Consider the following 71,595-nt stretch of genomic DNA (forward strand, 5'->3'; position numbering starts at 1 on the left):
TTCTGCGTGCCAATTAGTCACTTGCAGACAAATACATCTACAATATGTTATCCAACATAGGGCCATAATTCATGTTTTGGGTCAATTGGACCCCAGTTAGACTTCTTATTAACAAACTTTTGTAAAACTCCAAATACAGTAATCCTAATGGAATGATTTGAGATTTGGGGGGGTGGAGCTGTGGTAGTAATATGAACACACAGATACAGCGCATATATGGAAATCCACTGTAGTCCTGAGAACCCTGACAGACCTGATGTAATTCTCTTTAGCGGACTTCTGAAACATATTATCAATTGTAAAATCATACTACGTTTTTCAAAATACATGAGATTTTAGAAAAAAGAAAGTGATGATGTATCATTATGATAAAACAATATTAAGTTTGTCTTTTGAGCTTTAAAGTGACTCCAGGGTCTTACTGACACCAAGCAGAAGATGCATCACAAGAAAAATATTGAGTGCGGTCCAAAAAAAAAAAAAAAACAACAAATAACAAAAACACTTTATTAAATTATGGAGTCCAACACTAGGACTGTAAAATGATGGTAGAGTTGAATGAATATGACACAGATTCACTGAAAATATGCAATTTAAGCTTCACACATAAATCATTTATTGCAAGGCTATTGAAGTGGACTGCAATATATCATACTATGCAAGTGTTTATCTTTGCATATCTGCAATTGAAATTTTGATTATCTACTTTAAATATGACAATGATTAAATAATAATTGTATTTATCTTTGAATTAAAGCACATTTCCATGTGAAATAGCCTCTAATTTACCACCATTTCAGTCAAATAAAGCAGGATTATGTATATAACACATTCAGCACATTTTCTTTTGCATTTTTTAGACAACTTTTTCACAACTTTTCAACTCCACACTGCGAAACAAAATCCTGCGCACCAACCACAAAACCATGCTGTGGTTAAGTGTCACATCACTTTAACACAGAAAACAGCATGGGACATGTCAATGTATTTAAAAAAAAAGAAAAAGAAAAAAATAGAAAGACACACAATATGATTCTCAGTCTGCACACAACCAACCAAGAGTATTTTGTATTTAGGATACTGTGTTACTAAACTCCTGCATCACTTGCAATGCACAACAATTATCAGAAGTAAATATTGTGACATTAATAAAGCACTGTATTATATACCAGTGATTCTTATTACCCGAGTGGGGACACAAACTGAGTTACAGGCCCGTTTCTGCACTGAGGAATGTTTTGCAGTAAAACAAGCAGGATCTAATGCAAGCTTTACTACAGATAAGTGACTGGCGACACAGAGAAGCTGAGTCACTGTGGCTGCTCTGATTCAGCTCAACACATGCACAGACTCGTCCGAAGATAATCACGGCATGGGCTGCTCTGCTCTGCTTTAGGCCCGTGAGTGCTGCAAACCTGTATTCCCGCACCTGCCTGAGGCACACACTGTTTGCGTCTGTACTCTGAGAGAAACTGAGGGAGGGAGAGACAGAGGCATCCACTGCAAAGATGAAGGAGGTGAAAGAGAGATAAAGACGTAAAGAATAGAGAGAGAAAAGAACTGCATACCAGAGTGGGCAGACAACAAAACTTCACACACACATTCTCCTTAAGTCTTTATGATCTCCAGAGGGAGAAAACAGGCACAGATGATCTGATGTTCTCTGCTGTGGAGGGGGGGTGGGGGGGGTGGCGCATGCCACTGCCTGCACCTGCTAACTGACTCCACATATCAGGGTGTATAATGAGATACAACTATGGCAGCTTGTGGTTCCTGGAATATGCTGCAATATGTTAAAAGTGCTGCCTTTTAATTGTTCTCACAAGTTGCTAAGTGATTCCTGTGTTTACTCTCCAAACAGCCTTTGGGGCACAAAGGGAGCGTTCAATGTCCCTCACACTGACTGCATCATTGGTGACATACATGTTGTTCGTGAGTAAATCCAAGGTTTTGCTCCTGAATGGGACATCATAACTTTAGAGGAAGTGGTATGCTTTAAGAAAGAATGAAAGATACACACAGCATAGGATAGAAAATCGCTTATGTTTGCGACTGAACCAGGAGCTATTTCCTTCTCCCTCTGCGTGGGCCCCATGAGGAGGAAAGGGGAGAGCGAGTGGTCAACAGAGGTCTTTCTAGGAGCAGCTGAATACCAGAGGAGCTGACAGGTATGTACATATTGGAATGTGCTTCTCAGCCACACCTGTGGGGAACACACCCGCCAAGCCTGGCCTCTCTCATCCCACTGGCTGATCTCCCCGTGATTGACAACTGGAAGAACTATTTGGCTCCAGTCCACGAGAGCCAGGGGGCAGGTATGGTGAGTTTTGAATGTGAACCAATGGCAGCGGAGAAATCCCTCCGAGCCAGGCGGGGCTGCAGTGAAATAAAACTCATCAATGGGGTGTGTCTCAAAAGTTTGTCAGCAGTGAAACAGTGAGGGGCCACTGCTGCGGGAACCCACTCTGACTGGTTAAAGCTTAACTAGTTCCTCGCTGCGTGAGGATCTCAGTGGCTTTCAGCTGCAAGAGATGATAGAGAAAGACAGAGGGGGACTTTTTTCCACGGCAGGTTTTCCTCCTCTGCAGCTGAATGATGGAAGCGAAACTACAGAGCTCATCTGCGCCGACCTCAAGAACTCCTCTCTGAGAACCAAGACTTCAAGGGACGGGATGGCAGCTTCAGGCTGTCCATGGATAGAGACTTTTTAAACATCTCAGGACTCATTTTTGTCCCTTAACATTAGGTCCTCCATCACCGTGTGATTTACAGGTACAGGTTTCAGGTACTGTGGTCGCTCACATCTCCTTATCACTTTTCCAGCCCAGCTATAGATTCTGTATCCGTTGGACGGAGAACTGATAAGGGCATGTGCATGACATTACCTACTGCAGAGACAACATCTGTGTCAGAGAGCCTCGGGCCAATTCAGTCAATCACTTCATGACTGGTGTTCATGTTGACAGCTTTTATTAGTTTTTGTGCATTAGCTGTTTGACTTTGCTGCAAATTGTTTTTTAAAAGAATGACTGGACTTTGTTTTAAGAGTTGTTGAGAAATGATGAGCTAAATGTACAAATGTGAACTTTGTAAGCAGCGAGTAAGAGGTTTCTGCAACTTTATATGTACCAACACTCACATTTAGGTCCACTAACATGATATCCATGTTATGATTTGTATCTAATGCAATGATCTCAAGAATTTTTCTAGATGATTTAGCGCAGGATACACTGAGTCAGGCTTTACATCCAAGGACTAGAAAGCAAACAGCTTTGTCTGTGTACTTCCTTTCATGTAAAATGAGCGACAGCAGAATATTAACTGAGACATACTGTGGATTCCCTTCAGGCAGCTCTGAGCACACCTGGTTTTAACTTATATTTCCCAGAAATATGACAGAAAGTAGCAATCTTTGTCCGAAGCGGCTGCAGGCAAGACTGCATATTTCTCTAAAAAATAAAGAAGGAACCAGTATTTTGGCAATATCAGAATGATCCATAAAAGTCAAATACAGTTTATTCGTCAGGGGGAGCATGTAGTTCACGTCGGTGTTCTAAAAAAAACAGTTCCTCTGACATTTAATTTAGAAACCAGCAGGCTACAAGTGCACTCGGACACCCTGACATGATACAGCATGACTGGCATAATCTATAAAAACTTAACTGAACAATAACGATGACGCAACTGGAACACAAAATTTAGGTGAGTGATTTATGATGCATGCCAACAAACTCACATAAATATTCCCACCCAAAAACACGCAGCCTCTGCGTTTCTATTTTTGAACATTTGGGGGAAAGTTTCAAACATTAGGATAAATTTCATAGTCACCATACTGAACAAGCATAAGCGTGCTAATACCACAAGATGGATCAACATGAAACAGAGACAATGATGACTGAAATCTGAAAAAACGGAAAGTGAAAATGAATGGGAAGAAAATCCTGATATGAAACGTGAAATAACATCCACACAAAGTTGTTGACTTAAAGGGAAAACCCTCAAAAAAAGCGGTGCGTAAAAGAGCTGATGGAAGGTTTTTTTGAGCTGCGTTAGCCATTTCCCAAATATATAATTCATATTTCCATCAGGTTTCATTTAAAAGAGTTTGGAGAAACTTTTTTTTATAGCTAAGCTTCCAATAAAGATTTTGGACTGACATCTCTGCATCTTCTGATAAATAAACTGCTCTTAAACACAGCACTGGGCCGCATTCACCCTTATCAACACATCATCATCTTTGAATGTGCTGCTCCTAAAAGCCTGGATTCTCTATTTGTTTCTGCAAGTCATGATGTGTCTTCCATAAATATCTAAGAGTTTTACTTACTGCACCTGTTATTCAATAACGGCCAGAAAAGAAATCACTTTTAATCAGAGATTTATTGCCCAAAGTGTTGCTGATGTTTCTCTGTTGTACACTTTGTTCATTTTAAGTCAGTTTGGTTTACAAAAGCACAGAGTTCAATTCTGTCCTTGAAAGATGAAAGTAACAAATTATTATACAACACACTTTGTGAAGAGACACACGCTCACACTCACACGGGGCACTCAGTTAGCTGACGAGTCTTCTGGATCTCCTGGCTGCATCCTAACTGCTCTCTGCCCCTGAGGCGTCCACTCCCTCTCTACACCGGGTGGAGGATCCACTCTCCACTCTGCAACAGTCTTTTCCCCTCAGTGCCGACTCATAAAGTCAAGGTCCATGCAACACTTCAACACAGTCTACCTCTTCAACCTGTACACAAATAGGCTGCAGCTGTCCTGATGTACTTCTTTAGATGCTTTTATGAGTCTTCTGCAATGATTATGATGCAGAATCAATTTTTACAGTCTATACAATTTTATTGCTGTATGTTGGCAATTGTTGTTAGATGCCATGAATAAAAGCAGCAGTTTGAAGTCCTAAAAGTCTCTTGGAATTTGCAGCACAACATGTGACGGGAGCTTGTTCGGCTCTCAAGCATTTTAGTATTTTCCCAAGTCAAAAAAGTTAAAAGTAAAAAAAGCAATTTAAAAGTGCAAACATTCAGCAAATATGGTAGATTATAATGCCTAATTTTCATTAGGATATAGCAGCACACCATAGGTTTACAATAAAGCACGAGTCATAATGCAGAATCTGCGTAATATAGAAATAAAGCAATACACCTAATTTTAATATCCAATCAACTGACTGGAATTGATAAAATAGTGCAAAATTTTGTACTCATCGGCAAATACTTAAGATCTTAAATATTTTGTCTGTTCATAAAGATCTGAGCTGAATTTCTATTCTGTCTAAAAGACAGTAAAAATCATTATTTTTGAATTGCCCTGGCCTGTTAGGTAATGATAAAGCTCATGTGATTGGTTTACCTATGTAAACATGACAGCTGACTCCAGCAGGAGGGGCAGGTGATAAAAGCAGGCGAAGCTGTTGTGTTTAAGCCAGACCGACCATGGAAGCACTGAGGTCCCACAGCTTCTTGGCTGCAGCATCATCCAGGGCCTGCGGGGCCGGCGTTTTGGGTGCACAGTCACTGTATGATGGAAGACAGGACACAGCAGGAGAAGATCGCTAGAAGTCCGATACAATGTGCTTATAATGTAATCTGATGAAGCTTGTGTGATTAACCATTTACCATGAAATAAATCATTATTTTATTGTCATTCTCTGCCATTGAATAATGGACAGAGAAAAGGCGTGCAAAGTGGACTGAAATCCAACTGCAAATATTAACTCAGTTAAAGTTAATCCTCACAGTCCGATGAGTTTTATTGTGTACATGCCTGTAGTAGAGGCCGCTGACATTGGCCTGGCTCTCGTCCACAGCACAGTAGATGGAGGTCTGAGCTCCTTCCCAGGGACTTTTGATCATCAAGACAAATGGCACGGCGACGATCCTCTGCCACAGAGCTAAAGAGGGGAACAAGTGGCGGCCTAACTCTGTGCGGATGACTCCAGGGTGAAGACTGTACACTGTCACACCAGTGTCTTTGAGAGGGATCCATCAAATCAAATGTTAGTTACAGTACATGAAACATCATAGGACTATTAACACACGAAAGAAAATGATCAACACAAGAGCACTAAGGCGACTATGAACTAAAACATCTGAAAAGACAATTGTACAACATCTGAATTAATGTTAATTTAAGAAACTATGACAATGTGAGGTGATTATTCCCTGTCAACAGCCCATCTGATATATAATAACACATTTTAGTGATTTTTGAACAGTGTCGTATTAATGGGACACAGTGTGATTGGACTCTACCTTTCAGTCTGGCAGCCAGTTCTCTGCAGAAGAGCACATTGGCCAGCTTGCTTTGGCGGTAGCTCTCTTGACGCTTGTAGTCTTTATCGAGGTTGATGTCATCAAAGTGTATACGGCCTGCAAGAAACAATCCAGTGTAGTGTTTAAGCAGAGATTTCATTTTGAAATCCAGAAACCATCATGAAGTTTTGTCTGTTGCAACTGAACAAAGTTTAAAATCACTTTGTGGAGAAAAACTGACACAATTTTAACCATGAGGTGGATTTGATGCACCATAATGTCAAAATTTCCCATTTTTACCTTTCTCATGCGCCAGACTGGAGACAATGACAACACGACTTGGAGCTGACTTCTTCAGCAGGTCCAGAAGACAGTTGGTGAGGAGAAAATGTCCCAGGTGGTTGACACCAAACTGCATTTCAAAGCCATCCTTAGTCTTCCACTTAGGACACATCATGATACCTAGAAATCAACAAATGCACTAATATGGAATAAAACGTGTTTACAATCAGGTGATTCAGGTCACTTTTTCGTTGGGGGAGGATGAGTCTAACAAATACAGCCAGGTCAATTCAAACCACAAAAATTAGCTGCTCAAATGAAACACACACTTTTATTTAACTGATTTTTGATCCTGTAAAGTGTTCAGCTGTGATATGATATTTAAACATGCTCCACCACAGGCAAATCGTCAATATGCCTTTATGTCATGGTATCTATTTTCTCATATGTATAGTGTTTGTGATTATTTCATTAATGCTCCTGCTGTGACGTATATTCACTGCTCCTTATTGAGAAGGAGAGAACCACTGCAAAATACCTGCATTGTTGATGAGGATGTCCAGACGCGTCTCATTCTCCTGGACATCTTTGGCCAGATCCCTGACAGACTGCAGTGAGGACAGGTCCAGTTTCTTCACCACCACATTGCCGTTTCCGCTCTGCTGTCGGATCTCATCAGCTGCAATGCGGGCTCTGGTCATGTCTCTGCAGGCTAGGATCACTCTGGCTCCTTGACAAAAATAAGAAACAGCGTCAATATATTCAAGATACAACAGTAAAATTGAAAGTAGTATTGAATTAGTTGTCAAGGTAGAAGTCAATTTAGGTAAATCCAAAGCTGCTCTATAGATAATACCAAAGTGTTGCACAAAAAGGACACAAAAGAAGAACAAACAACACTTATGGAAAGTAATGGTCCAACCTCGCTTGGCCATGTCCAGGGCCGTCTCCTTCCCAATGCCAGTGTTGGCTCCAGTGATCAGGACTGTTTTCCCATCCAGCCTGACCTTGCTCCGACACACTCCCCCAGCCAACCACCTGCGCAAGGCCAGTAAGCCTGCCCCTGACGGAAAAAGAGGTGTTGATTTTATTGAAAAAAAAACAAAACAAACATCTTAATTAATGTCAAATACAGCCTTGCTATGGTTGTCATTTTATATTTTCAATTTCTATACTATTGTGTTATTTCTTGGTCCTTTTTATTATGACATAAAGATCTGTCTGGAAAAGAAAATTCCCTTGCAGAAAAAAATAAGATGCTTCATGATTTCAGATATGGTTTGTGATTCAAAGAGATTAGGGTTATTTGTGCATTTATGACACACTGAAATTATCTTGTGATTTGTGAAACATTTTGCTAAGCTATTTAAGGTATCCTGACAGTGCTAGATATTCACAAGCTGAACAGCAGCCAAAATTGATCATAACAGAACAAATGTGATACAAATCTGCCTGAATAATGTGTTACATTAAATACACCATTACTTGCATGGATTAACTTCCCTTACACAGCAAAAGAAAAGGACAGAGGTGCAAAAACGTAACATACACATATCTTTATGATGAAATAATTAATTTACCTGCAACAAAAACAGCAGTCAGACCGGTCGCGTGCTTCTCCACAAAGTCCCTGACTGCCTCTGCGTAGTTTTGCATATTTTAGTCTGTTAATTATTAACCAACTCAAAAGCCTAAAGGCTAAAATTTAAATTAATACCGTTTAAAATAATAATCTGATTCACTGGATAAAACGTCAAATGCTGTCAAAACTTGTAATGTTCAAAAAGGTGTTCCCCATTTAGTTTCAGTAGTGCGCGGAAGTGGGGGGCGTGGCCTGCACGACGAGGATTTTCAAAATAAGACTCGAGTTTAACGTGTACCCTCTGTTATGGAAACTGTTGTATGACAACTAGTGCGCTAGAATAAACAAAGGGCTCTGGACATAACTTGCTTTTTTGCGCTTCTGTTAAATTGAAGATAACCTTTGATGTGGAGATAAAGATCTGTTAATGTCAGACTCTCACACACAGGTTTGATCATTTATTACAGGCCCAAACAGAGCCGAGCAGCTACCTGTGCACCTTTCACACGCCCAGCAAAACACACCCAACTGTACAATGCAGCTTGCTGACTCATCTACTGTGCTAATATTTGTGAGAGTTCAATGTTTCTGAGGCGCCGTTCTTTAAATGCCACATCAGCAGAAAAATAAAACAAATATATTTGCCTTCTGATTGCCAAAAATGGCCCTGGTTATTTAGTTTCTATGTATTCATCTGTTATTATTATTATTATCATTATTATTACTGCTGTTGTTGGTAATTTTTTCTTATTATTTTATTTGAACTCATTTTTATCCAAATAAGGACATTTTAAAGAAGGGCTTTTGATTTTATTTTTGACAGACTGGCTGATCAAATGTGCCAAAACAACACCAGTAGAACTGGGTGCACCTATTCAAGTATTCTACCTGAATACACTTTGAAGGTATTTGTACTTTACTTCAGTATTTCAGTTCTGTGCTAATTTAGTCCTATATCATACTGCCTCCATAACTGATGGAAAAATTCTACTTTTTCCACTCCAATTACTGACCTGTTATATTCATAAAACTTTTCAAATTAAGACTTAATGCAAAACATATAGGCCTAGTCATTTTCATTAAAAAAACAGAAAAAGGCTATTGTATAGACTACATAAGCTCCACCCGAACTAGGTGCAGGACTAAAATGCTGCTTACATGTTAATGTATCAATAAAGGGTCCAATGATACAAAAATAAAACACCGAAAGTAGGCATACTGCATTTAATATTTATTTTGCTTTATTATCATTTTATATATTTGTTAAAGAGATTTTGTAGAACTTTTGTGATAGTTTAAATTATCTGAATACTTCTTTCACCACTGAAAATCACATACCTCATACATGGCCCTTTGATATTTTTTATTTTTGTTTTTCCCCCTGAAACTTTTTTTTTGTTTGTCTTGTTTTGGTACGAGCAAAAATAATAGGTGGGCTGGATTACTTATAAATATTGGGCATTTATTTTGAAACCCAAACGTCATCACGGTTTGTATTGGAGCGCTGTCATTGCCTGAGATCTCATTGTAGATTTTGCGCCTTTAACGTGTTTAAAAATAGAGTGTCTCACATTAATAGGTTCATGTTTGCCTTAATTGACGACATTTGACGTTTAGTAACATTGGGCTAATTTTTTACCAAAAGATAAACAAAGCTGCCCCGGAAGCTCTTCGTGCGCGTGCCACGTCAGAGCTACAAACGCGTTGTCCTCCCTGCTGCAGTCTGAGCAGCCGTCCACAGTTTCCTCTGGCTGTCATCATGCTGTGTCTGGGACTGAGCTGTTTGCTGCTTCATGTGTTTGCGGTGTTTGGGACTGAGCTCACATTTGAGCTCCCTGACAACGACAAGCAATGTTTCTACGAGGAACTAGAGAAAGACGTGAAGTTTGAAATAGATTTTCAGGTAAGTTCAGCTGAAAACTTCATCACTTCTGCTGTACGTGTTTACAAGGTGCTGCCAAAGTTTCTTCTGCACCTGGTAATGTGCTAGTTAAGTGGTGTCTGTCTGTTGTTCTTGGAAAAGAAGAAAAAGCACAGTTATAATTCTTCATTATTTGAAAATGCATCTGTTTGTTTGGTGGTGACCTTTTTTTTTTTTTTTTTTAACTCAAATGACACCCTTCTTTATTTGTTGTTAAATAACACAATTAAATTTAGGAAACTTGGTAAAAAAGTTTTCTTATCTGAAGTTACCTGCCTAACTTGTTTGCTGCATAACCAGTGTGAGTCAGCTTACCTTTTTACAATCCATATGTTACAACAAAACAACATATAATGTTACATCCACTTTTCCATGCCTATCTTCTGTCATCTACACGTTTTTAATTTGTGTTTTCTCTTCTTGTAGGTCATCGCAGGGGGCAACTATGATGTGGACTGCTTTGTCACTGATCCTCAAGACAGTGTCCTGTATAATGAGAAGAAGAAGCAGTATGACAGCTTCTCCCACACCACAGCCATGAAGGGAGTCTACAAGGTCTGCTTTAGCAATGAGTTCTCCACTTTTACACATAAAACAGTTTACCTGGACTTCCGCCACGGAGACGAGACCCCTCTCATGCAGAGCATGAATGGAGCTACAGCACTGACTCAGGTAAGTGTGAGAAACTAGTGTACCACTATGCTTGAGGAACATGGTGTTCAGAATCTGGAGTGAAAAGTCTTCAGAAAAGCTGTAGTGAAAACACTTTTAAAGGGCCATCTTTGGCTGTCTCTGGGCTGCTCCAGTTTACGAGTGGGTATATGTGAATTTATGCGTATTGTAAAGTGTCACTTAAATATGTTTTGCCTCCAAGTTATGGCTAGGCATTTGTTTTCATCCCGTTGCTTTGTTGGGGAATCTGTTTTGTCTCATGTCTCAATATTAAAACATTTGCAAGTCCGTCCTATAGGGGAGGCATATAGAAGAAATACCGGGAGAAAAGAAGGAAAATGCAGCCCATGAACACATTCAAGATATAAACCAGAATAAAGAGACACTGTAGCAAGCACATTATTTACCAATAGTGTTGCTTAGTAATTTAGGCTAACTAATCAGCTGTTATGATAATAGGAAGTGCAGCAAAACCTTTGCTGTTCCATTATTGTTTAGGTAAGTTTCAGAGGTGGGACAGTTTATTTAAAGTCCAATAGATGGAGCTAGAGCAGGTCTTATGTAAGATGAGATATAACTGTGTCTATCCTGAGGGATGTGGCTGCAGAGCATTTGCAATATAAAGAGTGCAAATATAATAAGAGGGCAAATATAACAGTCTAAGATAAAAAGTATTACTGCAAATATTATATTAACTATGACTGAATCTTATTTGCATGTCTGTCGATGCACTCTCCTTACCTCAAACCACCTGAAACACTCAGGTGTGTTTGGAGGGTCAGTCTGTGTCAGAACACAGAGCAAAATTCAGATTCTCATCAGCCCACATCAATAGTTCTTGCTTTACTGTATCCAGGATGGTGTATTGTATACAGTATGCATGTTTTTTGGACTTGTGGGGAAAAGTATTAAGTTGAAGTGAATCTCTTGGAGAAACAGTTCAGTTTTTTGAAGTGGGTTGTAAAGGGTACTTATCCATCGACAGTATATTACATACAGTAGATGTCAGTCGGCATGCACCCAGTTTAGAGGAGCAGGCTGGAGTCTGGCAGAGAAGCTAAGCAGTCATTATTTTGCTCTCTTCAAAGCCAGACTCCATTAAGAAAAACAGTGATTTAACATCTCTGGCCACAGAAGCTGCTCAGCTACCACTGTCTTGATCAGCTGTTTTGTTGGTGTTATTGTGTGACTTTGGCATTTAAAGGGGTTAGTTTTTATCCAAAAGTCACACAATAACACTAACTAACTTTGCGAAGCAGCAGACGACCAGCAGCTCCTGTGGTCAGCGACTTGAAATGACTGTTTTTGTCAATGGAGTCTGGTGGCTTTGAAAAGAGCACAGATGGGGAGCTGAAGTTGTTAAAAGCTGTCCATTGGAATAGGCTGTCTGACAGAAAGGTAAAGCTGTGAAAATACTCTCACTATGGCAGTTACACCGATAATAACATTTTTAGGTGGCTAAAATATGTTTTGTTGCTGTTTTATGCTGGACTCCAGCCCGCTTCTCCAAACTGGGGACATGCTGACTGACATGCACCGTCTTTATTACACTGCATGGATAAGTACCCCATACCACCCCACTTCAAAAAGTCTGAACTATCCCTTTAAGGAGCAGTTTGGATAATATAATTAAATGTTTGCATATGTTCAACTCACCTTCCACTGTATGTTTCTCCCCAGGCCGTTTCTGTGCTCTTGATTAATTCATGTTGATTTTTCCACTTCCAGTTGGAGTCATCTTGCGTCTCCATTCACGAGATCCTGAAGGTGGTGGCTGACTCGCAGACGTGGTACAGGCTAAGAGAGGCACACGACCGCACAAAGGCTGAGCATCTCCTTGAGCGGGTGACCTACTGGTCCATAGGAGAAACCGTCCTGCTGTTTGTCATCGGCGTCGGTCAAGTCATGTTGCTCAAGAGCTTCTTCAGTGAGAAGAAAGGCACCGTGGCGGTTTCCACTTAAAACTGGTAGTCTTGATGTGCCCTCAGGTGGAACCTTGTCAATGTGAACACACAAGTGCTTCAGATTAGCACACATCTTGTAGTATTTTCAGCAAACCTTTCTGTTAAAGGGATAGTTTTTACGTTTTCCTTCCTACCAAGTGTCAAACTTGTGAATGCCTTCTTCGTGTGTGTTGTTTAGTTTTCAACACGCTGAATTGAGAGGAAACAACACTCGACAGGGTGTTGCACGGATTATTTATTGTATTTTTATGGTACAACATAAAGCAGGTCTAGTTTGATGAATGATCTGAATTGTATCACAATAGGTCCATCATGGATTTTCATCTGGATGCTCTGATTACATGAGATGTTGTGGCGCATCAGTTGTTTCTGAATGTTAGTTGTAATTGTTTTATGGCGTGTGTTATGTTATAAACTTAATTTATGAGTGAAACATTGTTGTAAAGAGGTGCTAAAGAGCTCTGTGTCCTTAATGTCCCCATGCCTCTCAAAAAAGTGCCTTAAGAAATCTTTTTTTTTCTTTTCCTACCAAGTTGAACGTTTACAGTTTGAATTTGTCTGTCAAGTACCATCCTGTTGTTAATGACTGATTCGATTATAAGTTTTTGTTTTTATGTTATACATTTGGGTGTGATTACAGGAACATTGTTATGCAACCAATTGTTATTCACTAAGAAAGTTATTCTTGCAGCCCTATATGTTTATCTATCTCTTTATTATTTGTAACACCTGTCAACAGATTTCAATAAATTTTGGTGGAGAGTAATTTTTGATGAAAAAGCAAATCCAATTTCTTAATATTGTCAGACTATAAATTGCATATTGGGCCTTTTTGGTATTTTCTGGCAGTATGTAAACTATAAATACCTGTCAGTCAAACATTTGGGAGCTATAATGCTGTGTACTCCGCTATTCATTTTTCACATGGGTTTTTTTATTACATGCAAGGGAGATTTTTGTCTCTAGATGAGCATGTCTTTTCCTACTTTTCCAATATATTTACATTTCTAATGTACAGCAGTATGCAGGGGTGGAAATAAACGTAATAGGCTTTATTTAAGAACAGTATGGTATTTGTACTTACCATTTTCTGCTACTTTATACTTAAACTCCTCCATTATTGATGGAAATATTGTAGTTTTACTGCATTATTTGTGATAGTTTAAGTTAATTTGCAGATTAATAATGCAAAAAGAAAATCAGCAAATAAATTGTTTTTGCCATGCAGAAATGCCTTCTTTTGGCAGATTTTTGGACAACGAAGGTCAGCAAAGCCATTGAGACAAATTTGAGCGCAGCATTTATGCACTTATATCCTCAGGTCTTTTCAGCTTTATTGCCCCTTTTTAAAACATTTGTTAGACAAGTAATCGAATGTCATGAGTTACATTACTTTGATGAAGTAATTAAAATAGTTATGTGGCATTTCATTTTTTAATAGGGTAACTAATCTGTAACCTTTTACATTTCAAAAGTAACCTTCCAAACACCAATTGTGGGCCATTCTTCATAATGAGTACTTTTACTGTTGATACTTCGAGTAGCCTATATTTAGCTTGGCTACTTTTCTTCTTAGTCATAAATTACCTTTTGAATGCATTAAATTAACTTTATTAATATTGCTACTTATACGGAAGTAAATTAAAGGAGTATTTCTTTCACCACTGACGGTGAGGAAAAAGCATGAATACATTCATTTTTTTTTAAAAAAAGAGCACCAAACAGCAGAAAAGAGAAAGAGGAAGTGTTGAGGTAAGATTTACTCCAGAGCTTCCTTATAATACATCCATCCTCTTGTGCACTACCTTATCTGTGTAGCTAGCGAGCATACTCTACTCTGATTGGTCCAAAGTCGGCTCTAATGGCCAATCAGAGTAAAGCGTGCTCTATCCACGCTGACGTGTAGGTTTCCTGCCTCCGTCGTCACGGCTTTACCGGGCTCTACCTGCGTGTCATTCATAAGAAAAGACGGTGCTGTGTAAGGGGCATTTACAGTCACTGTAATTATTTCACCGTAAACATGGCGGGTTACCTTAAAGCTCTGACGACCGTGTCCAGATGTGCGGCCGCTGCGCTGTCGCCAAACCCCGCGGTGCTCTCACCGGCCGCCGTCTGCCAGCACCAGCTGCAACAGAGGAACTGTAAGTCATCCGTCGACTAAAACCAAAACTGTGAGTCAAAATGTTTTACTGCTGTGTGAAGTCTCAGCGAAGTTCACCATAGTAATGTGGTCATCTGACTGTGTTACCTTCAGTATGGACAGAGTGAGTGCTTTGTGAATGAGTAGTGGAATAGTAGGTGGCATTAGGTGGCAGTGGGTACAAAGTCGATGTTACTGATTGGCAGCTATCTATCGATCACTTAACTATCGTGAAATTATACAGTCCACAGTCCAAAACTCTTTTCCTGTTGCACCTAATTACAGTGTATCAAAAAGAACTGACAGAAAGTTGTAACTAGTTGTAACTGTGTTTGAAATCTATTTTTAAAAAGCAAAATGCTGAATACTAAACAAATTGTGAAGAGTGGAAGAGAAGTTTGTTGTGTAAATCTCATAGTTGAGAGCATTGCTGTATTCACCCCAGAGCAGATTTGAATAATAGTTTATAACAGCAGCTGCCTGGTGCACCTCTGTCTTGGCATGGGAGTCCACGTGCGTGTCGGGTACAAAAAGGGCTTGACTGGTAATAACTGCTATCATATAATCCCAAGGTCACATTAACTGGAAAGGTTGGACTGTCTCAGTAAGAATGGAGACTGTGTAACTCAGTAGTGAAGGGGATATAAAACCAGCTGCAGGTGTGTTGTACACTGGGATTTCAGTTTGCTGGGACAGTCACACATCAGCCAAAATGAACTCAACAACTAAGAAGTGTAATACAATGCTGTGAATTCAGTCTAAAGCAATGAAGACGTATGAATTATGACAGTTTGAAAGTGACCATCCTGCTAAATGACAGGGAAAGTTGTATTTTCCAACTTGGACTCTATTTCCTTTTTGTTTCCCTTGTTCTTGTCATCCCTACAGAAAAAAAACATCTAAAAAAGAGTAAGATCCCTTTTGTTTAACCAGAAACAATCCTGAAATCGTCATCGCCAATTCCACCAGACTCCATATAAATAACAGTCATTTTAGTGAGTATAGAGCCAGCATATTTTCAAATCTAATTTGTTCATTTAATGGTTTATTTCAACCAAAACAGAGTGTGTTATTGTTGGAGCAGTGGAAAGACAAACCTCAATGGTTTTTCTGAGTGTTCTACCGGATTGTTCTACCGATCTACTGGATTTAAATAACACTCAGAAATTTAAAAAAAGTATATCTCTGCAGGGATCCTTCCCATAAAGTTGTTAAGACACTCATCAGAATAATAATCTGAACATGTCAGTGGCAAAAACAAGCCCATTTAGAGGATGTAAAAACATGTGAAAACAGGATCCTGGTTGAAAAATACCCAAGTTACCCTTTAAACAGAAAAAACTTCTAAGCAGCAGCCTCTAATATCGTCTTCAGTGTCTTCATCCACCAGCAGCTTTAAAACATGATAGTTACTAAAACTATACTTTTCAGATGCCACAAAGCGCATCAAGGTGGACCAGCCGGTGGTGGAGATGGATGGAGACGAGATGACTCGCATCATATGGGAGTTCATCAAAGAGAAGGTACGATGAACAGAGACATTCAGATAAAGGGTTAATAATCAAAGCTTTCACTGTACAAAAAAGACTGTAGGTAGCCTTTATTTATGAGCAAATTTGAGGATTTTCATATTAAGGTTTAAAATGGGTTGTAACCCTCAGAGACATTGTGTGTTTGTGTGTTTGTTTGTGTGTGTGTGTGTGTGCGCGTGTGTGTGTGTGTGTGTTATTGCTTTTGCTGTGCAGTGTTGTGCACATGCAAATAACACATCAACATTATGTACACGTGCAGCTCATCCTGTCCAATGTTGATGTTGAGCTGAAGTACTACGACCTGGGTCTGCCCTACCGTGACCAGACAGATGACCAGGTCACCATTGACTCTGCTCTGGCAACTAAAAAGTACAATGTGGCTGTGAAGTGTGCCACCATCACACCTGACGAGGCTCGAGTGGAGGGTAAGTTTGACTTAAAAAATAAATTTAAATTTTAAGCTAAATGTGCGGTCTGTACTATGTATCCTAGATTGTATAGAATTTATACAGCAAATCAGACAGTTTCTAGCCTTATAAAATGTTTGCCACCATTAGTAATAAAACAAATTATATGTGTGTGATTAAGTTAGTAAAAATACATGTAATGATACTTTAATTTAGTTTTTTTTATGAGATAGTTTCTGAAGTGTTCTGGAGCATTGCTTTGGGTATTTCAATGGCAAAAGCTTTCAGTGGGCTATATATGTCCCCCCCCCCAGAGTTTAAGCTAAAGAAGATGTGGAAGAGTCCTAATGGAACCATCAGGAACATCTTGGGTGGCACAGTTTTCCGCGAGCCAATCCTTTGTAAAAACATCCCTCGTCTCGTTCCCGGTTGGACACAGCCCATAACAATTGGCAGACATGCTTTTGGCGATCAGGTAAGAAACGCAAGTGTGTGTTAGGCTCTTTAAAAAAAGATGCATCCAAACTGACAGAGTAGCAATCTAACAGCCCAGGTTTGATGTTTAATCTCACAGTACAGGGCCACAGACTTTGTTGTTGACCAACCTGGCAAGTTCAAGATGGTGTTTGCTCCAGCTGACGGAAGCAAGCAGAAAGAGTGGGAGGTGTACGACTTTCCCTCAGGAGGCTGTGGGATGGGAATGTACAACACTGATGAGGTAACAAAGCGTTTGTTTTGACATTTATTTACATGGAATAAGATAGGACTCAGTATTTATAGACAGGTCAAGCTAATTTGTCAGAAAAATATTTCTTTTATGTAGTCTGTTTTTGGATGCAGTGTTCTGTGATGTGATTTATTATGTTTAAAATCTTAACCTTATTATAATCATTTCTTTGCACAGTCCATCAGTGGATTTGCTCACAGCTGCTTCCAGTATGCCATCCAGAAAAGGTGGCCTCTGTACATGAGCACCAAGAACACCATCCTCAAGGCCTACGACGGACGCTTCAAAGACATTTTCCAGGACATCTTCGAGGCGTAGGTTTCTGAGCAATTGAGGATCCAGACCTAATGCACTGGATTGTTTTATTACATTGCACAAGGAATATAGATTTATATGATTTCTTGGGTATTTTAAAACCTGGACCCTATTTTCCCAGGTTTTTGTGTCTAAGCCACTAATAGGAACAACAGCTTAAAACTGGTCATGTATGAATGGTAAACAAGGCTGCTATGTAACCACTCAGGGCATTCCTGCACCGTTATTTTATGTCCACTAAAGTGACAGTTTTTGCCTTTGACAGGCTCAGCTGATTATTGTAACTCCGCTATTCCCTGGCTCTATACATGCTAAAATTACTGTTCATTTAAAAGGGTCTGGTGGGTTTTGCGATTGCCATTTTTGGGGCTGGTTCTGATTAAACAAAAAGTATCTTACTCTTTAACAAAACGTTTATCTCTTTAAGGATAATTTCCATAGTGTTGTCAGACACTTAATAAAAATCTGAAAAAAACATTTACAAAGTGGTTACATTGCAACCCTGATGCTCCAGCACTGGACCAAAAAATTGTTGTCTCAATAAGTTGCTTAGAAACAAAAAACATGGAAAAATAGTGTCCAGGGTGAAAAATGGCAAAGCTGGCTCACCACAATTTTTGGCGGTGAAACCAGAGGAAAAAACAATGCACAGTCTCCAATTTAACTGTATAATGGCCAAGCCAGTTAACTTACCAGTCACTGTTAAGGAGACATTTCATGATTCATTCATTTTCAGGAAGTACAAGCCAGAGTTTGACAAGCTGAAGATCTGGTATGAACACCGTCTCATTGACGACATGGTGGCTCAGGTCCTGAAGTCTTCTGGAGGATTTGTTTGGGCCTGCAAGAATTATGATGGAGACGTGCAGTCAGACATCCTGGCTCAGGGTTAGTGCACTTTAATTTGATTATGGATAGCCAGTTGTTGCTTTGCCCTGCTTGCTCAGCAAAGGCCACACAATCACAATGTCACATTATTCACATCGGAACTGCGTCTCATGTTTCATGCACGAGCTTATTTTTTCGTGATTGGATTGCCTCCTGATGGCAGGTTTGTGTGTGTGTTGCGTCCAGGTTTTGGTTCTCTTGGTCTCATGACATCAGTGCTAGTGTGTCCTGATGGAAAGACTATCGAGGCTGAAGCTGCACATGGCACCGTCACCAGGCACTACCGTGAACACCAGAGGGTAAGAGCCACCAGGTCACACCGCTGGGACTGTTTTTACTGAAGGTCTCACTCTGGGCAGGGACTTGTTGTAAGGTCTGCGCTTAGATTTAGTTTTAGGATAAGCGTTTCAGTTGAAGTTATGATTTTCCACTTACATTACAAACATTCTCTAAATGTTTAAAGCTGGTGAAAAGATGTCCAACATGAAAATGTACACATATTTTTAGATGATTGAAGTGCACTGAAATACTTAAATATACTACTCTGTTGTTGTTGTTGTTGTTGTTGTTTTGAATAGTTAAATGCAAGTGTTAATAGAGTCACTACAAGTAAGTGCAATTTCAATCAGTTTGACTTTTGTGATTTTCAGCTACAAGCAAGTAGCATGTGTTTGAAAAGCATAACACATTTTTGGTGATCCATGTTATTAATAGTAAATCTCATTATGCTGTCAGACTGGACTCACCATTTTATGACTTAATTTACTCGGGGAATTAATACAGTAGAACTGGCAGAGATACGAAAGACTGTGTCCACAGTAGCATCAATGCACCACTGTAACACGCCTAAACTGTGTCCCTGCTCTTTAGGGAAGACCAACCAGTACCAACCCCATCGCAAGCATCTTTGCCTGGACCAGAGGACTGGAGCACAGAGGCAAACTGGACGGAAATCCTGATTTGATCAAGTATTATATCTGTTTTTTTTTTTTTATTGTCACTTACTCATATGACACATGTCTACATAATTTTACATTGTAATAATTTGTCACTCTGTATTATCGCTTTCCAGGTTCTCCCAGACATTAGAACAAGTCTGTGTGGCAACTGTGGAAAACGGCGTGATGACCAAGGACCTCGCAGGCTGCATCCATGGCTTGGCCAAGTGAGTTTACATTTTTAGCTTCCCCAGTCATTTTAAGTGTGTGTCTTTTTATTATTATTTTTTTCCCCTGACGTTTCAGCATTGGGAGAGATTATGTAACTTCTTACAAATGTAACCCCTGCACTTTGATCTTGCAGCTGCAAGCTGAACGAACATTATGTCAACACATCGGACTTCCTGGATGCCATCAAGACCAACTTGGACAAAGCTCTTAGAAAATAAGGACCAAATGAAAGACACCCTTGCCCATGGACTTACCCTGTTTTTAGCTCATTTTTACCCTACATTTGTATGAATCTTTGTATACAATTTCGAAGGAATTGAGTTTGCTATTTTCAGTGCCAATTTTTGTATTTGTATGGCTCACTGACACATACATGTGTCCATGTTCCTCAGTTTTGTATTGCACAATTGAGTGATTTTAATGTATGAATTAATATTAATGCTAATGTTAACTTATAAGGGCCATCTTACAGAATTTTCAGTCTTTCATATTTAATTACAATGTATATTCAGGGAAAACTGTGTATAAACACAGACAAAAATGCTAACCACTTAATAACATGCATTGTATGGAGTTGCCTTTTCTGCGTGGCATTTTGTTCTTATCCTCTGCAGCAGTTCTGCTCTGTGTTGTTAACCTGAACATCAGAAAGGGAAACACAGATCATTTTGGGTGTGGTTAGATTAACTTTCATATTCCTGTTCCATGACGATACTCACAGGTTTCATTAGTTAGGCAAAATTATGTGTTTTTATTGTCAGGAGCATTTTTGTTTATCAAATCTGCCAAGAAGAAGAATGTTTTAACAAAGTTTTGAGATGACAAAATATCACTGGGAAGCAGTGGTAACACTAAGTGCTCTTGAGGAATTTCCACAATGATTCAATGAGACGTCAGTTCGGGAATGCAAAGTAGTGCTCAAGCGGAGCCTCAGTGATATAACCTCTCACGTTGAACCAGATTCCTCAAGAGGGCGCTATTGAAGTTCCCTCACAGTGGCTCCAGGCAACTGGAAAATGAGTTGAAGTCAAATCAGTAACACTAAATGCCTTGCACGTGCAATTTCATTTCATATTTTGATTTCATGCACTTGCACATACGAGCCTGTGTCCAGCAGCGCATTCATGCAGCGCTGTGTGCTCATTTAGTAGGTGTCATATGCACCCTCCAGTGCATGACAGTGAGTGGTGGCTGCAGCAGAAGGGGGGTAGACCTGATGAGAGTTTTGGCAACAACTACAGTATAACACCAGCAGATGTCGACATGCTCACAGTCAGCCAGCCATGTACTGTACTACGTATGAAAGCTTCACTGTACCACTCTAAGCAGACCGCTCTGCTCTGACATAGATTCTTGGCAAAACTGCACCTGCAGATCACTACTGATGGGTGTCCCAGTCTGCTTGTAATGCAGAATAACTGAGGCTCGCTACACAAGAACAATTCAGATTGTGTCAGGTAAATTGCCAATTTCAAATGACCTGAATTTACCTTCCAGCATTGTTTCTGTTCATTTAGATTAGCTGGTTTTCATTATGTCATCCAGGATAACAACGACAAGTAACCAAAGTAGACCAAAGCAAAATGTGCCTTCAGGAGGTGTATAAGATAGGCTGTCAATTTAATAAAAGACAGTCAGAGTTTGCAGACATACAAACACTGACAAAACATTGGTGAGTTTGATATCTGTGCTGTCAATCCTCAATCTGCAGCATTTTGTACTCAAATGTCTTGACAGAGGTTAACACTAACTGAACCACTGACCAAGGAATAAGCTCATCTCCCTCTCCCAGTCACTAAAAAGTCAAAGGAAATGAACAAGGTGCCTCTATCAAAAAATTACCAGAAATTAGCATTTAGATTACTTCTTTTACCCCTTTTTATAAATTTCCTCCTGGAGGAACATTCCTGTGGAACTGTTAAGTGCTGAAGAACGTCCCACTTAATATGATCTGCAGCCATAAAAGAGTCGTATCTCTTAGCAAACTGTTCAATCACATCCTGGGAAATGATCTCTTACGGAAGTATAATCCGTGCACAATGCAAAGCATCAGTGAGACAGTGCAGAACCAAGGCAGAAGTGAGCATCATACAGTGGGAGGGTCTGCACTGGTGTTGACGGAGACTTCAGAAATTCAAAAATCAAAAGTTATAATTCATTTCCAACAACTGGCAACATGTCCTATGACAAGACACTAACCCCCTACCAATAGACTGCATAAAATTAATGAGAAAACATACTGAAGCAGGGTCCTTAAGAAGTCTTAAAAAGCACTAAATTCACCAACCTAAAAATAAAGCCTTAATTGGTATTAAATTTAATTAAAATAATATTTAAAAGGTTTTTAAATGCTCAGACATAGAAAGTGGGATTTTAAGAATCTTTTTATCTGATGTTGCATTGTAAAAATCTCCTTTTTTGTTAAATGATTCAATAAACTCCCTTTCTTAAACTTCTTAAACTTAAGCATGATGGGAATTCAAGTGGTGAAATCTCACACGCAGATTGAGAAACACAAAATCGTTCAGAAAACAGGCCAAAAATGCCAGATTTCCCACTTTTTTGGCAAACAAAAGAGATACCTTTATGATAATATAATATGTTCGTTGTCTTTCGTGTGTTTCATTCCAACAAAGGGTTGTTTTCCAACATTTCAGTCATGCTTTAAGTTACAATAAACATTTGGGCAAAATAAAATCGTCCTTTCTTCAATTTTGGCTATTAGAAAACTGGTCTTAAATATAAGAGCAGTTTTCTTTCGATGTGACGGCCCAACCACGTAACATTACACGAATTATCTGCAGATACTCACCAAACAACCAGTAAAGTGTGAAGCGCCGACATGTGCCTCAGACAGACCTGAGACCCGGCAGCAGCAGCCTGTGTTTACACTCCAGTTAGCTTCTGCCTCTGCAGAAATGTCCCCTCTCTGTCTCATTTTCGGTTTTCTCGTTTTCAGTCTTCCTCCAAAAAAGTTCTCTGTACTCTGGGTCGTTAAAGTATCCCTTTGTCTCCACAGTAAATGCCATTTCGTCGTCGCTGTCATAATCAATTGTATTTATTGTTTCTTCCGTAAACCGCCAAGAGTTTGACACAAACAGCTGACCAGCGGAGTAATACTGTGGGCGGCTCTATTAGGCCACTGCGTCGGAATGTGGATGTTATATGGTTAAAAAATGTAGTGCCAAAATAAAGGGCTGTGTGAAGGCGAGATAAAGCGGTGAAAATACTCCAACTTCGGAGTCCACCTAGATTAATATTATTTTTTTCAGGTAGGCCTTTTTAAAGTGTCTAAAATGTGTTTTAATGTTAACCCCTCTTTACAGCAGGGGTAATGCTGAGTGTGTGAACCAGATTTCATGACAAACATCAAATAGTTTTTACTCTTTACTTAAAACTGCAAATGTGAGCATTTAGGTGATGCTAGAGGAAGTCAGAGGATTACCATAATACATCCATGGGGGTGTGTCCATATTCCCTGAACTCCATGTCCCCTCACCCTAAGTTCCCTCAACCCTTTGTTCCCTCAGATCAGTACCTCCACTGAAACAGTGGTTTACTCCCTGTCTTTGTTTATTAAAATTCCAGGCATATTTGCCAAAAGGAGGCGTGGCGATGGGCATGGCAGGTCACCTATCTCAAAAATTTATAGACAGAGTTACACGAAACTTTGTGTAAAAATTTGTCATGGGCTAAGGAAGAACTGATTAAATTGTTATGCTAAACTGACCAATTTTGCTATCGCAAAAAGGTGCATAACTTCCACTTCACACAATGCCACAAAACAATGCCAAGGAACAACTGACTCATTTTTGACCTTAATTCAACCTAGGATTTTTTTTTTTTTTTAAAGATTTTGAAATATGCAACCAATTAAATCCCCATCCCTCGCTTCAGGCCTTCATCCAAAGCACTCATCCAAACTGGGGACAAACAAATGCTTATTAGGAAGAGAAGAATTCTCTTATCTATAATGTGCTAAGCCAGGGTAGGTTAATTCATAGGCCACGCACAGTCAGCACTCGCTTGCCTTTCCATAGTCCAGTTGTACCTACCCAAAGCTTACATTTCCCACTTTGCTCATCATTTTTCTGCCAGAAATTGCAGATTAAAAAAGTAATATTTCCATCAGAACAAACAATTAATTTCAGTCTCTGGCTTATCAGTCATTTCACATATATGAGGGAGGACACAGTCTGAGGGAACATAGGGCTGAGGGAACATAGGGCTGAGGGAACACAGGGCTGAGGGAACATGGGCATGGCCTGTTACCAGAGTTGGTAGGATACATCTCATGATGCTCTGCACTAAATTCTATGATATCTATCCAATAGTTGAGATATTTCAGTAGTGGAACAACTGACAGACCGACATCCCTAGAGCTGCTCGCATGGCTAAAAATACCCGACTCTGAGGATTACCCCTCCAAAAAGTGACAGATTAACACACCAGTCTCCATCATTTAAACTAGAGAACCTTTATTAAATAATTCATGGTCAATTTCCATGAGGTCTCAGTTTGATATTCCTCATCTCAAAGAAGAACTAGTCGACCATTCCTCTGGTTTAGTGTGCATATCAAGGCTGACCTGCATGGCAGGACAGGGGGAGCTGACTGTCTTCCCCAAAACAGAATTATGAACAGCAGGACTTGTGTCAGTCCACTTCCAATTCAATCATACAAAAAGTAACCCAAGAATGTCTTTCTTCTTCTAAATCTAAAGATTGGATTTAACATTCACTTTCAGTATTTGTTTTTTTTCCACGTCAAGGGGGAAATATCTTCTGAATGAAGTGAATTGAAAGTGAAGTGAAAACAGCCCTGGATTTTAAGAGTGCTGAAACTACAAACAACAAAACCCCCAAACTGCTGAGTCTCCGTACAAACTGCTCATTCTTCAATTCGCATTTAAACTGACAACTGTGAAATATCCATATCAAGGAAACTGCAGTTTACATTTTTAAAAAAACTACGGAGAAAGCATATCTGTTTGTGTTCAATAATATTGCCGTTGCGAGGGACTGAAAGATTCTACGATCTTATTTCCCCCAGCTCTTCTCCTTGAGGCAAATGAGTTCACTCTGAAGATGGCCTTCACAGAAAAAAATGACAGATCTCAATGAAAAAGTGCTTTGTATTGTTCACTCAGTAATTCAAAAACTTTGAGCTGTATATTCACTACACGGGATAGATTATTCATGTAAAGCTAAACCATGTGAGACAAAAAACGGTGGGTAAACACGCTGCTTGTAGCAGAATCATTTGTACAGTGAGAGGGCTTTGCATGTCGGTAACCTTGTTTTCTGGTATCTGCCGACATGTGACAGTAGCAACTTTGGTAGTAAGTGCCCTGTTAAAAGAAAAGGCTACAATGTCCAGTGCAAAAAGCACACACGCGTTTAAAGAGCGGCCTGTTTAAACTGAGGGCTGGGCGGGAATGGGTAACTACAATTAGGAACTGTTTAGTAAGAGCATTCAAACCTATGAATATGTTGTGACTATGTATCAAAAGTTGGATATACAGTGAGTAAATAGCTGACACGGTGGAAGCTTAGTTGCAAATGTATCTAGCTGGCACTTTCAGTCAAAAATATAAGGGCATACATTGGTTGTGAATGACAAAAATGGCAAAATGGTAAACAAATTTTCTATCACATCAAATGAAACCGATGGCTCTGCAACTTTTTTCTTTTTTTTTCATCAAATAACCGATACATACACACAACATACAGATTTGACTGTCCGCCAGTGAGAGTCTGGGTTGGTAAGCATGGTAATCCCAAAAAAAGGAGCTCCAGGCCGGCATCAACAGTTTCAGTGTCTCTGCTATCAGCGACAGAGCTGAAACATCTCCTCTGAAGTGCGTCTCCTTCCTGGCCTCCCATCAGAGTCCGTCAGTTCTGGCTCTTCTGGAAGGAGGCCAAAATTAAAAGTAAAACCATGTCCCTAGTGTCTCCCAAAAGCCTTGACAACAACTCTGCAATTTCCTTCTGCCTTCAAAAAAAACCCCAAATACGTTCTCCTGGTTTATCACCACTCAAGGTGTAGTGTAGCTGTTAGTATCCTTCCCAAAATTGTAATACTCCTCCATGTCCTCCATGTTTGCTGTGGTAAGTTTAGTGAGGTTTTGGGAGCCACCATTGTCCATATTGTCCGGTGATGTAAAGCCGAAATTCTGTCCTTCATACTCCCCCTGGTTATCCATTTCAGGAAGAACTTCTGGGAAATACAAAAGAAAAAGCATTATAAAGAACATATCCAAAGCTAAATTCTTTTTACAGCAAAAACAGTCAGGGACATCATGCTAAAAGAAATCCTGAGGTTTGGGAATCGCTGCCTTAAAGGAACACTAAACCCCCAAAAATGACCATCTGTACCACTATATCAATTACCATCACCTCTGTATTTCTCACATGCCTCCACAGTGAAATGTAGAATCCAAAAACGGGTACAAAAATCTTGATGTATAAGTCTGCCTTATTACAGCAAAACTAACAGAAAGTTCAATAATATCAATGCCTTCTTCAAAGTCAGACTCCACCGTTACTGTGTGACTCTAAACAATGCATACTAATGTGTTAAAACAAAGTCACACAACACAAACAAACTTACTGACCGAGGCAGCGGTCGACCAGCAGCTGCAATGCTCAGCAATGTAAAATTACCCGTATTAAAAAATAAACAGAAAAATCTGACTTTAAAAAGGAGCATAGAAAAGTTTCATTTTTAGTTCGGTCGGCCTTCAAAAAGGGCTGTCTGATTGGGAAGTACTGAGCTTACGACTGGATAAATTCAACTTGGATGAAACTGTAAGAGCTGTGTGACAGTTTGTGAACGGATGTTTTGATATAGTTTTGCTGCTGGTTAACACAGACCCCTTTTATTGCAATTCATCAAGAATTTTCTCTGTTTTGAAATCTTTGTTCACATGGAGATATACACTCTTAATGAATTCAGCATAACACAGAGTTGTCACGGGTATACAAATGGTCATTTGGGGGTGAGTTATTCCTTTAATGTTGCTGTAACTGTAAACATTTTACATCAATAAATAGAAATTTGCCTGAAAAAAGTAAAAACCAAAGACAAGAAAAAGAGAGTGAATAACTCAACACATAAACGCAGCAAAAAAGACTGTGATTGTTGTCTGTATGAAAAATGAATCCTGAAATTTTACAGCAGTGTTTTATCTGCCAAATACCATTTTAATGACGCATTACTCTGCTCTTGCTGCATGTTGTCTAAAAAATAATGGTGCGTATTATGAAAAAGGCTTTGCTGTTGAGGTCGGGAGCTTCGACTAAGCGTGACGGTTGTGCACGCTGATGGTCTGTTACTATCAAATATTCAAAATTAAAATTACAGTTTAACATGTATCACAAACAGTGTTCATTTCTTACATTTGTGGGCATGAGTGCACTCGTTTTAGAATTGGTTCACTGGTGAGGATTTTGGACTGAAGAAGAGCGTCTACATTTAATCAACCATCAATTGATAAATAACAGCAAAAGAAAATATGTGACAGCATGTGCGGCGCGTCTCACCCTGTCCTTCTGGTGAGACGTCCATCCCGTGCTTGACCTTCATGTGCCTGCTGAGGTTTCCCTTCAGGTTGAACTTACTGGTGCAGTAAGGACACTTAAAGGGCTTACTGCCAGCATGGAGATGCATGTGGCCCAGCAGGTTGTACATTCTGTTGAAAGACTTACCACAAACCTGGAAAACAAAATAACCAAAAGATATATTAAAAAGCAGCTACTTGTAGATGGTAGTTAGTGATGAAAACATGCTGCCTGATGATGGATGCCTTGAAGCTTACAGTGGGATTTTCTCCCACGCTAAGAAATGTAATTTTCATTGTAGCAAAAGCACTGATATCAAAGCGTATTATCCTTATGAAATTTCTCCTCTTCACATAATCCTGTTACATTAAATTGAACTGAACTTAGAATGCGCCATCACATCTCATTTCACACCAAAATTAATTAGAAAATCTCACACTTGCTCCTATCGCCCAGAATATTATCTTTTTTTTTTTTTAATGAAATGAAACAAGTTTACATCCGGACCTTGCATTTGAATGGCTTCACGGGCAGGTGGACGATCATGTGGGTCTTGAGCGTCTGTTTCTGGATGAAGCTCTTGAAGCAGACATGACACTGGAAGGGTCTGACGCTGTTGTGGATGAGCATGTGCCTCTTCAGGTTGGCAGACAGGGTGAACTCTCGGGAACACACGTCACACTTGTGGCCTTTCATCCCCTGCAAACGGAGGGAAAGGGTTAATCATTCAAATATGGCAATGTATACTGTATTTTTTTCACTTGTCACACTGTTAACTAAAAAGTGAATTTGTTGCTTAATTTAGAGGTGTTTAAACTGTGAGGGGGAGGTGTGAGGAGGGCGCTGAGAGAGAAAGAGAAAAACTTTGTACGAGGTGACAGGGACAGGTGCATGCTGCTGTTATGAGGACAACTGGATGCTATTTTATTTCAGTTTGGCTGCTTATTTGACCTGCTTGTCAACATAGTCAGCAGTTGGAGCTGCAGCAGCGGCACGCAGCTCATGGAGGCAATTAAAGTACTTTACAACCCTTAGCACCTGACTGCTGCAATAAACACTCCTTCCTTGAGCCATGACTCAGTCAATCTGAGAACCGAACGGCTATCGGCCCGACGACAGCCTCTGCAAATATTCCGGGTCTTCTAGTATAGCCAATGGATATTTAGGCCAAGAATTCCTCTAACAAGCTTAAGTCATTGTTTACTCATTTCTGTGAATAGATTATTTTCATATGAATGCAGATCATTTTTCTAAAAAAAGCTCAATTGTCTGGTGAAACCAATGTCCCCGGCAATTGCATTTCGGCCAATGCAATCCACCTCTTTTGCTCTCCACCTGCATGTAGCCAAAGGCAGCTCATTCATGATGGTCAATACTAGTAGGACTACAAACAGAAACCAAAATCTTTTCTCGTTGCCTACACATTTTGCATTGATATACAGAAATCTGTTAATAGAGTTTATAACTCAGTCAAAATGTAAACACACAGATGTGATATACATATTATCAGATTCAGCGTGACCAGGGATGGGAATCAAGAACTGTTCCAGTTGAGAACCATTTCTAAATTGTCCGATCAGAATTGTATGCTTCAAGAGTCTGAGCTTCGCTGTCCCTTTCAGTGATATCATCCGGCTCATGTGTCTTTGCTGCTAGACACTTGCAACAAGGAGGAGTCATGGCAGAGAGGAATAAATGTCACAAAAAACGGCATATTAGTGCTACTCGTAATGCATGATAAAGGTGGAAACACCAGGACAGATTTTCTGCAGGTATCATTCTGTTGTGGTGGGCTGCAAAATGGCAAAATCTTTGCTGCCGCATGGGGAAAACGAAAAATCACAAAAGAAAAACAGTTGTTACTGGAGGTTATTACAGTTCTTTGAGTACGAGAAGTGCAAGGAGAGGGAGAGGGAGAGATGGTTTCTGGGTGTGGATGAGAGATGCAAACACATTATCAGAGTTTATAAAGATGCAGCAAAGTAATGATTCAGACTTTTCATATACTAGACGTACGTAGCGTGGACCTGCCAACGTGCATTCAAGCCACGTTAGATGCATTTATACGAGTCAGCTCTCATTCTGCTGATCACTGTGAGTAGAGAATCCTACACTTCGCTAATAAACCAGAGGATTGTAGAGTAACGCAGGGTTTTGTGATTAAACAGAGTTTTTGTATCACGACTACACGTCTGCTCAAACTGGCACGCTCTTTCTCTCGCTTGTCAACATGAGCCTCACACAGAAAACTGATCAGAATAAGTCAGATCAGTTCTGAATTGGACGGATAAGCAGAATCAGTCATGACATTGGTATCAAAATCTTTTCCTGTCACTACATGTGACTTAGACTTCACAAGAATACCTGTCTCTGATGTTCATTAATCTACAAAGAAATCCTAAAAGGACACTCCTTATGACTCAGAAACCTGACTGACAATCGACGTGTTTTTAGTTTTCTTCATGATCAAAGCAACCCGACGATCAAAACAGGAACTGCTGAGAGCTAATGTGGAAAAAAATTAACTATGCAAATTTGCCAAAATATAAACAAATGTAAAATGAAAAACAGACATCCTCAAAGTATCATGGGAACTGTAGTTCCAAAACATTAGAGCTGATGATCCCCCATACAGGCAGTAAGACAAAGAATGACAGGTGACTAATATAGCTTTTTAAATCCACCAAGGCTCAAAATAATAACAACACGGTTCTTCTATGTAACACTGACACCCCTCTATCTAAACTGGGTTTATCTAATTCGGTATTGAGGTGTCTGTCCAACATGCACGCCAAAGATCATGATGGCTCTGATGGCAAAGAAAATGTTTGCCTGGGACATCAGTGCCAGTTTGGTTGAACATTTCAACCCAATGATATTCCCATACTGCCTCTGAGATCCCTAAAAGCTCATTTGTTTGACTTTTTAAAAATCCATGGCAGCCATTTTGGGTGTGTCGAAAGAGATTACTAGAGTACAGCAGAAAAAATTAAATCCCTTTCCACCTGTCATTACTCTGTTTCTGTAATATTCTCCTCCACATGCGACAGGAAATGTATAAACACTGAGAAGCAGGTCACAAGAGCAGGCAATTCACAACATCTAAGGCCTTGAGGCTTGTCTAAATGAATGTGCTGCTGCTCCTCACACTCCACTCTGCAGTCAGTGTCAACAGGCAAAAAAAGTGGCTCTGAATAACTGCATTCTGGTTTATAGAGAAGAGCAAATATGTATTACAGGTCACAAGTGGGTCGAGAGGCTGTTTGTATGCGCAGAGAGATCTGGCAGACTGTCCGTCCCCCCACCGTCTGCACAGCAAATGTGTTGTGTTGCTGTTGTCCACCAGGGGGAGCAGTGAGCATCCTGCAGGCTCAAATACAAAGAGAACATTGCCTCCACTGAGAATACTGACAGCTCTCTCATTTCCATGATGAGTGTGGGCTTATGGGGGTTTTGTTCCCCTTAAAGTAATCAACTTTAGGTAAATCCGCAGGAATTGAGCATTTTCATCTGTCACTGTGTGCGATTTATCTCAGAAACTATCCGTCGCTCCATCTCTCTGTATGGAGTGTAAGTCTGGCAATTTCCTAAAAAGAAAAAAAGCCTCATCCAAAAGAGGAAACGAAGAGTGCAGTTTCAGAGAGATGTCGAGATGTCACATGTTGCGTTTTTTTTGTAAAGACAACCAATAATCAAGGCCTCACGCTGAAGAAAAGATAGGCCTGCGGCGATAACATTAAATGAATTTGGATCTCTCGGTGCACTCATCTCTCTCTTCCTCACCTGTGTGTGAGTAATTGTGAGCGTGTGTCGGACACACTGGGGGCACCGAGCAATTACTGACATTTCATTCAGTAGACAGCTATAATGAGGTGTACATGAAGACGCTCGCTACTGTGGATATACAGAATCAAATCTTTGTGAAGATGCAGCCCTGAACCGACGGACGATCCATTATTTCTTTAAATAACATATTTTCGGTGAAATGTTTTCTTTACAACGTAAGATAATTATCTTGCAACAGATCTGTTCTAATTTGTTAATCTGAGTACACAGATGTTAACGTGTTTGTGTGTGTGTGTATGTGTGTGCGCGTGCTCATGTGATCACACTTGATTGTGTTGATAACTTCTGCTCATACATGTTTATGCTACCTATGTTCTTATATTTTCTTTCATCTCTTTTAAACTCAGTCAGGGTGACTGCATGCAAAAATGGGCACACGTCCTGATCCAGACATTTCAGCACAAGGAGAAAAACCTCATATGGGGAAAAAAAGCTTGTCCTTGGTGTGGGACATTTTGCTTTTTCCCAGGGAAGTTTTAGTCATAATATAAGACCGACATAAAGGCACAAAAGGACGCAGTACAGATGGAGTATGGACGCCTGCCAGGTTAAGCTCTCTTACCTGCCTTCTGCACCCAGATCTCTATGGGTAAAGGACAGAAAAGGGACAGAGGTGTGGTAGCCTCCCTCTGGTGGTCCGACAGTGCCTCTTTTTGTGTGTTTGTCTGTTTTTACTCTGTACTCTAATTTTCTTTTACATGACAAAAGAAATAACAGTCTAAACTCAGCCTTCCCTTGAATATAATGGAACTCTGCTTGTGGTGCCCAAAGTGCCAAAATAATAAATTGGAAAAACACAACAGCAAAGTCTATTTCCAGAAATCATTACCTGATTGCTCAAAATAATCCACAGACTTTGCTGTGAGCAGTTTCATGTAGGAACTATTTTCTTTCTACCAAACTATACACACCAACCGTATCACAGCCCTGAAGGAAGCATGCATGTGCTGCTAGCTCACCTAGCACCACTGAGCTAGCTAATGTTACAGCTCAGCTAAAGAGGATGCTATTGATGTTTACATCTCACGCTGTCACAAGCTTGAGCCTCTCGTCCACTTTGATGCACACTGGCTTCACCGCAGTGATGTGATAGAAAGAAAATAGTTCCTACATGAAACTGCTTACAAGGTCTGTGGATTATCTTGGGCAGGGGTACCCAACTGGTGGGTCCAAAAGGGGGTCGCGGGTCCATTTTGAATGGACCACAAGTGACTTGTGAACAAGTCGAGTTTGTAAAAAAACACACTTTATTTTGGAGTGCATTGAATTTACAGCCCAGAGCTTTTATTTTGAAGTGTTGTTTGTTTATTCTTGCAATATATTTTATGTTATTGGGTTCTGAGCTGATGTGTTGGCCACAGTTTATGAAATTAAATTGAATTTGTGATAATTTATCAAATGTGATACCTTGAACTAATGACTAAGGAGAAATCGTTACCCTGTGGCTGGACCAGTTGGGAACCTATGATCTTGTGTAACCTGGTCTCAATTTCTGGAAAGAGACATTGCTATTGAGTTTTTCAAATGTATTTTGTTGGTGCACTGAGCTCCACAAGCTGAGTGCCATCTGGTTCCATTATATTCCAGAGCAGACAGACATCTCTATGGCGGATATATCCACCAGTCCGCACATCAATCTCCATTGGTAAATGGCACCACAGGTGAGAGGCAAAAATATGTATTTTTGATTTGGGAGTTGACTGTCTGTTAAACAGTCTCATTTCCAAGCAGGTTTACATGTATAATTTGCCTGTAACTAGAGAAGTCTGGGAGCTAAAGTGTCAGACGGCAGTGTCATTACCTTATGAGTTAGCGAGTGCTGTCGTAGGTGGTGGAGCTGCACAAACTCCAGGCCGCACTGGGAGCAGGTGTAAGGCCTCGGGCTCTGGTGCTTCAGGAGGTGGTTCTGGAGCTGGCTACGGTAGGCGAACGACTTGTTGCACTCGGTGCACTGGAAGGTGTGGGGGCCCTGGTGGCTGGTCTGGTGGCGTTTGAGGTGGGCGTAGGTAGGGAACTCCATGCCGCACTGCGAGCAGACATGGCAACGTCCGCGCTCGTGTTTCACCTCGTGTGCTCGCAGCTCGCTGGGGTAAGCGAAGCCGCGGCGGCAGAAGCGGCAGCTGTAGGGTTTGACATCAGTGTGTTGGAGCATGTGTCGCTTCAGGTGGCTGGTCTGGGTGAAGCCCTTCTTGCAGACGGTGCACTTGTGGGGCCGCGTACCTTGGTGGGTCAGCAGGTGGGTTTGAAGATGACTGGGCTGCTTGAAGAGCTTGCCACAATGTGGACAGGCATGAGGTTTGATGCCATTGTGGCCCAGGATGTGCGTGACCAGGTTGTACTTGGAGGTGTACGATTTATCACACATGCGGCACTTCCAGCGCTTCAGACCGTCCCCAACATCTACGCAGTAAGATTCATCAATCTGGATGTTGATATCTAGACGGTCCACTCTGCGGCCGCCGTGCCGACGAGGAGGCTGTGGGTGCGGAGGCTGCTGGTGCTGTGCTCCTGCACCCCCGTCCGTCCACATCATGTTCTGGCTGCTGTCTTCGTACTCGCCCCCCATGCCCATTTCCGCAGAATCGTAGCTGCCAACTTCACTGGTCTGAAAGTAGCTGCTGATGGCTTCCTCCTGCTGTGTGGGCTTCATCATGTTGTTCCCCTGGTGCTCTACTTCTTCTTCATCCTCTCTGCCACCTCGACCGTGTCCGCCCATAGGGCGCTGGCCCTGCAGTCCTCTGTGGCCCTGCTCCCCTCCTCTGTGGGCCACCTGTGGGGGAGGAGGGTGAACGTGTGTGTTGGCTTGCTGCTGGTTGGTTGCTTCCCGCTCACACTCTGCACAGTTCTTGTTGGTGCCTCTGAGGGTGGCTGGATCCACTTGGACTAAACCACCTCTGGGAGCCATATTGTTAAGCATGTGCACGCAGGAGGACATTCCAGAGTTCACCACTTCCCCTTTCACATGGGACGAAGACACGTCACCGCCTTGGAGGCCGTGACGATCAGGGCCAACCATTTTCGCATCCGGATGTTGAGGGGGCCCCTGCTGCCACCTCCTCTGACTGCAGCTGGGTTGCATCTGTCCGTCTTCTCCTAAGTTATCTCCTAGGTAATCTCCGTTGGCTCCAATAAGCTGGTCTGCGTACTCGTAATCGACTCCGTCTACTGTTGGTGCAGGGGACTCTTTGGGTTCGCCGGTGTAGAAGCCGTTGGGTGCAATGGTAGCGCCGAACACTTCATTCTGGGAGATGAGACCTAGCACGGCGGCCTGGGCCAGGGACAGCACGACTACTGGATCTGTCTGTGTGCCTATGTCCACCAGCCTGGCCATTACCTTGGGCTCACATCTACCCAGGCGCCGGCTCGCCTCCTCCTGGAACCGAAAGAGACACATGCACAGACATCAGTACTGCAAGGAAGCAGTTATCAAATATGCATCTGACTACAGAGATATAGTCAGCAAATTGAGTTTGTTATGGCCCTCCAGTGCAGTATTGTGGGGAAATTAATGAAAGCAAGGATTTTTTTTCTCAGCCATTGTCTTCAGTTTAGGTGAAGGTCTGTATGTTTTTTCAGTCAATTTCTCAAACTTATGACAGGGTTCCCACACTTTTTCTTAAAAAGATTTTCAAAACTTGTGCCTGCTGTCTTTACTCACAAGTTAGACATTCCTGCCAGCAACTAGCTGCATATGCCAACAGACCAGCCCAGCATATACAAGTACTTTGTTAAACGTCAATGCTGTACCTCTTTTTATAGGATGGAAAATCAAAGCTCCAATCAAGAGTCTTGCAATGATACACTAGATTATAAATACAACATATTTCATGTAATGTTAGGGATTTTAAGAACATCATTTAAACAATAGCCAAAACAATGTATATTCAAATCTTTTCCAAAACATTCAGTTAATTTCAAAGCATTTCCAGGCCTAGAAAGTAGTTTGTCTAATTTCATAACTTTTCCAGAAATGACCATGGGAACCCTGTTGTGAACAAAAATGTCCAAGAGAAGCTAAGAAAACAATTGAGTGCACAACATCGCTTGCTTTGGATAACTGGGAAACAGTTGTCAGTGCAGGACACTTGTGCTCTACAAGTGGCGGCTGTGGCTCGGGACGTAGAACAGGTCGTACGCTATGAGGAATGTCAGCGGTTTGATCCCTGGCCCCGCCGGTCGATTTATTCTTGGGCAAGATAATTAACCCCAAATTGTGTGTATGAATGTTTAAAAAAACTGAGTAGCAGGTCGCATCTTGTACGGCAGCTTCAGCCACCAGTGTGTGAATGTGACTTGTGCTGTGAAAGTGCTTTGAGTGGTCGAACGACTAGAAAAGGGCTATACAGGTGCAGGTCCATTTACAATCTAAACTCAGGCAGAAAAGTAATGACAAGAATTTGGCAAGAGCCAAATTACAGCATACTGTCCTCCAATGAGAACATGTCCTTCATCAAAAGTGATCCAATAAGGACAAAAAAGGTGTCGAGGCTCATCATCCAATCAGAGCGCCTCTTTGAGCCGGTTGTCGAGAGAGATAGAAGGAGAAAGACAGAGAGTGAAACAGAAATTTTGATTCTAAGGAGCTTTTTATCCCTTCACTACGAATGGTACGCGAACATAAAATAACGTTTCCTCCAAATCAATGTTTCCAGGATGAGAAGTCAATGTGAATCCAGACTGTCCGAGGGCAAATCTTTAGATCTAGTGACTGAGACACAGGAACTATGAAACACACCATCCTAATCCAGCGCTCTAACCATGTATGGCTTGTGTGTGTGTGTGTTGTGGGGGATTAGATGGCCTACTGATCTACACACAAACACACACATTCAAGTGCAAGAGCGGGGGGAAAAGAGGAAGAGAAAATGAGCAAGATTAAGAAGAAAGAATGGAAAAGCAGGAGACAAAAACAGAGGAGAGCAGAGAGAGAACAGAGAGGGTGAGAGAGGAAAAAGCAGGGACAGAGAGAGGGAGGGAGGCAGGGGAGAGAGCTTAGAGCAGGCAGGAGGCTAGTGGAGGGGAGGGGGAGAGGAGAAAAAAGAGAAAATGAAAGGTAGAGGGAGAGTGAAGGAGAGATAAGGAGGAGGGGGGGTTGGGGGAGGAGGGAAGGCAGAGAGGGAGGGAGAGAAAGAGAGAGACACTGAAGAGGGAGGGGGGAGAGCTGGGTGAAAGAGTGAGAGGGTGAGTGTAAGGCAGCAGTCAAAAGAGAGCAAGAGGAAGAAAGAGAAAGAAAGATATGTAGAGACAGAGGGAGGGAGGGAGGGAGGGAGAGGCAGTGAGCAACCAGGAGACAGAAGGAGAAAGAAAATGACAAAATGAAAGCCAGACAGAATGAAAGATATATAAAAAAAAATGTGAAGTGAAACAGAGCGAGAGAGGAAGAGGAACGAAAAAGAGTTGCAAAAAGCTCAAAAGAGGGCGAGCGGAGTTAATGCCAGACACGATTCTTAATTAGTGAGAAATACGAAAAATCTGCTAATGGCAACTTTAAAAAGAAAAGAAGCCCTACCAAGAGCCAAAGCATCTCTGAAGGCAGCTCTCTACCTGTCTGTCAGCTGTGAGTGTGATCAGCCCATGAAGCCCACCACCTCCGTAAACTACCACTTAACATGCTACGAGTGCCAGCCAATAAACTCACCACGCTCCTCCTGCTGTGAGGTTTCAGGTGCTTTAAGGATCTCATTCTTCAGTGTGAGTGTTGAGTGAGAACAGGCTACGTTCGCCTCCTATTTATACGTGAGGGATGAGGGGAGGCGGGGCTTACACTGCCCGCCTCCATCCCTCTTCTTCCTCTTTTCTTCTTCTTCCGACACAGTTTTGGTAGTGACTCTGGTCACACCAACACAGACCAGACACAAACAAACAAATATTCCTCCAGCAAATCAGCATGTGGCCGGTTGGTTTAAAAACAAACAAAACAAAACAAAAAAAAAGCAGCTCATACATCACAGAGGCTCCTTGACAATGTGATGATAAATGGAAGTCACCTCAAAGTCACAAGACACACACCAACAAAAATAAAATCAACATCAGATCAGTCTGAAATTATGGATCCACTCGGCTGGCTCCCGCCTCACTCTCGCTGCTTTCTTCCATCTCCGTCTGTCATTCTTTGTCTTTGTTTCTGCCTATCCCTGTCTGTCTCTCCTCCTTTATCTGTTTATTCCTGTAGCTCCATCTATTGCTGACTCCTTTTCTGTGTGTGCATCTCTCGCTCTCTCTGCGCCTTTGTATCTTTCACTCTCTCATTTATCAAGTAAGGTTTATGAGTACAGAAAAGTGTTGGGAGATTGTTTCGTGCACAGACTTGGATGCAAGTATGTGATAGAGAGAGGGGGAGAAGAGAGAGTGAGAGAAAGAGATGGAAGGTGACTGACAAGGAGATGAGCGAATGGAGGAGAGAGAGAGACGATGGAGAAAGAGAGGAGGAGGGAGTGGAAGGAGAGAATACTGAAGGAAAAGAGAGGGGAGGGGTGGAGGGGAGAGACAGAAAGAAAGAGAGAGAGAAAGAGGCGGAGGGGGATGGGAAGAGTGGAGCAGAATGCGGTAAAAGAATAAGAAGAAATGGAAGATGGATGGAGGGAAAGAAACAGAGGAAATGAGATAAAGGGAGAGAATAAAGGTACTGAGGTAGTCTCAGTAAAGCAGGACAAAGGTCAACATATCCCTCTCTCTTTCTCCAATCACACAAACTGGGCTGCTGATTGGCACCTGAGGAAACACCTTCAAGGCTAGAGTGCAAAGAACTTTCATCCCTTTTCACGTCATCTCGCGACCAGGAAAAATTAGAGGAACATGGAGAAAGAGATAGCCAAGGAGCTGTGAGGTGGTGCCAAGTGTGGCCTGAGAGTCCAAAAAAGGTCATGCACGTCCTGCCAATGATGAAACCGAGGCAACACAAAAGCTGCAAACTGACACTTCCTCCAAAGAAATGACTGAAAGTATGTTACAGACACAAAATCTACAATCAGGACGTCTTTGAAACTGGACGGTGTCACGCATGAGGACGAACAAAAGCCTAATTTATCGTTGCTGGAACAAGTGGAGTCGATGGGAGCAGCCGACAGTGAACGGACAGTTGATTGCAGTTGTAGCTGTTGTTGTGCAATTTAAATGTGCACATGTGTATTTTCTACAACATGCTGTGCAACCACAACAGTCACTTCCATAAAGTGACATCTTTCCTTTAGAACAACCCAGCACTCTCCTCTGTCGCAGAACAACCACAGCAATGCCAGGCTGAGCTCTCCTCAGCTTTAATTGTAATACGAAGAGCAGCCGTGTGTTTACTGTGGGCCAGACAGCTTCTTCTTTTTTTCAAGCTGGAGTGGTTTTACATGAGTGATAATTAAAGAGGAAAACTGAAGCCCCTTTCCCACTTGACAAAAAAAAGTTAACATCTGGCATTTTGTCTTTAATGGGAAAAGATACAATTTACAGGGATGCACAGTATTGGATTTTTTGCTGAAATGCGATATACCGATATATGACAACCCATTTGGCCAACAACTGATACCAATATTGATATATCCACTTTTTTTCCCAACTAATTTTTGTGATCATCACACCTTTTCTGTAGTGGAATTAACATCATATTATGCACACTCTTATCCTGTTTGCCCACCAGCAGCTGGAGACATGAAATGCAGTCCTTTTCAATGTATGTCTACTGATAATGCAAAAAAAGAAAAAACATGTTGGCTGATTCTGATCTTTCTTTTTAAAGCCAACATCGACTGATACCGATGACATGCCAATATTATCAAGCATGCTTAACAATCTGCATTCATTTTGAGACGAATGACAGTAATGAGGGGTATTTATCATCTCCAGCTCTGACTGGCAGTGATGGACACATGACGCCAAGTGGACACACATGTTTTTGACCTTTTTCAGGTGTGATCAAATTAGGCGTCTCCATCCAAGCAGAACTCAAACATCATTCCAAATTAGTCAACACCAAATTTAAGAGAGACCAATTAAGTAACATGTACAAAACATGAATGACCACCGTAACATTTTCACGGGCCTCTATACTGCTTTTTAATTGGTAACCTGTTTTCCTATTTTTCACATTTTTTATTTTCACACTTTTAAAAAGTCTGTCTATACCTGCAAATTTTGGTGGAAAAGCGGTATTAGACTGAAGGTACAGGAGTGTTGAAGCAGAACAACAAATTGCTCAACAAGTGAAAAAACACAACTTTGAGAAATAAAGAATCTGACTTTAATGACTGACTCAAAATCTGAAAAAGATGAGAAACATCTAGTCTAGAATTCATTAACTCACGATGACAATGAAAAAAAAAGTAAACCCTGAGGAAGTCATATAGTATTGCCTGGAAATGAAGACAATAAAATAAAAAAAGAAGAAGAAACATGTTAAAAGCTTGATTCACTCACTAAAAAACATTTTTTTTCAGTTTGCTGGATAAGAAATAGAACTAAAACCATCCATTGATTGGTCAATTCTTATTTTCTGATATTTTTTTAACTACATATTTGATAGATTGTAAGAAAATAGAAAGCATGTGTTTTGAATCACTTAGAAACCATTTAGCACTACAAGTGTTTCAGTTCCTTCCACCCTTTGTTTTGGTGGACTACACTGGTGAAGTGTTTTGAAACACAGTGTCTTGATAATAACACTGGGACTTTTTAGCAACTGTCTTGTGGCTGTTTTGCAGCAGAAATGTGGGTGGGTAATGTTTAAAAAAACACACTTTGTTTTTTAACCCCAAATGTGTACATATACTAATAAACAGCTGCTTCTCCTTGTTTTTCTCATTTTCTCAGCGTGGATGTCCAGCCGATGGTCATGTGTTTTTCTTTTTTTCGAAGCGTTATCAGACAGTTATTCCAGTTTTTTAAAAGATATCCTCTATGTTTCATAAGGGAGTGCACATTCAGAAACGTTGCAGCTGAGACGTGACGAGTGGGGGTGTCTTGCTACTTTCAGCCTCACTGATTGCCATGTTTTCATCTACAAAATGAAACTTTCCACAAATAGTTAACCCTTTCTATGTTTATGCCACAACCCACCTCCTGCCAATCACAATCCAGTGGAGCACAAAACAACACAAGGTTCTTGCACTGATTATCGTCCGCAAAATAAAGTTTGGCTTAATTTTAAAGTGTTACGGGTTGAGATGTGCACATAAAGCAAACGAGAAGCGATCCTGGAAATTATTCTCCACTCAGACTGCTTATTTATATGATTTCTTTTGCATTGTTCAGCTTGAAACTCCCAATCAAAAAACTGCCAGTTCCTTTATCATAAATTATTTAAACTTTTGCTTCACTGTTGCAAAATCTTTTCTTGAAATGATGGTTTCCTGAGATCAGAGAGATACTTTTTTCCATTACCAGGAAACTAAACAGACCATTCGCCAATGCAGCTACACAACATGCCAAGGGGTGTGCCTTAATATTTCTCAACAAGGACTCCTGCTCTCTTGGGTCCTCCTCACAAACTCAGCATCTTAAATGCATTCTGATCAGGAGAGGAAAGCTTTGAAAATGAGCAAAAATGACAAAGAAACAAATAAAAAGACCCAATTACACAACAACATATGTACACAGGAAGACATACCTGCATGTTTCAATGCACAGCAGTGCAGCCAAAAAGGTGGATCTGCACGCACCAACAACTCTGTGTCAAAGTTGCAACATATGCATCTGATGCAAAGCACCCACTTGCAAACCTCTTTTCTTAGCTGTGTGGTCAAGAGCAATATGTGTTTTTATTTTCTGTAAAGCAGCAGTCAGAGGTCCCAAATGATAAAATCAAATGAGAGAGGGGAATGGAATCTGACCAAATGTGGCTTCTCCAGATACCTTCTGACGTCAGGTGTAAGCTGTTGTCTGTCTCAGCTGTATACAGACTTATTCTGGATATGTCCCAAAAAGTTGGAACAGAGCCTGACATGGTCCGCACAGAGCTGGCTCGAAGACTGTTTGGCTGTCTTTGCAGGCAGCCATGTTAGCACCACATTCCTGGTCTATAACAGCGTGTCCAGAACTTCTGATTCAAATTCATAAGGCGTCACAGGCACAGCGGTATTTGGTGTGTTTGTCATAGTGCTGAAACAAATCAATCGATCAATGAGCCAGTCAACAAAAACAATCAATTAGTTGTTTACTGTTAAATAAGATGGCACAAATTCACCGGTTCCAGCTCCTCGAAGTGACGATTTGCGGCTTTTCTTTCATTCACATCATTGCATTGTATTTAGATGTGAATTTGAATATTTAAATTGTTTACTTTCGACTCAAGAAAAGTGTGAAGGACGTTTTTAAACTCTTTCTTATAATAACAGTTGTTAGTTGCAGCCCTAATGTGGAAGCAGTAACACTATCAGCAGAAACTGCGGCTGAGTATCGATCCTTACATATTTTGGCAATGGCTGAAATGTATTGAAAACTTTCAACCACTGAAAGTTGGCAGCCGATGTCTGCTCAGATTTGTCCTCCCAGTTTCTAATTTTGACAATTTCACTGTAGTTCACTTTTAATTTAATTTACTGACCAACTTATTACGGCAGCAGTTTTGCACAGCTGCTTATGTTTATACCACATTTAACTACAGAGAACTTCGGCTGCTTTTGATACATGAAAGAAGGGCTTTGTTGACAAAAAAAACTCTTATATTCCAAACAGATCAAAACACTACAGTACCCATGAACCTCTGCCATCATTGCTACGGAGAAGAAGCCATTCAGAGGTGTGAATTACAGCAGAAGAGATAAAGTCTAAAAATGATTGTTGCGGCTGTACACGAAATGCACCATCAAAGTCACTGAATGCACCCAAATGTAAGTATGCAAAATAACATTGGCACATCATCTGCATCGACAGGTAACAGCTATAAAGTAAAATATTGGCACTGGCCCAAACTTTCTGCAGATATGACAGGCAGATAGAGGCAGAAGATAACACATTATTATGTGATTTCTAATTAGTTGAAGTAGATGCCGTGGTTTTGGATGTTATCAGGATTGTTTCTGTTCAAGTAGGATGAATTTTACAGTTTTGTTTAAAATTTGCAGCATAAAATATATAATGCATGTTTTACATGTAACCTAGGTTAAAGTAGTTTGCTTGTTTTGCCCAGTATTGTCTTGTAATACGTCAATCCCATTACAGAGACTTGATGTTCCCTGCATTTAGGTAATAAACGTGTGTACATATCGGGATCGGCATCAGCCAAAACGATTTAGAAAATATCGGAATATCAGATGTTGGCAAAATGCAATATCATGCCTCCCTACCTAAAGTGATGTAGAGATTAAAAAAAGGGAACTTATTTAAATGGTTTGTATAATCAGTTTTCTCACGAGCATCTGTGATTGTTTCTTTCAAAATGCACCTTGGGATCCAATGTTTTTATGTACACAGGCTCGTTTCTCGTTTCTTTTTTTTAGAAAAAGATAATATGCAGCATTTTCTTTGGGAAACACGAGTGAGATTTCGACTTTTGGAAACATGGGCGTCTGAAATAGCTCCTCTCACTTTGCAACTCCATTGTTTTGAGAAAATTTCAAACCATACCCAGCATGAGCAGCAACGCTCGTATTTCATCTGCAGTAAAAACCTCAGCAAACTTTCACTGGTTGCAGGTTCCAGCTGTGCAGGAGGAACGGCTCAGTTTCTGAGGCCATCCTGTCTGTGAACCTGAGAGGTGAGGCAGTCACCTGGCTCACCTAGTTTACATTCCTGCGAGCACAATGATTGTCATTTGTGGTTGTTTTGTTAACCCGACGAGTTAGCCACTTGTTGAACATAGACAAACAGGAGCAACCGCCGTGTCGGGGTAAACGGCTAGCTGTTGCGCCCATTGTTACAGGAGGCAGGCAGTTAAATTTGGGTTAATGTGGCTGGAAGAAAAGTCAAAAAAGAGACAAATATATAATGATGGGGAGAGAAGCATTATTGTAGATTTTTAACTGTTTCTACCTCTAATGTGTTTGTTTTTCCTGCAATAGAAAACTGTTTTTTTAAATAAAGTTTGTACCATAAATGTCATGGGGGAGTGTGGTAAACAACAGGATAGAGAGAACATGGAGGAAAGAGAGAGAAAGGGAAACGGCAGAGGACAAAATGGGGGCGTAATAGAGGAAGCAGAGAGAGAGAGAAAGAGAGAGAGAGAACAGATGATTGCATGGAATGAAAGAGGGATTGAAGGGGGAGGGAGGGGAGGAGATAAAGAGAACAGGGACGGGAGGGGGAGTGAGTGAGCGAGTGAGGGAGTGAGTGAGTGAAATGGTGGAGTGAGAGAGGAAGGGAGAGAGAGAAAATGAGAGGCAGCAGTGGGGGAGGGGAGGATGTGAAGGGAGAGCAAGAGAAGGAGAGAGAGAGAAAAAAGATAGAAAAAAAGGGAGAGAGAGAGATGGGGCAGGGAGCAACGTGAGAGCAAGACAGAGAGAGGGAGGGAGGGGCGGTGTGCAACGTGAGAGAGAAAGAGAGAAAGAAAGAAAGAGAGAGAGAGAGAGAGAGGAGAGGGAGGGGTAACGTGTGATGGAAACCGAGAGCAAGAGAGGAAAAAAAGAGAGAGAAAGAGAGAGGAGGGAGGGAGGGAGAATGAAAGAGGGAGAGAGGAGGAAAGAGGAACAGAGAGAGGGGGAGGGGAGGAGAGCTGGAGAGAGGAAAAACAGAAAGAGGGAGCAAGAAAAAATAGGGAGCAAGCGAGGGAGAAAGAGAGCACAAAACCTATCTCGCTTTATTTGTGGTTTTACAAACATGGCTGCAGCAAACGGAGAAAAAGAGGAATGAGACTGTTGGTTTTTACAAGTCCTCTCACACAAACGCACGCACGCAACCAGTAAGATTAGAATAAACCAGCACAGCTGTAATCACCCGTGTTAATCGTGGTAGGGTGAAAACAGCTCCATTCAGGTGTATTGTGATGTGGTCACAGATGGGCACAATTTTCGGCTGCTGAGATGCGTAACTGATGCACGGTACAACTGACATATCGACCGATCTATCACAGATACGGCATATCGGTATCCTGTACTGTGGAGTAGGGCTGCAACTAATGAGTATTTTCATTGTCATTAATAGGTCTTGATTTATTAATGAGTTGTTTGGCCGTTTAAATGTCAGAAAAAAAGGTGAAAAATGTCAGTGTTTCCAAAGTCCAAGATGTTGTCCTCAAATGTCTTGCTTTATCCCAAAGAGCCTCGGTTTACTGTCATTTAGGAGTAAGAAACCAGAAAATATTCACATTTAAAGGAAAATTATGTCTGTTTTCAAAATGCATGCATGTTATTCCAATTGTCTAAGAGAGTCCAAAAGTTTAAAGCTGCTTCACAGACAGTAAATAGCGAAATATGAGGGTTTCCCACATTTTCATTTATTTGTAGTGCCCAGCCGAAATAAAAACATCTGCAGCCACATATTGATTTTAGATTTTGGAGCTGGACCAGTCATTAGGAGCACTAACGGAATATGTATACTGTTTGGTTATTCAATGCAACATAGTTTGGAGAGCAGAGTGTACTCTGAGCACAGATGGAGCAGCAGAACATCAGGTGCAGTCAGACTGGAACTTTACCAGTTATGGCTACAAAGTTTGCTTTCACTTGCCTCTCTGCTGCTGCTCCTCTCATCCATCGATCTGACCACTTTGACGGATCAATCACCAACCCCCAGACCCCACAATTCTGTGGGAAGTTCTGATGTAAGGAGCATTTTTTTCCCTATGATTTCCAAGTGGATTATAGATATTTATTTGCAGTGGACATCACAGAAAAATGACATCCTTGAAAAGTGGATGACTAAGATTTCACTGGAGTTATAATTCAGAGTCTCCTTTATTGGTTACATTACTTCAGTCACTGCAGGGCAGTTTTTTGCACCACAGCCATGATATAAAAAAAAAATAAAAAAAAGAGCACTGGCATTGGATCAATACTCAGCACATAACCTGAGTTGAGGTATTGGAATCGCATCTGTTCCTTCACAACTCAAGTTATCATTTATCAGAAACAGTATGATAGCTCTACACAGAGTGAAAAAGATGTACTCTGGAACACAGGACGATCAGGTGCCATGTGACCACATTTAAAAATTCAGCTGATATTAATACGCTTGGAAGGAAGGCAGATAACATTAAGGATATACAATATGACACATTTAGTCATTTTAAGCTTTCATCAGACTAAAGAAGTGCAGGAGAATAGAGAAGAAGAGCTGACCTCTCAGGACCAGACATACGTTTGGATTTTTCTTTGGATGATAGAGCTCAAGAAACAACATAACCATTATGATAATGTGTTAGCACTACTATATTTCTGGCTATACTTTTGATATCTGTTGAGAAACGTTCTTCTTGCACTGTTACACTGTTACTTGTGATACTTGTTTTGTTTTGCACTGCTAGACTCATACTTTTTATATTTTATATTTGTATCTTCTATTTTATCTGTTTTCTTTTTTTTCTATATTTATGTTGCACCAACCCACCAGAACAAATTCCTCGTATTGTGTTAACTATACCTGGCAATAAATCTTTTTCTGATTCTGTTTCTGATTCTGATTCTGATTCTAATAAGCCAAAGAGCGAACAGACACAAAGCTTGTAGGAGGGCTGCTTACCTGCTCTTAAAATGGCCCACTCTGAAAGGAGAGGAGGTCCTGACACTGCTGACCTCAGAAAACTGGTGCCAACAAAGACAGACTGACCACAAAAATCACATCTTCTGTTAGAAGTTGTCCCTGGCCACAGATCGAATAGCAGAACCCCAACATAAGAGGAAATAACTTTTCTCATTACGGATGTTAACTAGACAGTTAACTTTACTGCGGTCTAAATCTGACAGTCAAGCTGGTGGTGTGATCGTTCTAAAAATAAAGACTGCCTCTAACCAAGTGCTGTTGCCTCATGAAATCACACCTCAAAATTATTGTTATTATTTTTGATGATGAGGTGCTGCTTCCTGAAAGTGCCAATCTTTTAGGGGTTTCTCAATAACGGGCGGGGTGCAGTCACGCTGAGCAGTCCCGTGAAGCGCCGAGCAGGCCAGCCACACTGGCACATTTCCAATGGTTTTTCCATTACAATGTGGTGGTGTGGTAAAAGGCAACGCTTATCTCGCTCACCTTGACCACAGCTAGCAAGCAGGTTTTTGCAGTGATGGTTCAGGTTTGCATTAAGTGTGAAAATGGGCAGTGCTCCAAATGTGTCTGAAAAAGCTTTCCTTATTCCTATGCAGTGGTCCTGGTGTTGGCAGTTATGGACAGGCAGCCTGTCTTCAGAGATGATACATGGGTAGAGTGTGACTGTGACCATAAACAGGACACAAAGATGGATATGAGTGCTTTTTTCATTATAATACGACTGCAGTTATTTTGTATTTTGCTGCAAATGTTAAGACCTACTTTTACAATTTCAGTCTTTGGCTATTTTGTGTCATCTCTCCATTAGCATCTACCAATAACAGTAAATTAGCCACAATGCACTTTCTATCTTCTGTCCAATTTAAGGAAGATAGTTTGAACTTCCACCACTTTGGTTACATGTTTTCACACACAGTACAAAGACAAAAACAACTTGTGAAAACTTGTTTTAAAAGCTACATGTGCTTACATAGTTACGGCATTGTTTGTAGTAATAGTATTACAGATTAATAGAGGTGGTTGCCACAGAGATGTAGCTACAGTATGCTCATGCTCTATTAATAGTAAAAGTAAATGCTTGTAAATATTGGACTCTAGTGCTCACCAACATCAATACTTATGGGGGCATGACAGAATTCAAACTTGTGCGGTTTGACACTCACATTATACTGGGCTGAAATGCAAATTCATAAATGACTGAACACACGAGGGACAAATGCTATAGCCTTCACAGACTCCAAATCTTCACCGACATTAACACCTATGAGAGTCTTTGGTCCAACATTTCCAAAAAGCGCTTACGTTGTTCTAGAAACACCTTTTTACCCCTTTATTTTGTCAACCACCTTTATATCCCTCCTAGTGTGAATTCTGTGCTGAGAGCTACACATTTGGCATTTTTTTTGTTTGTCAAGACTTGAAAAATGTTTGGGTAAAACGCTGCACCCGCCACTGTCACTTTTACTCAGCTGTCCAATCCCGGTGGAAGTGGGGAGACGAGTAGCCTGCCACAAAGAGCAACCGTCACACATGTACAAGAGCTGCAAAAACAACAACTGTACTTTGCATTTGAGACAGCTCATCAATGATTCATAATAAAATTTACATGGGATTTATGGCATTTTTATTATCATAGTATCAAACTGGATATCAGGAATGGGGGAATTTTTACTCACTGGTAATGGTATCAACGACTAAATTTCTGATATGGCATGCCTAATCTCCAAATGTTGCTCCCTGTCTCCCAACACTCCTTTAAAATGAATGACTACTGGTTTCAAAGACATCAAATATGAATTTCTGTTAATATTTTAATCCTAAATGCCTAAAAACAACAACTGACAACTACGTGAAAGGCAGACAAAGTTCAATGTATTTGAACCTCCAGAATTTCAATATGAACTCGTACAAACAATGAAACCAATAGCATGCTGGACCTGACACTAATCAGCACTGTAAGGGGAGGAAGCTCCCTCCTGGGACACGCTTGCAGCCAACATCAACAGCAGCTCTGGCACATAAACAGCCATTTCAAGCTGCAGAATCGAAGCGGTGAGCACCGAGGTCGAGCAACACTAGCCACGGGTCGAACTCTGGTTCAGTGACCCATAAGCCTCTCGCTCATTTCTTGAAATTCCCCAGGATTAAAGAAAAACAATGAAGTCTAAAGTATCAGAGCGGCGCGTTGGGGGTGCTCGCTCACTTCTGCCACTCCATCACATTTTAATTTTTTATTATGGGGGGGCCAGTAAAGGAAAACAATTAAATGCTGATAGGTTTATCAGCACTGAATTTAAGCTTTGATCTGAAATAAACATTAAACTGTCATCTATGAATACAGCTCACAGCAGCAGGTGTGAATAGCAGATTTAAGGTAGCCTATTTGCAGCGCTTGAGGCAAGTATACAGTATAATATATTTATGAAGAGCGGTCCTTTGGGAATAAAGTCCTGAATTCCCTAACACATGGTGTACTGGCTGTTTCTTGTAACATCTTATCTTTGCTCTCCTTAAATGTGAGTCAAAAACAGCTACCAGACTCACCACATACACACACACACTGTTGAATTTCTACATTTTTTTTCCTGTAGATACAACAATCAGTGAAGATGAGCCTGGTTTTGTTTAATTTCTAAGAGGACATCAATCCAAACTAACCTAACATTTAAATATCGGCCCCAGATTTCATTTTATTCCTACCATGTTTCACCCTTATGTTACAAATTCACTTACAATAGCATAATAAAATGTCAAGGCACGAAGCTCTCAAACAAAATGACCTGAGAGGAATTATGAGAAAAGACACAATATAAAGACTCAATAAACGCCGGCTCTGCTGCTGGGGGCCTACCATTTTGTTCCGGCACTTTGTAATAGTTTCAAACTACATCACTCCTTTTTCCTCCTCCTCTCTCCAATCACTCCATCCCCATGTTTCCATGGATACATCCCCTCCCCATTTTCTCTCCACCCTCCCTTTTTTCATCACTTCCTTCTTATCTTTTCTCTTCCAGTGCATCCCTAACACTCCTTCACTGCTGTTTCCCATCCAGTTTCTCCCTTACAGATGTAGTCGTCTGATGATCAATCAGGACCTTTGTCCTTTAAAAAGGAAAGTTAGACAACAGCATTAATGGTCAGGTATATACAGCATATTGAATTACATTGAAATTCTCTTTTCTCATTCTTTAGTCTGACATCAGCTACACAACAGCGCCCCCACAGACAAGATGGAGACTAAGCGCTTTGCTCAAGGACACTTCAGCAGGGCAGACCTTTGCTGAAATGGAGATTTGAAGTTTTGTTTCTCTGCTCTACATTCAGCCTTCTTAACCTTACAGTGGCTTCTTTGATATGGAAATTGAATAGTGCAGTCATGTAATCAAGACGTCTTTTTTTTTCCAATACATGTTTGAATACAGGGGAAGATGACTGTGTTTATCTTTAGGTTTGGTTCTGTATGACAGAAAACAGAACAGAACGAAAACAAATTATATCCATAGTTAGAAACAAATAAGATACCTAAGCATCTTAGACTTCATTTCCATGGTTTCAGTATTGCCATAATGCAGCACTCATGAATTCAAAAAATAAGCTTGAAGGTCTTAAAGCATCTATTATGATTTTTCCTTTTATATATATATATATATATATATATATATATATATATATATATACACACACACACACACACACACATATATATATATATATATAAAACGTTACAACGTTTCACATTGTTAAGTAATCATTCCTTACACCATTAAAAATACTGTTTCCAACTATTTCTCCTGCTTTGGATACGGGCTGACGTCAGCTTATTACAGATTTCTTTACATGGTCATCTGATCCAAATAAAGCTACTGCCAGTGTTTGTATTACGTAGCCTACAATGCTACATATCGCTACGAGCTAATGTCAGAAAAACATGTAATCGTGGTTGCCGATGTTGTTAATGTCTTTTGGATCATATTCCTGATGGAATATGTCCGGTTATTAAGATTTTGGGGTTTTTTTTAATTGTGATTTTTCATGCTTAACAGTGCTGCTACACTCTGTTACAGTCATCTCCCCTAGATGTGATGATGCCTCAAAGAACCTGAGATGCAGAAGAAACTGAAATGCTGAACAATCAGAGCAGACGGGGCTTTTTCAGGACGAGAGCTTAAAGAGACAGGAGTTTAAACAGAGTGTTTCAGACAGAGGTCGAAAACAGGTGCTCCAGCACAGACAGCATGAGGAAAATCAAGTGTTTTTGGAGCATAACAGCATGTGAACATGTTCTAGCAGAAACCCAAAATACAAGTGTAAACCCTAAAAGGTGCATTATAGGTCCCCTTTAACCCTTGATCTTAAATGACACAGGTAACAGATAGCAGTTTCAACACTGCAAGCAAAGTAGTTGGCCAGTCTCGCCATGGGGCGAATATGAGGTGGATATGCATTTCAGATTGTCAATTATAAAATAAAACAGGAATGTTACAGAAATAGTCTGACACAATTTCTGAAGCTGTTTGACCTTCTGACAAGCAGTTCAGATGACGCAAACTGGCAGCTTAAGATGGATATTGTGCCCGACTCCCATTGAACGTTTAGTGAGATTTTATCAGCATCCGCCTGGATTCTAAGCAATTCCACACCTCGCAGCATCTTTTGGATTAAACGTCTGTTCGGTGTGAATTTATTTGCATTGCACTGCATTCTTGTGCTGCAAGCTCCTTCATCACATGTACAGCTGATTCTCAGCACCCTGCACACATACAGTGTAACTGTCAGAGGACTGCACGCACTGGGACAAACTGTGAGGACATAACTGGGGTGAGAATTTTGTTTACTTCTTATTTCTATTTGGGATCAAAATGATGAAGAATTGGTCAATACATTATTTTTTTTTTTACAAAAACTAATAATACACCATGATAAACTGTGATAATACCTTAAAGGTAGCCATAAATCTATCTTTGCAAAACTGATGTATGAGAGTTTCAGGAATCTGATAATGACATGTTGGCAAACAATCTTGATATGAATCACTTAGATTTGTCTTTATTCCTTCATTTGTTACCAAGATACACACTTAAAGGGACATTTTACTGTGTAACTTGTAAATGCTCTTTGGAGGCTGTAATTGTCACACATTTTATGGTACACACTGATAATTAATTCTTCCAGTTTTGCCTTCTGAAAATTACTCATATTCCACAAAACTTAATGTAGAAGGCCTTATGCTCCTTTTGAGCTGCAGAAGATATTTAATTTAGCAACTTAATTGTCAAATTCTCCAGTACAGCTCCTTTTCACCCATCCACATCCTCAGTGTAAACCTAATATCAGCTGTCATGGCTGAGCAACACAAGGCGTCAATCAAACCAGCAGCGTACAGTAAAAATGGCTGCACTGTCTTGAGCGCAACACCGTCAGTCCACTGAAGTGTGGCTCAGCTGAACATACATGACGAGCTGTAAAACTACTCAAGTAACCACCCCAGCATCACCAGCCCTGAGCACCGCACAGTGTCATGACGAAAGCCTCATCACTGACGGACACAGGAACAGCGTGAGAGGACAGAGATGGAGCGAGAGGACGCGAAACAGAGACGATAAGAGAAGGAGACAAAATAGAGAGGCGTCCACGTACGCATACACACAATGCATGAACTCAGACACACACGCAGCTAAAATTACATTCAAGAGGGCATGAACTAGGCCACTGCTCCGCACTCTGCAGGAAAGTGGTAGTTAGCTAAGTGAGCAGAGGCTTGCAGAGAAATAAAGGCTGAACACTGAATGTGGTTACCTGTGTGACTGAACTGTTGGCTTACTACACACAATACCTTTATTGTGAGCCCACATGATTATGGTCTGATCACGACTCAACACAGAGACTAATGATCAGGACGAGATCAGATCAAAAGAGAAAAAAAGAGCAAACTATGCGGAGCAAACAGTCCCCTATATACAAGAGAATACTATTTTGAACTCCAAAAAACTTGATGAAATAAAGAACAGATTGTAAGATATCACGTTCTGTTAAACTGCAGCAAAATAAGTTTAAGAGCTAATCTTTTTCACACAGAGAATTTGGCAGGATTTAGAGGACTGACTGACAAACCGACTCACCAGACAACTAGTAACAACTTCACACAGTAAAAGCTGGCATGGACAGCATTTAGCCAGAACAGCAGCGAGACCAAAACTGACAGGCATGACTCGCACCTAATAAGCATTACATACTGGAGTTGTCTATTAAAAACTCCCTCTGCATACACTCCCTGAGGCAGACTTCAGACTTAAAAAAATATAAATACATTTTGCACTAAAAGAGTCAATTTACAGGGGTATTTTTCAATGTTTCACTTATTTATCAGCGGCGGACAGATACAGCTATTTTGCCAGTTGTCTGAATTCGAACAGAAAATGAACACAACTTTATTTTAAGCAGATAAATAACAGGACTTCAGAGACTACAGCTGTGCCAGCGGCTCTGTGAGTACTGTGCTTTCAGCTTAATTCTCACATGATCACAACTATGTTTAACAGCTTCATCTAGTGTGTCAGCATGCTAACACTTGCTAACTAGCACAAAACACAAAGCTGATGCACATGTAATTATATTAATTTTGCAGGTATTTTAGAAAAAGTTTAGGACAAATTTAAAACTTGGTAAGATGTTCTGCATGAATATGTGTGCAAAAAAAAATCCAATCCATCCAATACTTGAGACTTGGGCTGCATTATTAATCAAAATATTATCAAAATTGCAACATGACCAAGTGCAACATCCAAATCCGAGTAGTTGTAACGTGATGCTACAGATATACCTCGGCCTACAAATCATATCCCAGACGTAAGGGCACGTGCTTGTTTGGTACAGACCCCAGCAAAAATCACATTTTTAAAATTTTTTTGTGAAAATGAAATGCAAATATTACCACTAATGCCGCTAATAACACAACTCATGTTGCAATATATGTCAAAATAATGACAATATGATTGTTCATGCATATGTTACAGCCCTAGTTGAGACATTTTACTCAAGTCACATTTGTCAAGGTTATGGTGGCGCTCCATTAAAAATGACAAAAGTCAGTGCGATTCATCCTCGGAGGACCATGAATGACTGCACAAAGTTTTGTGACATGCCATCTCAGATATTGACGTTTCACCGAATAAATGAGAGCTTTAACCACCAGAAATTAAGGGGATCACCAAAGTCATTAGGATTAATCCCCTGGTTGACACTGCCACTCCCAGAGCCAAAACCACGAGCTCAGAGAAAAAAAGTATCCCTGGCATAAGCTATGGAAATAAGTTTTACAAAACAAGGCATCATATGAGAATTTGCCATCAGAGTTGTTGGATCATCAAAAAGTGACACAGATGAGTCTGGATTAAATTAAATTTTGCCATTGTCACTAAAAATGAGTGAATCAATCAATCAACTGATAACTTTATTTGTCCCAAGTGGGGCGATCGCTTCTGCAGCAGTGGGATGCACACATTTAGCATGCATTTAAAAAAAAAACAAGGCACAAAATACAAAACTAAGAAGACCAAAACAGATCATTTCTCCCAAGTGATAATAACAGCTGACAAGCCTGTTTTTGCTTTGAATCACAATCCTTTTTACAGTCATATTAACTCACATGGTCCAGCGGTCAGATAATGTTCTGACAGTTGTGTTATTGGCAAAAAGTTCATGCCAGTGCTCCAACCAGTCATCCGTTACGCATCAGGAAATCAGCGAGTTACATTTACTATTAGTGAAGCTGTTTAGAGTAAGCTGTGAGCCCACTGAACAACACAAAGCTATATTTTGGTGTCATTAATGAACAACTGAATGTCGCAGGCCTTATTTTCCCAGAAGGCCTGAGTATTGTGGTGTTCAAATTGTCCTACACACACACACACACATTATACTCATACAGTGCATACAAAGTGGCATCACACTGTGGAGGTCGTTCAGCATGGCTGTAACCAACAGGCCTTACACATTAGGCCTTTGTGCTTTGAGAAACATCAGCCTCTCTTTTTTTTTTTAAACCCTGCCTGCAGCACAGCCGAGCGCTGCAATGTGCTGACACCATCATCAGCTATTCTAAACCTTTCACCACAGCAATATTCCCACATCCTGATAAAGAAAGGAGTGGGAGAAAAGAGGAGCTAATTTTCATGTATCTTCATTTATCAGAGGTGTGTCTAATTTTCAGTTTCTGTTAAAATGATTGGTTCGGTTTTTAATGCATTTTTCCGATGTTCTTTCTGTTTGGCTCTCCTGGACCTCATTCAACACTGTCGCTGATGATCCACGGATGGATGGCGTACGATCCCCTGGGTAGCATACAGATTGTGTAGTAGCAGCAGCAGTGTAATAACACATTATCGATTTAAACTTGGGGAAATTCATTCATCACTGTACAGCTCAAGCTGGCCAAGAAATAAAAAACTGTACAGTTAAACATGGAGGCATAAATCCGTCACACAAAGTACGAGCCTGACTTGTTGAGAACGTGCCAGTGCTTTTTGTTGAGCTTGGCAGTTTTGGTACACCATTATTTAATCAAGTTATCGGATCATCACGAGTAACGTCAGATACTATTCTATCATCATCAATCAATCTTTCCACACTACAAATTAACTAAGTCTGGTCCCAAAACACAATGCCTGTGTTATTCATCACTGAGCACAATACAGGGAAATCACAAGGCAGAGCAGATTAGACAATCAACGCAAGGTTAACATTGAAGGCAACAAATATAGCAGCCAGCTGAGAGAGACAGCAAGTTTGCAAATTAACATTTGGCAAGATGCCTTTGAGCAAAAACAGACCGGAGAGGTTATCATCAAAACAGTGGAAGTCAAAGAGGCAGAATACTGAATTCACTCCTATCAGTTATGTGGCCATGGCTGACCATTCACCGGAGCTGCTTGGCAATTCAGGAAAAAAAAAGTACATCAAAAGCCAGTAAATGCACTCCTTAGGAGGCAGAGGAGGAGGTGGTGTCTATGGTGGGAAAATACAAGGTCAGCATCACTTGACTAGCACTCCTATGGCCAAAATGCTCCATCTAAGAGCTGCGATGAAAACAGAATCTACTGACAAAAGCATGCTGTGACAGCTGGACAGAGGTGGTTGACGCCCTGCACTATTCCCTTGGGCACTGAGATGATGAAATCAGTTAAGGTGTTGTTTCAGGACGTCCGTTCGAACTAACAGCAGAAATGGGTCACTTTCAAAACTGCCAACATTGAGATCTGCAGCGGGAATTAAGATCTGCACGGCAGTGGTACCTTGGTCAAACATTGCTGAGTCACTTGAATATTTCCATCTAAATGACCATCAATCAGATGACCCGTAGACCACAAGAGGAGGATGTCTTTTTAATGACTGCCAGCCGCTGAAGTGCACTGACACTGAGCTGCATCGGAGCACATCTATAGGCCCCAGGCTGCCAACTGGTATGCACAGTATGCAGCTGCCTTGCTGCGTACAGTGCACCAGCCATATTACATGATTAGACGCTGCATGGCAGGTATGCAAAGAGGTCAGCGGTGTTATTACTCAGTCTGGCTTTGCACTTAAACACATTAAAATGGCACTGCAAGAGTATGCAGACCCAGACTGGTACACAGCACAGGACATGCATATCCCTTGACAGCCAGTGAGAGATGCAGTGCCCTCATTAGTGCAGCGGAGGATACCTGTGGCCTATCAATGATCTCTGACAGCCCGGTGAGGAGTCAGCCAACTGGTGGTGGCCTGTCTCCCCTCCAGGAGCAAGCAGCCCGGGCTACAGGTCATCTGCTGCAGTGCATCCTCGGAGGTGTCAAAAATATCCCCTCTGCACTAACCAAAATGTGGTGTCGCTTGCACGCTATGTACACATAAGCAGCCCCGGGGTGAGCGTTATCTCAACACTGGGGCTGAGGACACTTTTGAAAGCTCCAAATGAACCATTATTTCCCAAACTCGCGCTGTATCTTTAAAAGAAAAGGCCCCGACAACTTAACAGCAAAAACTTTGTTCAAGACAGGCCTACGCTAGACATCTCGGCCTCCCGTGTCCTGGCATGAGGAGGTGCGGGGTGTAGATTAGTGATGGGCAGACCCGAGCTAATGTGGCCTGGTGTAGCCCCTACTCCTTTATGCGTCTGTTTCCCCATTCTCTCCATCCCCCCTCTCGACGCCATCTGTTTGTGGCATGAGAGAATGTGGAAGTAAAAAAAGAAAAGACGACATTTTGACTGTAGTTGCTGACCTACATCGACCGTTTGTTTCCAGTATCGCGCCGTAACACTCCCGTTTTAAAAGCACACGAGCGGTAAAATGGCCAGACATAACGCGCATACGTTTTCTCGCCTGGTCAGGAGGAATTTAATAAGTTACGGTTGAAACACTCCTCCGCCTCGCCGGGCCGGACAAGTCAACGCTCCAGCGGCACATTTACATTTCCTCTTTTATCGACACCAAGGAAGAGAAACACAAAAATCATAACTCACCTGATTCCAAAATCGGTTTATGGTGGCGACGTGATTGTGGTTAATTTCAGTATGGGAAAAACAGTTACAACGGAGGGTCCCCGTTGTGTGTAGCAGGAAGGAGGGAAGGGAAGGCGAGAGGGGCTGACGTGAATGAATAAACAACTGAGCTCCTCCTCAACGCCACAAGTAAAGGCGGAATGTGGCTGACTTTAGTGCAAATTCACCAGCAGACATTAAACATCCTTAAAATGTGGTCTGAATCAATGAATGCTTCAAACAAGCTTTACTCACAGCCTTTCACACCGACTATTATACTCATGCCGTAACATGATAATAATGTAAAAAAAAATGCAGTTTTTTAGGTGATCTATATGTCAATTCTAATATTACATCATTTTATTTTAATATGAAGTAACAAAAACCTAGTAGGAATTTTTACTGTAATACACGTTTTTTGAATGGCATTATCAATATCCACCAGGTGGCGCTGTCTGTGCTTTAACAACAGGGCAAAATATGACATGATGGTTAAACTCCAGGCTTGAGACATGTAAACGTACTCTGTTTTTAATACCTTGTCTGTTATGGTAATTGAATAAAGGCTTATCTTATCTTATTGAACTAAAAAACTACTTACACATTTTTAGTCCTTCATTCTTGTTGAAACAGGGTTCCTGTGGTTCCTTAAAAAGTGTTAAAAGGCATTTAATGAATTAATCCAAAAATCAGGCCTTAATTTGTATTAAAATGTCTCAAATAAATCATTCAAAAATCTTAAAAATGCTCAGACATGGGGAATGGGATATTTATTTATTTTTTTCTGACAATGCATTATAATATTTAAAAATCACTGGAAAATGTTAAAATGTATTATCCTTTATTATTATTATTATTATTATTATTATTATTATTATTACTATTTTTATTATTATTATTATTATTATTATTATTATTATTATCATGTGAAATATATTAAATCTGCCCAAATTCCCTTCACAAAAAAAATTCTCGTTTCATATTACAAAAAAATTGTCCCGAAGGAACTGACAGTCAGTTTTGGTTGTTGTAAAACTGGCATTTAAAAAAATTGTGTTTTTTTAAATCTAACATGCCTTATGATGTAGGAACACTATGAAAAATCTAAATCTATGGGGAAAAAAAGTTTCACATACAGGTGACACACCTCCATCAATATTTATATATTTATGTGCATTTTGCCACTTCAATAAAAACATGGAAGTAGTGGAGGACATTTATTTCAACAAAATTAAAGACATTTTCACCATAACTTGGCACATAAAATATTCACCAGAATGCAGTAAATTATTCTCAAACTTTTCTGGTGGAGCAGGCTAACTCTACAATACCCCCCTTGTGTCCCCCGAGTGTTTAAACTAAACCTACACCCTTGTATTTGTGTAGCATTCTGGATCAAAACTGGCTCAGCAAAAAGTTTTGATGTCCCAAAATCCTGCTTGTATACGCATGGTGAGCACAGGTAACCTTTAACGAATCTGAAAACAGTTTTCTACTGACTCATTGTGAAGCTCATAATTTAAGTGAAGTAACAATATGTGAAACATAGTTTTGAGTGGAGGGGGGCTTTTAAAAAAGAGGATGCCTTAACCCTAAAATAGCTATTATGGTCTAGTTATGGGAACCAGCTGTTTGTCCACAAAATGTCCCAAAATGGGAATCTTGCACACATGTTTATCCCCACAATGTACAAGCAGACACACAGATACACATACAGCCACAAAAAAGCATTGTGAAAAGAACTTATTTGTGGTATTTAATTACCATACAAAACCTTTCTCAGAGGAAAGCGCCTACATATTTTGACCATTTAGTATGACAAGGTTACACACTGAGTATCAAAACGCCATATAGATATTATTGTTTTTGTCTGTGTAAGAGTCATAATGAATAAATATAAGTTAATTAAAAAATCATTGAAATTCATTTTCAGACATTTTATAGCATGTATACGTATATAAAAATGAAAATGCATGAATGTTGAATTTTGATATGATGCTCCCTTTAAATTTGCAATTGACATCATGTGCAATGTAGTTGAAACAAGAGCTCCATTATCATTTTTCTACCTTGTGACTCAGTGTAATTTAAACTTTTTCAGTAAAGATTTTTAAACTGGATTTCATCTCTTGTCATTCGCGTCAGACTAAAGTTACTTTGCCTACACCTGAGTGGCCTTTCTTTGGTATCTAGAAGGAATGCCGATACAGTCTGTTTTAATGGAGTGATTCAAACAATAATAGGAATGGACGGGGGGGAATATATAATGCTGACACTAGAGGGCACAAAGACTCCACTTAACTTGTATGACTGAGCTTTTCACTCTTTTCAGTGTCCAAATGATTCATGTCTCACATGATTCCTCAATGAATTCATTGCCATTAATGTGGGAATAACTGCATCAGTGTTCATATTATTAACTGTCAGAGGAGATCAAGGCAGGTCCACCACATGTCCGGTGTTATAGCTCTCCTCCTTTAAAAGTGCTCATTTTTACATGAAAGGACATTGTTCAAGTTAATTTGTCGCTGGTAATCAGAAAATGAGGGAGGGCTGTGTATTTGTAAAGATGCACTCTTGGTGTTTGTCTCTGTGTCATGACTTTGTCCCCCAGGCCTTTGTACTGTGCTATCAGTCTACACAGAGGGCGGTGCAGCCCCCCTGCAGCCTGCGATTATCCAGTGTTATTGACAAAATATGCTCCTTTACATAAAGATGCTGCTGTGACGCCCATCAGCATTCAGAGGCCCGTCGATACAAATGCGCTGTGAATTTAAATGTTTGAGGGTTGGTGGTCTCAAACTTAGGTTAAAACTGTGTCAGCAAAGTGAGATGAGATTTTATTGATTGTTGTGTTAAAAGATTCAAGGGTAAAAACACTGCAGGCATTGTCAGAGGGAAAATCCGCCTGTTTTCCCACAGGTGGAGAGCAACACTGGAGCATAACCAGACAATGTGGGGGTGTTTGGGAAGCTCACTGGGTTAAAAGTCATACTTGTGGCCATTTGGGGCTTTTCTCAGATCTCTTGTCATAACATATGCCTTTGTCTTTCTTTCATCTGTGAGCAGAGAAAAGTGCTGTTCACATAACGAGCAGACAGTGTGAGGTAATATGCGGCAAACGCTTTGACTTACAGTAACACATGCTGTTCCTTTTTTTTTCTCTCCATGCCAACGTATTAATATTCTAGTCTGGTACTGTTGGTTCATCATGATGCGCTACCGTGATAATTTGACTGCCTGCTTTTCGCATTGCAGAAATCTGTGCAGTGGAGTCTTTGAAAACGGCTTAAAAATGTTGTTCCTGTGGGTGGTTGATTTAACAGCGAGGCCTATCTGCTCCTCGCCTTCCTCCTCTCTGCCCTGCCTGTCTAGACTGTGATTACCATCTGCTTCATCACTTTGGACGATCCAATGTTAGCTGGGCTCTCTCTCTTACACACACACACACACACACACACACACACACACACACACAATAAAATAAGATGTAAGATGCTAGATCACATACTTGTCAGACTCATGGTCCAATAAATCTAGTCTACTTTTATTCAAAGTACACTTATCAGTAAAACGTAGCATTAGAAGCTGGTGTCCATCCTGTAAGTACAGTATTTCCAGACTGCTGCATGTGATGACTGCATGACTGCATGTGTTTCTCCGGATGAGGAACATGTTGCACAATGATTAATTAGAAACAGATATTCTCTTAAAGGCAAAATAACTCAGTGAGAGAATTTGCCATGTGCTACTTATTAGGGCCTCAGATAGGTCAGAACAAGTATAATTTTCTTCCACATCTACACATAATCAAGCCAATGATGATGTCATCTGCAAGCCAATTATGTAACAAGTTACTGACAGTGGATGCAAGAAAGAGTTTCAGACAGAGAATGGCAGGAATTTGGGCAGGTTTGTGCAGCATGCAAATTTAAAAAAAAAAATGAAGTCAAGTTTATTTTCATGGTTTTACAATGCTCAAACCACACTTTTTAGCCCACAAATTCACTTGGAGTCACTGGAAAAAAGAGCAGCCCACTTTCTTTCTTATAAAACAGATCAGAGCACTGATTCACATACAGCCTTAGGTACGGGCTCCCCTCCATCTGTTTTTGTTTTCTAGCCATGCTCAACTATAACTCAACTTCAACCATGGCTCAACTAATCTGTCCGTCACGTTGGTCAAGACAGAAATGTCCATTAGCGGTTCTACGGGACTCCTCTCTGGCCCCCTTGACTGTGGCAACTATTTTTGGATGATTTTCACCGTACATTTACCCACAGAGAGGAGAAATTGTCACTATTATTGTAACAGGGTGTGGTAGGACCCAATTGCAGCACAACAGAGCAGGTGAGTCGTTGGTAATTACCTTTATTTAATTATTTAGCAGGCTGAATGGAGCAAAGGTGAGTATAATCAGGTTGCAGGTAAGTAGGGACAGTTATCAGTTCTGGGGTGGAGCAGAGTTCTTAGAGAGACTGGGTTGAGCTCACGTTCACAGATGATAGTTCAGAGTTCGAGAGGGGAAATTGTGAACGTGGAGCAGACTAGCAGGTGAATATAATCTGGAAACACTTACAGCAGGGAGCTTGTAGGAAAAGCGGGGGCTCCAGAGAGGGACAGGCAGGGTTCGTGGTCAAGGAGGAAGCAGAGTTGGGGTCATCCAGGCAGGCAGCAGAGCAGACGAATCCAGTAGGAGCAGGTAGCGGCATCACCAACGACAGGCGGGGAATCAATGTACCATCAGAACAATAAACACCAGCGACACTCACACGGAGAGATGTTTCACTCGTTGCGAGGCTCTGAATACGGCCGGAAGAGCGGCGATCTCTGAAGACGGAGCCGAAGCAGTAAAACAGTGCACATGTTAGCATTCTAATATGCTAAGCTTATGTACAGTCCAAAAATGAGCTGCTAGCATGGCTGTGGACCCTGAATGTCGATTTATAATAATTAAATCCAGTAATCTTTATCAATTACTTAGACTTTGGGTTATATTGCATCACCTGTAAAGAATCAACTTGATCCAGCTCGATTCCAGAACCATGCATATCAAACTCTCATGTCACATCATATTTGATTACACAGATTTGAGAGAGCATAAAAATGAAAGAGCCCAGCATATTCAATTTGTAACACCAGTGGATTTTAACTATGGGCTGCCATGTGTTTGCCATTCGTTCAAGCCAGTGTAGTACTCTGTTTTCCCATTTACTTGACAGCATGTTTTTATTGGGGTGTAACAGCATTACCTCAGTCGTCCTCTGACAGTTTGCTCCGAGCTTTCAGTGCTTTCCAGAGATGTACAGGCAGGGCGTGTTGGGGCAACTGAAGTTCACATGTTCAAATTCAAACCAAATCCCTGGAGAATGCGCAGGCTGTTGCGTAAGACCTTCTTTCAAAGAAATATCCTGTGTTGTGAGGAAGTATTTAAAACAGAGAGCATTTCTTTCTGCACAGCTGTTGTGTGTAGGCTCAGATTGTGAATATAAATTCAGCTGCACATATTAAAAACATCGGTCTGTGTGAATTAATATTTTGCCCTTATGTGTGCTTCTTTCCAAAATTCTAAAACAATGTACAGCATTGAGGTGTTGTACGCACATTCCATAGGACTGTAGGGAAAGAATGCAAACTATGACAGCGGTGTGAATGCTACAGTGGGGTCAGAGTGTCTCAAGAATCCCACTCCAGTGAGAGGTTTAATATAGCCGTCGTCGAGGTCGTTCTCACCCCCTGATGAGAGACCAGTAATTAACACAGGGGCATCCTCCTCCTACATGACATACTGCCCCACAGTCCACTGGACTGAGTGCTTGTGCCTATTTCAGGATATGCAGCCCCAGTTGGGTTTGTTCAGGAGTGTACAGTGTCATATTTATGAGAGTGTGCAGACAGACTGTCCACAAGAAGGTGACATCTTCATCGACAACTGGATAATAACCTGAACACATGCAGAGTAACATGGAGGTCTGCTATCATGCAGCAATCTCGCACTATTCATTGCAGCAAGACTTTACCATGGTTCCTACATTTTCTACCATTTTAATAAAGAATGCAGTTCACTCCCACTCCGTCTCAAGATGAATAACACTTGAGGAAAAATATATCCGACAACATTCTTTTGAAAACGGCACTTGGTTTGATTACTTGAGTGCATGAAGTACATGAAGATTTATGATTGTTAAGCCATCCTTAAAATGCGGTTACATCAATCACCAGGTAAGATAAATCAAATGATCCCCATGTAATGTAAAATACGGTGCGTCTGAGCCTGAGTCCACTGAAAAAAATGGGACGCTTAAAGGATTTAAATACTGGCCTTTTCGCATTGTTTTGATTTCAACAAGCAGTAATCTGTATGGCCTGCACGTTCTCTATTTTAGCATTTCTTAATCCAGACAAATTATGTTTGGCATTTTGAAGTGTACAGCCAGAAATACCACAAACTCTACAAGCTCAGCAAGTGGGCTACTACTGTTAGTACATGTAAAGAAGTCATGACAACATATGAATTTAAGACAAGATGGTGTGAGTGCTTTACCACGCACTCTGCGTTATGTAATTCAGGGTATCTGATATTCCATGTCCTTTAACATACATGTGCACACACTTTCATGACACGTGTCCTGCATTTTTATTTGCACCAAAGAATCGAGAGTCTCCCATCACCCTTTCAGCATTTAGTGTATTGTTAAATAGCACTGCTGATGTAACGGCGGCTACCTTCTAATTGCGGGAGCACGTTGTTCAGTGAACACAGACAATGAACAAATTGAACAAACAGCAATTATTAATTGGTCCCTCTATCCTCAAGACTATTTCTGTTCTACTTTGACTGGAAAAGGTTCTTGGTGTGTTAACTCCTTTCCGAAAGACCGTCTCCCTTTACATAGAGCCAATAAGCGACTGGGCATTCCTGGTTGATTTAGTAATATCCATGGTAAAGTGGCAACAGCAACAGGAATTTAGCATAATGATGAAAGATTGTGCTTACCACTCACATCAGTGACAAATAAATTGTGTTTCCTTTGCTTTTCACAATTAAGGCCATCCCGTTTCACCAGTTGAATGCTTTTAATGTGAAGAAGCATCAGCAATAGCAACTTTATACCCCTCTAACACAATGCAGAGCGTAAACAGTACACAGATAGGCTGTTATTGTGCTGTATTAAATGCTGCGTTGTTTCTTGTGAATACCTCTTGAGTGCGCCATTAATACTGAAACCACTATACAGAGAGTTAATTACTGAATAAAAATACATGGAATGACTATTGCAGGAAAAAAGTAAGTTTAATTTCATGTAAATCATTAGGATTATAAATTTAGGCAAAAATTGTTAGTATACACTAATAGTGTCATTGTGCTCTGACTCATGACAGACTTAGAGTGTGCTGTAGCAAATGATGCTGTTTTCCTTTCACATTTTTGAAATGCGTTCATGTCTGCAAAGGAAATCCTCATTACATGGTGCTGGAAATGCCACCAACCCAAGTTTCCTTGAAGCTGCACTTTTTATCAGCAATGAACACTTTCATTGCTATTTTGACACATTTTTCCTTTCAAAGCCTAGTGGTCATTTTCAGTTGTTGAAAACAAGGACAAAACCTGTCCAGGCCCATAGCATTCCCTCTCAGTTAAACACAGCAACATATGTCATAATGTTGTAGCTTACATTATTGTTAAGCAAAAAATATATATATATATATTTTCTTTTTTTACTTTCAAAGGGATTGGTTGTACTCATTTTGTCATAGAAAATAAAACAGATGATTCAGTGTGTGCTTGCCTGTACAGAAATAATGCAACAATGATTGCAGGTGTACTCATTTAATTGGTCACCAGTTTACAATGCTAAGGTTGGGCTACCTTCCAGTACAACACAATAAATCCCTTTTTAATTATTCCAAATTTATTGTGAATATTCACTATACTGCCCAGCTCTGGGTTGTATCACATAGATGTGTAAATGAAGGCAGGAATGGAAGAACAAAGCAAATGTTGTCAACTATAGCCAACCGAACTGAAAATGTATTGTTGCCAATAGAGTGAAAAAAATGTTCAGAGGCAGAGAGAAGTCCCTGAATTCAGCACAGTGAGGCTCTACGCTGCTTGACACAACAAATAGGGCCTTTCTATTGGTACTTTTGGCTGTGCAACATAAAACCATGCCATGTTGGTTCACGTTTATACGAGTGGAGTAAATCACTAGTTTCATCACGATACAATATTATATTGATACGTTGGACAATGATACAATACGATATTTGGTGATATCACAAAGTCTGCCATGATGTGATTTCAATTCGATTCGATTTAGGGATCGGCGATCGATATGAACCGATATTATATATGAGCCTAGGCCTATGCTCATTTAACACAGGGGAAGCTGACACGTTTTTTGCTTTTGGCCAGAAAAGATAAATACAACATACACATAACTGGAAATAATTAAAACTGTGTCATTCTGTTTGGGAATGCTTTCCAGATAGAAATGTTTTCATTTTAACTCAGTCCATGATCTTTTCGCCAAAGTTTCAGACTCAAAGAAATACTTCTCCCAACATCCTCAAAATGTGGATTAACAACAAGATCTTTTCACAAAAGTATAAAACTCAGCTCAGTAATAACTGTCAAGAATCATAAACAAAAATATTTTGGTAAGTCCCATATCCCCCACATATACAACATGCTAGAGTTTTAGCATAAGCCTACAGCATTGTACACTGCATAAATTAGCTCAGTGGGAAGCAGACTTTTCAGCTATTTATAACTTAACCAAATTACATTTCTCATTATTATTGCTTTCTCTTACTCACCGCTGGTTTAAGTCCCCGCATCACGCAACAGAACAGCATGGATGAGTTTTACTCTGCATGCACGTTTTTTCAGTCAAAGATTGTTGAAACATGAGCAGCTCATACAACGTTAGCAAGAAGCTAGCAAAGTGAGATGCCCGTCAGGGACATCGCGTTTCCTGAGTCCAGCTTTTTTTTACACGACATGTGCTCTGTCTGTTAACCACAAGTTTCTCTGAAAACGAAATAGTTCCAGACTAATTCATTATTCCCAAGTAAATAGCGTTATCCTCATCATCTGTCCCTTGGCTGCTTGCCATCATCTGCCTAACAAAGTACTCCTGGATGAAAGTCCTGCTTTTGTTTGACCCATTCATCCACCTCCTCCCTGTACACTTAATACAACTTGCTCTTGATACAACTTCAGTTGATTAGAGCATCTTATATTGCCACAGATGTGTTTGCTTTGGAGTTAGTCAAAGCCTGTTACGTCTAGTGGAACTAGTGGACTTTAGTGAGGAGAAAACTGCTGGAATTACAGTGAAGGTTTCGATGTGATGCATTACTGTGTACTGTCAATTTTTTTGTGAATGCAGCAAAAACCGAAAGATTTCACATGCTTGCTGCTCCTTGTCCAGCTGAACACCTGCAGAATGCATCTGCCTCCCTTGAAGCAGAGAGCATCTTTTATGTGAGCAAGCGGTCTTGTTCACCTGGGAGAAAAGACATTTCAGTAAGGTTGTTGGTGTCTATCCGACTCCAGTGCAAAGCTTTGATACATGTCTTGTGATTTGGTGGATGGGAGGATGTAAGCCATGCACCTGTTAGAGGTTTCTCCCTCGCTCCTTGAAAAAGACGTGTTTTGTAGCCCGAGGTGAGCGGCTAGCACAGGTGCTGCCTCTGTTTGATGTAGACTCGGGGAAAATCCACCCACCTGTATCCATCTGAGTTATGAAAACTTTCCCTCTTCTGAATCCATATGGGTTTTACAGTATTTTACATCAAGGACGAGTCTTTGGCACAAAGCAAAAGACATGGAGATTGTTGAGGTACAAAAGATCACAGTTTGAAACTGAGATGAAATGGTAACGCAAGGATTTCTTTGCTACAGGTGGCCTGAACCAAAGGTTAGCTGTAGTTCACAGACTTAATATTTTTTCATAATAATCCCTACTTTTGTAAAATTACTTGAACTTTAGTACAATCAGTTAATGAAATATTGTGCATTTCTTTTTTTCCTGTGATATTTCTTCTAGTGTTAAAACCACTCATAGCCTATTTAACACATTTACTCCAAGGCACATTTGTTACCAAATCAGTGGAAATAGATCTCTACACTGGTCTCCTGGGGGAAAGTGATTTGGAAGTCCTGTGTTTTGTGACCCATCCACCACCCCAACCTGTCTCCTTACGTGGACTACTTCCTTCTTTACTAGCACACTGATTATGTGAATGCAGCCTTCCCAGATACATGGGTTACACATCAATGACTGGCTCATGATTACTTGTTGCATTACTTTTCATAGGTATACCTAATAAGACTACATGAGAACAGCCTGAGTTCAAGCATAAAGAAGCACATTATAAATATGTAAATTAACTATTGCACAAGCAAGTATATTTAAAAAAATATGATGTGCTCCCTGACTGTGCTACAGAAAATAACTATACACTTACTGTGACTCCGAGTCTGTTTAAAAGGAAAATGCCCCAGTATGGAGAAGACACAACTTCCAGATCCCTTAAAACAAGAAGGAAAGATAGAGTGAACTAAAAACAAAATCATGTTGAGGAGTGACACAGTGTGTCAGTGGCAAGAAACATCACCTCACAGCATGAAGGACGACTTGTTTTCTCTCTTAACATTTGTGAGAAAATAGTTTCAACAAAAAGCTTTGACAGGAAGGCTGGTGGATTGTCCATAGTAAGTGGCACATTGTTGCTGGGAAGACCTGTTGACGTTGAGCCTTTCAACTGTAGTTTTCCAATGTTTAAACCACCACACATTAATCACCTCCGCCCTCATTGTGCTGGAGTTGCAGCACACATCACTGCGGTGGATATCTAAAAATCTCAGCAAATGAAATCAAAACTCTCTGAATAGCGCACCCAGTAGGGGTCATTCTGGAGATATTAAGCTTTTTTGATACACTAAGAAGAAATAACAAAAATTGTTCACTAATACAGATTGGTTTTCAGTACAGCAGGTCTGTTTCCAGTTCTTTATTGTTCGATTGATTGAGGTTGTAGAAAGAGTAAAGCTGGGAAAAACTTGCAGCAGGAGAGTGAATGTGACAGAGGCCACATTTACCACGTGGCTAAAAATATGAGATGGGGCTTTGGACTGACTGAATACAGCTGTACTTCATACTCAGGAGATCTCAAGTGTCTGAAGGAGCTTGCACAACCTGTCGATGCTATCAGCTGTTAGAGGAGAAAAACAAAAATCTTTGGAAGGCTGCTTTTCAAAATTTTTTTTTTCATCTTGCACATTCTGATTTGGTAATTGCCTCCCTTGAGTTTTTATTTTGTCATCTTTTGTATTACAGTTACACTCCAGTCTTTTCATTTTCTACCTTTTTAGTGGATTTTCACAGATATAACACTTTAAACTGGACAGAGAAGACTATACTTACCAGCTCACATCAGTGAATGAAATATCCATTTGAAGTCATTAAAGCATGACACTGGCCACTGACTCATATGTCACTGAGACACATTCCTGTGTGCCAGTGTCACACATGCTTTTATGCCCCAATTAAATCCCATCAGTCAAAGGTTATCTAATACTGAGCAGGTTAAAAGATGACCCTGGGATGAAACTTCAGCACATCCTGTTAGCAGTGACTCACTTTAACACTGAAAGACCAATTGTATTCATTAAAGAGAAGAAACATGTCCCAGTGGCCTTGTTGGACACATCTGCCTGACGTTATTGTGGGCAGTGATGGGCTCTTCTTCTTCTTCTTTTCTCTCAGAAGTGCTTTGAGCCATTTGAAGTCTCCCCCATTATGATGTTTTCTTTTTGATCTTGAATCTGTGAGGTCAGAGAAACATTGAATTGTTACGCATAAGGTGTACAAATGTAACATTTATGCTGTTTGCGAAAATGTACAATGTCTACATTTTGTTCTTTGTGATACCTTTTTGCAGTGGTTTTTGTTCAATAACAAATGTTTGCATTTTCCGTGCAAAATGGTTGGGACTTTTGATATAACTGCAGGTTTCCCCAAGAAAAATAATGAGTTAGGGTTTTTTGATATGATGCACCAGGTGGACCCAGAATTTAATTCATTTATTCATTTATTCTCTTTCTTGCCTGGAGGCTTTTAGATGGAACGATAACATCTACAAACACACTGTACTAAGACTGTTCACCTGCTCTTAGAGCTCAAATGCACTTTATTCCTCTCACACTGTGCATCCTCCCACAAATCACTAATTTCGTACACTTACATTTTGTTCTATGAACATATAAAAAACAAATTGTTTTTAAACTTGCAGTTTATTTTTCGTCGGTCTTTTCAGTGTAAATCATACACTAGAAGATATCCATAGAACATACCCACACTTTCAGATACCATTTATGATGATGTTGTGGTATAGACATATTTAAGGAGTTTTTAAGAGGTTAAAACAAGCATTTTGTTAACAGTCAACATTTCTATCACTATCCATTGTGTGAGATTATGAGGATTGCAGATTACAATCAGCCAAAACTTCTCCTTATTAGAATTCCGTTGTTGTTCAGGAGGTTTTTATCAGGGGCCGAATTATCTGCTCTTCTCTTCCTTTCCAAAACAAATAGACAAGGTGATTAACACTGGCAGAAACACCAAATAAAACTGTTGCATGTTACCAATTGGTGTTTCTACTATATGGTTTGAAATGTCTGAGATGGACCACGAGCCCAACACATGCTTTTGTGTTGTGTACGCTGCTGGATAGCATTAGCTGAGAACACAGCTAGACAGCCGGACGGCACCTGCTGTGTAAGCCTGATAGGTAAACCACCAGTGTCACTTGAGAACGTGGCCGGACAGAACCTGACGTGTGCTCATGTTGATAAACAGAGCACAAAGATGCCTATAGGGCAGGTGGGAGGGGTGGTGGATGGGTCCAACAACTTTCATGTGAGAGTCAGGTGTTTGCTTCCGGTCTAAATGCGATGGGTTCTTTTCCCCTACACCTTGCAATGTGCCTCCCTTCTCTAATCCTTACCATCCGTGCCCCTTGTTGCCTAAACCTAACCATCTGTGCTAGCATGGGCGTTTGTTGACGTTCCAGCATTGCTTGCCATGTACTTTTGTTGCCTAAACATAACCATGTGCAGTGTCATCCCATCACATGCTTGTTTTGACATCACGGTAGCGGCATCCTGGAATGTAAATAGCAGAGGCAGAGGGATACCTACAGCGTAATGTGTTGCCCTGAAAGGTCACTGCAATATGTAATGGCTTGGGATGATGTTTTTACGATGCTGCTTGCTGTTGAGGGGCTACTAACTACAGTGGCCAATGCAAAAGCATAAAAACATCAAAACAGGGAACGGCCCTATCTAGAGGCAGTGTTCGTCCATTCTGGCATACTGTAGAAACAACATGGTGGGCGAGGAGCTGCTCCCAATGTTGATATTAACGGCTAACCCGAAGATAACAAACACACAATGATTCTATTTTCAGGTAATTTTACACTAAAGAAAATATTCATATTATATTATATTCCATTTCGGCCAATATATCCCCCTAAATCCTACACACTGGACATTTAAAGCTGAGCTTATCAATATTTTAATATTAATATATATATATTTATTTATTTAAGATTTTTATTATATATTATATTTATTAACAATGGATCAAATGACACTGTGACTGAGAGACTTCAACAGTGCTGGATCACAGAAAACTATTGCACCAATCTGAAATTTGTCTTCATTACAGCGTAATAGCTTCTTTTAGCTTAGCATTTGTATTAGAAAATGTTTTAAAACCCCTCTTTATGTGACATGCCAACCACCAAACTAAGCCGAACACGATAATTTGTGTGCTCTCACATTTTATAGTGCAGTATAATGTGTAATCCTATGCTAAATTGAGGTAAATAAGGCACCATAAGGCACCAAGTGATCTGCAAAAATCAATTTTGGGCCATTAAACAGAGATTGATTAACAGGATGAAGCTAAATTACAGGACAAGATACACGTTTCTGGAAAATAGCTGTTTATTGTCAGAGCCCATGTCTTTGCGTCATCTCCCTTCCTCCCCCTCTGGACTGACTGGATTCATGTGAGCTGGATGGGCTTGGCCAGGCAGGACAGTGACTCTCCTACTTCTCAACAAGGTCAGAACTCAACAGCGTGAGAGTGTGTTTGTTGTCTGCTGGCTCTCATTCTGTCTCTGTCTTTCTTCTCTGATGTGTCGGTCCATCAATGATTGATGTTTCTCCCTAGGACTTGACTCATCTTTCACCTGCAGCCTGCGTCACAGCTGTTCAGTGAGCTCAGCACACACAGGCCCACATGCATGAACACACAGCTCTGCACATCATAATATAAGCTCCTCATGTGGTTTTTGGAGAGTCCAGAGGCTGATGTATCACGCGCCTCTGCCTTTCCATGATTCATCCCTTATCCAGTATCTCTCCCCACACAACACAGAGTTTCTTCCTCTGTGTTGTGTGTTTCTTCTTTATAGATTGGGAGGAGATGCAGGAGTGACAGACGCGTCCAGATGCTAGCTTTGCCTCCTTTTTGCCTCTTTCCTCTTTGTATGAGAATCAATGCTATTATTCAATATATGTTCCACCCTTTATTGCCATTCCCAGGAGCACAGAAATAAAAAGCCACTTTTCAGCTGCAGAGGCTGTAATTCCATGTTGTCAGAGTCCATTGTGTTGCAGGAGCTGCATCTGCTCTTGTCTTGTATTGTCTATTGATGGTGTGGGAGCGGCAGGCGCCTCGACGGGCACAATTATGCTGCTTCACACACCAGCGAGGCTGCATCTCCCTACACATGGATCAGCGTTTTCTTGAAGCCAAAGGTGAGGAGAGGCTGAATAAATATGTTTATCCTCTTCAGCAACAGACCTCAAAGCTTTATGCTAACGCTCAGCTCCACAGTGCCTACAGCAACATATTCATGCAAATACGGTGAGCAGGTCATATACTCAGCACTGGCTCAGCCACGGTATCGTTTCTGTTTGTTTGGCCTTGGTTTTTGGTTTAGGGCAGAGATTATGCCTGCATAAAGTTTTGAACCAAAATCCTTGCTTTAAACAGACAGATTGGCTGTGTTTGGGAAGATGTCTGCAGAGCTTTTGGGGGGCTAAGAGTCTTTCAAAGATGTGAATGTTATTGACAGCAAGTATTTTGTATCTCTACAATGCGCAGA

At 40.6% G+C, this 71,595-nt stretch overlaps 4 protein-coding genes across 5 annotated transcripts; 2 read left to right on the top strand and 2 right to left on the bottom strand.

Moving 5' to 3' along the window:
* Positions 1-4,364: 4,364 nt before the first annotated feature.
* On the bottom strand, positions 4,365-9,003 carry LOC121961810 (retinol dehydrogenase 13). The gene is made up of 7 exons (XM_042511877.2): positions 8,123-9,003; positions 7,465-7,605; positions 7,081-7,272; positions 6,561-6,722; positions 6,261-6,377; positions 5,773-5,977; positions 4,365-5,522 (listed from the first exon to the last, which is right to left on the bottom strand). Exons 1-7 carry the CDS (start codon positions 8,196-8,198, stop codon positions 5,426-5,428), a joined length of 990 nt encoding a protein of 329 aa, XP_042367811.1. The 5' UTR covers positions 8,199-9,003; the 3' UTR covers positions 4,365-5,425.
* A 719-nt stretch (positions 9,004-9,722) lies between these two features.
* tmed3 (transmembrane p24 trafficking protein 3) lies at positions 9,723-13,447 on the top strand. The gene is made up of 3 exons (XM_042512001.2): positions 9,723-10,027; positions 10,472-10,717; positions 12,446-13,447. The coding sequence occupies exons 1-3, from the start codon at positions 9,884-9,886 to the stop codon at positions 12,677-12,679; spliced, it is 624 nt and encodes a 207-aa protein (XP_042367935.1). The 5' UTR covers positions 9,723-9,883; the 3' UTR covers positions 12,680-13,447.
* Positions 13,448-14,576: 1,129 nt separating this feature from the next.
* LOC121961704 (isocitrate dehydrogenase [NADP], mitochondrial-like) lies at positions 14,577-20,432 on the top strand. The gene is made up of 11 exons (XM_088079718.1): positions 14,577-14,822; positions 16,253-16,344; positions 16,613-16,778; positions 17,075-17,235; positions 17,335-17,478; positions 17,665-17,801; positions 18,539-18,690; positions 18,877-18,989; positions 19,561-19,658; positions 19,763-19,855; positions 19,993-20,432. Exons 1-11 carry the CDS (start codon positions 14,702-14,704, stop codon positions 20,075-20,077), a joined length of 1,362 nt encoding a protein of 453 aa, XP_087935844.1. The 5' UTR covers positions 14,577-14,701; the 3' UTR covers positions 20,078-20,432.
* Positions 20,433-24,317: 3,885 nt separating this feature from the next.
* znf710b (zinc finger protein 710b) lies at positions 24,318-56,543 on the bottom strand. 2 transcript variants are annotated; one of them, XM_088079715.1, is made up of 5 exons: positions 56,385-56,543; positions 33,069-34,640; positions 27,929-28,120; positions 27,404-27,575; positions 24,318-26,078 (listed from the first exon to the last, which is right to left on the bottom strand). In XM_088079715.1, the coding sequence occupies exons 2-5, from the start codon at positions 34,596-34,598 to the stop codon at positions 25,897-25,899; spliced, it is 2,076 nt and encodes a 691-aa protein (XP_087935841.1). In that variant the 5' UTR covers positions 34,599-34,640; positions 56,385-56,543; the 3' UTR covers positions 24,318-25,896. The 2 variants fall into 2 exon arrangements, with proteins under 2 accessions (XP_087935841.1, XP_042368055.1); XM_042512121.2 differs by lacking the exon at positions 56,385-56,543 and adding an exon at positions 36,906-37,056.
* Positions 56,544-71,595: the final 15,052 nt, after the last annotated feature.

Source organism: Plectropomus leopardus, chromosome 1 (assembly GCF_026936395.1).
Source record: "Plectropomus leopardus strain MGB_pleo_1.0 chromosome 1, ASM2693639v1, whole genome shotgun sequence".
In the NCBI taxonomy this organism is placed as follows: domain Eukaryota; kingdom Metazoa; phylum Chordata; class Actinopteri; order Perciformes; family Serranidae; genus Plectropomus; species Plectropomus leopardus.

Excerpts from the sequence above, each read along its gene's own strand:
- LOC121961810 (XM_042511877.2), bottom strand. The coding sequence starts at position 8,198 with ATGCAAAACTACGCAGAGGCAGTCAGGGACTTTGTGGAGAAGCACGCG. Across the intron at positions 7,606-8,122 it reads GACTGCTGTTTTTGTTGCAG|GGGCAGGCTTACTGGCCTTG; the intron begins GTAAATTAATTA and ends TTTTTCCGTCAG. Across the intron at positions 5,523-5,772 it reads GTCAGCGGCCTCTACTACAG|TGACTGTGCACCCAAAACGC; the intron begins GCATGTACACAA and ends TCCATCATACAG.
- tmed3 (XM_042512001.2), top strand. The coding sequence starts at position 9,884 with ATGCTGTGTCTGGGACTGAGCTGTTTGCTGCTTCATGTGTTTGCGGTG. Across the intron at positions 10,028-10,471 it reads AGTTTGAAATAGATTTTCAG|GTCATCGCAGGGGGCAACTA; the intron begins GTAAGTTCAGCT and ends CTCTTCTTGTAG. Across the intron at positions 10,718-12,445 it reads GAGCTACAGCACTGACTCAG|TTGGAGTCATCTTGCGTCTC; the intron begins GTAAGTGTGAGA and ends TTCCACTTCCAG.
- LOC121961704 (XM_088079718.1), top strand. The coding sequence starts at position 14,702 with ATGGCGGGTTACCTTAAAGCTCTGACGACCGTGTCCAGATGTGCGGCC. Across the intron at positions 17,236-17,334 it reads GACATGCTTTTGGCGATCAG|TACAGGGCCACAGACTTTGT; the intron begins GTAAGAAACGCA and ends TTAATCTCACAG. Across the intron at positions 17,479-17,664 it reads GAATGTACAACACTGATGAG|TCCATCAGTGGATTTGCTCA; the intron begins GTAACAAAGCGT and ends TTCTTTGCACAG.
- znf710b (XM_042512121.2), bottom strand. The coding sequence starts at position 36,950 with ATGAGATCCTTAAAGCACCTGAAACCTCACAGCAGGAGGAGCGTG. Across the intron at positions 28,121-33,068 it reads AGCACTCGCTAACTCATAAG|GGGATGAAAGGCCACAAGTG; the intron begins GTAATGACACTG and ends CTCCGTTTGCAG. Across the intron at positions 27,576-27,928 it reads TGAAGCCATTCAAATGCAAG|GTTTGTGGTAAGTCTTTCAA; the intron begins GTCCGGATGTAA and ends TTTGTTTTCCAG.